General features: G+C 34.6%; 4 protein-coding genes and 1 pseudogene across 16 annotated transcripts in view; 3 read left to right on the top strand and 2 right to left on the bottom strand.

Annotated features, from left to right (window-relative positions):
* Positions 1-6,617: 6,617 nt before the first annotated feature.
* Positions 6,618-9,735, top strand: LOC107901373 (sugar transport protein 7). Its single transcript, XM_016827342.2, has 5 exons — positions 6,618-6,831; positions 7,054-7,423; positions 7,637-7,956; positions 8,143-8,769; positions 8,859-9,735. The coding sequence occupies exons 2-5, from the start codon at positions 7,279-7,281 to the stop codon at positions 9,297-9,299; spliced, it is 1,533 nt and encodes a 510-aa protein (XP_016682831.1). The 5' UTR covers positions 6,618-6,831; positions 7,054-7,278; the 3' UTR covers positions 9,300-9,735.
* A 5,001-nt stretch (positions 9,736-14,736) lies between these two features.
* Positions 14,737-20,917, bottom strand: LOC107901374 (uncharacterized). Of its 13 annotated transcripts, XM_041095193.1 has the most exons (12): positions 20,786-20,883; positions 20,496-20,563; positions 19,846-20,117; positions 18,561-19,221; positions 17,234-17,433; positions 16,904-17,148; positions 15,884-16,744; positions 15,667-15,808; positions 15,322-15,499; positions 15,109-15,242; positions 14,896-15,007; positions 14,737-14,798 (listed from the first exon to the last, which is right to left on the bottom strand). In XM_041095193.1, the coding sequence occupies exons 2-7, from the start codon at positions 20,514-20,516 to the stop codon at positions 16,050-16,052; spliced, it is 2,094 nt and encodes a 697-aa protein (XP_040951127.1). In that variant the 5' UTR covers positions 20,517-20,563; positions 20,786-20,883; the 3' UTR covers positions 14,737-14,798; positions 14,896-15,007; positions 15,109-15,242; positions 15,322-15,499; positions 15,667-15,808; positions 15,884-16,049. The 13 variants fall into 13 exon arrangements, with proteins under 13 accessions (XP_040951127.1, XP_016682837.1, XP_016682843.1 ...); XM_016827348.2 differs by having other exon boundaries at positions 14,737-15,007; positions 15,322-15,519; positions 20,496-20,526; positions 20,786-20,917; XM_016827354.2 differs by lacking the exon at positions 20,786-20,883 and having other exon boundaries at positions 14,737-15,007; positions 15,322-15,519; positions 19,846-19,939; positions 20,037-20,117; positions 20,496-20,779.
* A 1,696-nt stretch (positions 20,918-22,613) lies between these two features.
* On the top strand, positions 22,614-29,954 carry LOC107900015 (molybdate transporter 1-like; annotated as a pseudogene).
* Positions 29,955-70,062: 40,108 nt separating this feature from the next.
* LOC107901375 (molybdate transporter 1) lies at positions 70,063-71,614 on the top strand. The gene has a single exon (XM_016827356.2). It carries the CDS (start codon positions 70,189-70,191, stop codon positions 71,542-71,544), a length of 1,356 nt encoding a protein of 451 aa, XP_016682845.1. The 5' UTR covers positions 70,063-70,188; the 3' UTR covers positions 71,545-71,614.
* Positions 71,615-71,777: 163 nt separating this feature from the next.
* The window catches only part of LOC107901376 (probable ADP-ribosylation factor GTPase-activating protein AGD14), a 5,810-nt gene continuing 5,498 nt past the window's right edge, over positions 71,778-72,089 (bottom strand). The window contains exon 14 of the mRNA XM_016827357.2: positions 71,778-72,089. This exon is cut by the window's right edge and continues 153 nt beyond it. The gene's annotated coding sequence lies outside the window, so the exon portion shown is untranslated.

Raw genomic sequence — 72,089 nt, 5'->3', positions numbered from 1 at the left:
CTCCTTGCCTATCGAACATCTGTTAGAACTTCTACTGGGGCAACGCCTTTTTCTCTGGTTTATGGAATGGAGGCAGTATTACCCATTGAAGTTGAAATCCCTTCTCTACGGGTGTTATCTGAGCTACAGTTGGATGAAGCCAATTGGATCCAATCTCGGTACGATCAGTTGAACCTAATAGAGGAAAAGAGGCTAAGGGCTATTCACCATGGGCAAATGTACCAGAAACGAATGATGCGAGCCTATAATAAAAAGGTTCGCCCCCGAGAATTTCGTGAAGGAGACTTGGTACTAAAAAAGATTCTTCCTATGCAAAAGGATTTTAGAGGAAAATGGATGCCAAATTGGGAAGGCCTTATGTTGTAAAGAAGGCGTTTTCCGGGGGAGCTTTGATCCTATGCGAGATGGATGGCAAAAGTTTACCAAATCCTGTAAACGCAGACTCCGTCAAGAAATACTTCACTTGAAAGAAGGGGAACCAAAGTGAAACCCGAGAAGGGCGCTTAGCTTCCTAAAAAAAAAAAAAAAAAAAAAAAAAAAGGGGACTTTGGAGAGGCTAAGGTGAAAACCCGTAAAGGGCACTTTGAGACCAAAGAGGGCTTGAGTCGAAAACCCGAAAAGGGCGACTCAAGTATTGGGCAGGATTGGAACATCAGGACTTGAGCGGATCAAATTTTGATCGGGGGGGGATATGATGATCTTCCTTTACTTGAACCAACAAGAAAGGATATGCAACGTCTTGAAGCATTGACAGAGTATTGCAGATCTCCTGAACACCTGACAAACTCAGAAGGGTCTTCGGAAAGTTTGTACAGAGAAACTCAATCTGCGATAACTGGGGCACCTAGTTCTTATGTGTATTCTTGAAAATACATTCTTTCTTCCCTTCTTTTTGTAAAAATACACATTCTCAATACACTTCTTTGTTACCTTTCTTCCGCCATCTTTGATGTTTATTTGGGTTATGATCAGAACCAACTTTATTCTTTATCCATTGTTATGACCTTTTTGCAAACATGTTGCATTGGAATAATGATTAATGGACTAATAAAACGTTCACAAAGGAAGTTTTGCATATTACTCTGAAAAGTTCTAAATAATATAGGAACCTGAAACAGGACTATTGTTTAGAACACGCCAATTTTAAAGGTTGGAAATATCTAAAAAGGAAGAGTCTAAGTTAAAGACTACCTTTTCAGATTTTGTTGTCTAAACATTGATTGAACAAAATGACAAGATGTCGTGTCGGTGGCAAAGCTTCAATGAACCAAAAAACGATGTCTACCAGACAAGAAGAAAAGGTCTTCTAGGGGAAGAAAATTTTGCATTTGTGCATGAGCATTTGGTATGACACCTTGGGGATGAGGTAAAGGACCAAAGAGTTTCACGTTCAATGTCATTGAATTGCGATAGGAGATTGAGAAAAGCCATACCTTTCCACCCTTGGGTTACAATGGGAGATTGATGGTACAAATTTTATGTCCCAGTGGATTGAACTTTGACGTGCACAGTGGGGGGCAATCAGATTAAGTGTTTCTTCGGATATGCTAACCGAGCAAGAAGGCGGTGTAGCGCGTCAGTGATAAAGCCTTAATAAGCTTTTGTGTGATGATAACCTAAGCATTAAGGAATCGTTTTCATGACATTTTGCATGTCATTCATACACATCTAGTTAGGAGCATTTGTTTCATTTTGATAATGTCATCTTAATCATTAAGCATAATTAGGGTCATTATAAAAGGTCTTATTCCCCTGAGATTACGGTGGAACAGACCAAAGAATTGCAGATCTTATCTCCCTGAGATTACAGCGGAGCAGATTGAATATAGTAATCCTATCTCCCTGAAGTTACAATGGAGCGGATTAAAGGATCTTATCTCTCTGAAGTTACAGTAGAGCAGATCGCACCAGGTCTTATTTCCCTGAGATTACAGTGGAGCAGACTAAAAATTTCAGATCTTATCTCCTTGGGATTACAGTGGAGCAGATCGAGACAGAAATCCTATCTCCCTGAAGTTACAGTGGAGCGGATTAAAATAAAGGATCTTATCTCCCTGAGATTACAGCGGAGCAGATCGAAGACACTATCTTATCTCCCTGAGATTACAGCGGAGCAGATCGAAGACACCATCCTATCTCCCTGAAGTTACAGTGGAGCGGATTAAAATAAAGGATCTTATCTCTCTGAGGTTACAGCAGAGTAGATCGCATCAGGTCTTATTTCCCTGAAGATGCAGTGGAATAGAATAAAACCACAAATCTCGTCCCCATAAAGTTGCTGCAAAAGAAGATTGAAGCTACAAGTCAGATCTCCCTGAAGTGCAGTAGATCGAAGCAACAAGACACAGTGGACTAGAGTGAAGCTGCTAGAAGAAAAGCACCACGACGAGTCCAAAACAGGCGACCGGGCAAAATTGGCCTTTCTTGGTCTTTGCTCTATTCTCGTTACACGACAATGAGCAAAGAGGGGCAGCTGTTGCAGGCCCATTTACCCGGTGGCCCGCTACCCAAAACCAACCCGAATAAAACACCCAAGGCCCACCTAAACCTAACCCGGAGCCCAAAACAAAACCCAACTGGCCCAACCCCCTCAAAGCTAAGCTAGGGTTTCAGAAAAGAAACCCTAGCGCCGCATCTATGGTCTTTAGACCTTCGGCCTTCTGGCGCCGTCGCCGTACCCCGCACCCTCGACCCTCTACGCCACCATCATTTGTCGTGTCCCATCCGCACCTACTAGCTTCATCAACACCTGCAACACAAAGCAACAGAGGACACAAAAACGCAAAAATAGAAAACAACAGCAGATAAAAAAAATACATTTAGATTGTAATATTTTTGTTTTATCTTGGGTATAAAAGGCCCTTTTCTGGAATCTAAAAAAGGGGGAAGAGGTGCATATTGTATCAAAAAACAGGAAATCAATAAAAAAGAAAGGTGATTTTCGAAAAGCTCACTGGTTTCTTCCGTTTTTCTTTTTCTTTTTTGGGTTTTCTTTTCGGTTTTGATTTTGATTCATCTTAGAAAAAGAACAAAAAAAAACAAAGTTTAAAAGGGAGGGAGATTACCTGGTGGTCGCGATCTTGGCCCTCCTCGTCGCCATCGGAGAACGGGCTAAGGTCGAGGGCCGTTTGAACGCCATCATTGTTTAAGAAACGGCGCCGATGAAGCCTTCTTCTCCTCCTGGTAAGTTGGAGTTGAATAGGCGAAGGCGAGGGGGGGCTCTCGAGTGGCCTGTTGTCGGAACGGCGCAGAGGAGAGAGCATTTGGCTCTCTGTTTTCTTTGTTTCTTTTTTTGTTAAAGGATGAGTGTGGGCTACCAGATTAGGTTTTGGGGGGGGCTATTGTATGGTGTGAAACGACGCCGTTTGGAGTCTGATCAGTAACTCCAAAACGGCGCCGTATGGAGCTCTGACCCGCGCGTTTTTGACTCCTGGGATAATTCCTGCCTTGGTCCCTCAGCATTTCTTATCTTTTAATGCGGTCTTCTTTTTATATTTGCAATTTTGGCATCGATTTCTGCTTCTGTTTCAGTTCGGTCCCTGGACTATGCGCATTGACTTCGTTGGAACTGTGTCGTTTAATCGACAAGGGTTATTTCCCATCCAGTCCTCCGCTTTTTCTATGCGCATTCAGAATAGTCCCTCCGCTTTAATTTATTTATGTTTTGACCCCGAATTTCGTTTAGATCTTTAGTTTAGTCCTTTTATTTTTTTTATATATTTTCTCAATAAATTTATTATTATTATTATTATTATCATTATTATTATTATTTCTTCCTATTTATTTTTATTTATTTTATTTAAACCCTTTGGGTGCGTATATATATATGCATATATTTGTATGACATACATGCATTATTCTTATAATATACATATACTTATATATTTTCATACATTTTATAACTTATGTACATATCTATAGATCTATATACATGTTTTCATTCTTATAAATATATACATACTTATATATAATCTTTATAGTTTAAAATATACTTTTTATATATTTTTAAAATCCACATACATACACCTTTTCAATATATTTTCAACATGTATATAAATTAACGTATTCATTTGTATACATATGTATATTTTCATATTTTAAAACTTTAATTTGTACATATATATTTTTTTCTTTTACTTTACAATATGTATACACTTACTTTTTATATGTATTTCTTTATTTTCGTATTCCATTAGTTTTATACATCTACATATATGTACATGTTTTTATATATACGTATATTAATTTATTTTATTAAAATATACTTTATATATTTTATTAATTCATATATACACATATTTTAGCTCATGTCTATATATATCTTTTTATACCTAATTGTATTTGCTATTTATTTATTTCATTTTTGTCATTATTTGAATGGATGATTTAAATTTATTCGTTTTTTATATTGTGTTATTTTGTATGTTATAAATTTGATCGTTCAAATTAATTGCTATTGTTTGCATCGTTTTTATATTTTCATGTTCATTATGATCTTGCTATGCATAAATAATGTAATTTGCTTTCACTATGATTTTGTGCTTTATTTTTACTCGATATAACAAAATTTATTTTTTCAAAAATAGCATTTCGTGTTTGGAATTGAGAAAATCGTGCCCTAACTTACTGGGTTTCGTTTTTCTCGATAAATCTAAATGCACGAATCTTTTTAAGCTCAAATTTTAAATGATCCCGGGATCTTAAAAAGAGTCGCGTCCTAACTTACTGGTCGTGATCTCATTTTAAATCCGAGATGGCTAAAATATCTTTTAAATAAGCATTTTTTATTCGCGTATCGGGAATTTGAGACATTGTATTCTAACTTACTGGATATGATTCTCTTTCTCGATTAACGTGAAATATACTTCTTTTTCCAAAACTTTAATGCTAAGATCGCATTTTTTTTAATTCTTTCAAGTTCTCAATTTTCGACATCAAGACATTAGATAATCAACTAGGTACCAATTTCTAGGCGTTACGAGGGTGCTAACCCTTCCTCGCACGTAACCGACTCCCGAACCCGTTTCCTAAATTTCGTAGACCAAAACCGTTGTTTTAATAAGATCAAATTATTTATTAAAAACAACCTATTTCCAAGGTGACCCAATCACACCCCAAAAAGGATTGGTGGCGACTCCCGTTTTTTTTCGTTTTCATCAAAACCCAAGTCGACCCCGTTTTCATCAAAAATGGTGTCAACACATATTAGTGGTATATAAAAATATATATTTTATTCTGAAGTTTGAAAATACTAAATTAAAATGATTATAATAAATAGAAGAAATTTGTACTAATCAACAAATTAATTTATGAAAATTAATTATAATTAACTGTAACAGAAAGAATTTATTATGAAAATAATAACAATAAGATTAATTTTTAAAAAAAAGTCTTATAATTGTAATAATTTAAATTTTATTTTATTCAAAAAAATTTAAAACATATATTCTTTTTTTCAAAATTGTTGAAAAGATTTAATATTATTTTAATACCAAATCAATTTAAAAAATTACCAAAAAAAAATATTAATGAGTTTTTTAAAATTCTTATTATTTTAAAAATTAAAAATATTGTCTAGTTTTAACCATAAATAATCTTAATAACTTAACTTTGGTCAGAAACAGACTTTTTCTTTTTTAAATTTAAATAAAGTCATTGCCCATAACCCTTTTTTTTATTTTTTATTTTTATTCAGCAAGTGTGTGCCTAATTTTTAATTATTTAGTGGTGTGAGAAAAGTTGCGTCGAAAACAAAGATCTTCCCACTACCCTAATTTTTAATTATTTAATGGTGTGAGAAAATGAAATGGTAGAAAGTTGCGTCGAAAACAAAGGTTTTCCCTGTGGAAAATTTTTAAAAAATAAAATATTTTTTATTAAAATTGAGTAATTAAAATGGGTATTGTGATTAAAACAAAAACAAATAAAGGTTAATGGTGGTGTCTAAAATACAAATATTTTTATTTTAAATACTCAAAATGAAAAGTATGAAAATTGAGTCGCCAATTATAAAATTTACCCTTCTTATATTTATAAATGATTGACATGTGATAGGAGCCAAAAAAAATCGTATTAATCGTTCGAATCAGTTTAATTTGGTTAATTATCGGTCAGTGACTGGACCGAATTTAATTTGGTTGAAGGTCGATTAATGATTTTTTGAAATTTCAATTATCGGTTAATTCGATTCGAAATTGAGTAATTAAACGAATTAATCGAACTTAATAATTAATATTATGTGTTAATTTCAAGACTTATGTAGTGTTTTTAATTATGTTGTGTTTCAATACATAAAATTTCTGTTAATTTAACTCACTTTCAAGATAAAACATATATTTTGGTTAATTTCAATGTATCTTTTTATATGATTTACATTTGTTTTAATCAAAAGATAAAAATATATAAATTTCGGTTAACCGAAATATTTTGGTTATTAAAAGATTATACAATTCGATTAATATTAATTTGGTTCGGTTCACCGTACTACAATCAAAGTGATAAACTGATATTTTCTTTGAGAGAGAGAGCGAGAAAATTTTCGTAAAATTAATCTCAGTAACGCCATTAATATCTTGTTATATTTAGAATATAAGTTCACCCACTGAACAATTTTATATATATAGAAGTCTCTTACTTATTTTGGCAACCCTTTTAGCATGTTCAATTCAATCCATTATTTGCTAAAATTTGAAGGCTACTTGAAAAAGAAACCACACAAACTTTCTGCTTTAAGAAAGAGATTTTTTGTTAAATTTTCTCTTTCTTTTTCTGGTAAACAGGACGGGTCTTCAACCAATTCATTTCTATTTCAGTTTAAAAAAATCCAGAAAGGTAAATTTTAAATAACCCAGAAATTTAATTATCATGAAGTTTGAACCCATTTTTTTGTTTGCAAGGTAAAAGGTGTTGCCTTTTTAACTTATGAAAAATGCATTGCAAAGTGTTGTACTAATTACTTTTTCCTATATCCAATGTTGGCAAAGATTGTGAGAGACTTTTTGTTTTGCCGGCACATGTAGAATAAATAAATGGATTAAAATAATTCCTTGACAGATACTTGAGATGAACACGGTGGAAAATAATTTTCTACCTTTTGGAGATCATGTGGGGGGTTGTTTTCCTTCAGTCAACCACTGTGAAACCAGGCTTTAAAATCTTCAATAAGAGAAGAAACAGTGGTGGTGAACGTTGAAGAGGTTTTTGCCCTTTTGTATTTCATCTGGTTTTTTGCGTGTCCCTAAGAGGAAGAAAAAAGAAAAAGGCAAAAGCTTTTCAACCATGCCTGCTGGGGGTTTAGTTCCAACTGGGGTGGCCAAGGAGAGAGCAGAGCTGTACCAAGGAAGGGTCACCTTGTATGTGGTTATTGCATGCATTGTTGCAGCTGTTGGAGGATCAATTTTTGGATATGACATTGGAATTTCAGGTACTTTCTGTCTTTTTAATCCAAAATTTTGTTCATAGATTAAGAGATTTTGTTTAGATTGTTGGTTTTAGCATTCATTTGAAACACGAGACTGTTCTGTTCAATCTGTTCGGAGAAAGGGTATTTGTATAAGAGTTTTATTGGCAACCAAAAAGGGGTTATGAATTTTTTGTAACTGATGTTGTTTTGAACCTCATAACAATGGTTCATCAGGTGGAGTGACATCCATGGATGGATTTCTTCGCGAATTTTTCCATTCGGTGTACATAAGCAAGCAGCATGCCCATGAAAACAACTACTGCAAGTATGACAACCAAGGGCTCGCAGCATTCACCTCGTCGTTATACTTTGCCGGTCTAGTTGCATCCTTGGTGGCATCTCCTATAACCAGGAAGTATGGTCGTCGCACAAGTATAATTTGTGGGGGATTCAGCTTCCTTGTTGGAGCAACTGTCAATGCTGCAGCTCAAAATCTGGCAATGCTCCTCTTTGGTCGAATCATGCTCGGTGTTGGGATAGGATTCGGAAACCAGGTAATAACGTTGTTTGATCTTCCTGTAGTGAAAAAAATTTCCCCTTCTCCATATCTTTGAAGCATAGGAGTAATTTATTGGCCTCTAATCACAGGCAATGAGCAATGCCTCGTATGTTTTACTTGATCTATGAGATAGTTTGGTAGATATTTCTGAGCCGTGCTTTTTTTCATGCTTATTATGAAGGCTGTTCCATTATATCTGTCAGAAATGGCACCAACTCATCTTCGAGGAGCCCTCAACATGATGTTTCAGTTAGCAACAACGCTCGGAATCTTTACAGCAAACATGGTAAATTATGGAACTCAAAAGCTTGAGCCATGGGGATGGAGGTTGTCTCTGGGCCTAGCAGCAATACCAGCAACGTTAATGACAGTGGGAGGGTGCCTTCTTCCTGAGACACCAAACAGTTTAATCGAAATGGGATCAAAAGAGCGAGGCCGAAAGGTTCTAGAAAGGATTAGAGGAACCGATAAAGTTGATGCTGAATTCGAAGACATGGTAGATGCCAGTGAGTTGGCAAATTCAATCAAGCATCCTTTCAGAAACATCCTTAAGAAAAGGAATAGGCCTCAACTAGTGATGGCAATCTGCATGCCAACATTCCAAATCCTAACAGGCATAAACTCCATCCTGTTTTATGCACCAGTGTTGTTCCAAAGCATGGGATTTGGAGGAAATGCTTCACTCTACTCATCAGCTGTCACAGGAGCGGTTCTTGCAGGATCTACATTCATTTCCATTGCGGCAGTCGATCGATTGGGTCGAAGAGTTTTACTTATCAGCGGCGGAATACAAATGATTATATGTCAGGTGCAATATAATAAACATTCTTTCTCTCAACATATAATAACACATTGACCTTTGCTGAAGCATGTTGCATTGTCTGCCATTGAATACAGGTTATAGTTGCCATAATCTTGGGGGTGAAATTTGGGGACAACCAAGAACTATCAAAAGGGTACTCAATATTGGTTGTGATAGTGATATGTCTGTTTGTTTTGGCATTTGGATGGTCATGGGGTCCATTAGGGTGGACTGTACCAAGTGAGATATTCCCACTGGAAATCAGGTCTGCAGGCCAGAGCATTACGGTTGCTGTAAATCTCCTCTTCACATTCATCATTGCTCAGTGTTTTCTAGCCATGCTTTGCCATTTCAAGTTCGGGATCTTCTTGTTCTTTGCATCGTGGATCACGGTAATGACCATCTTCGTTTACTTTTTCTTACCGGAAACCAAGGGAGTTCCAATTGAAGAAATTATATTTCTGTGGAGAAAACATTGGTTCTGGAAGAAGATTATACCTGAATATCCCCAAGTTGATGACAATCACAATGTTTAGAAAAACTCAAGAAAGAGTTACACGGTACTTGTTTACTATGTTTGTGTTGTATCAGTAATTAGAGCTTTTTATGAGTCGAGTTGGATCGACCCGAATTAGAGAAAATTACATTCAAATAGAGTTGTTCATGAGTCGAGTTGGATTAACTTAAATTAGAGAAAATTACATTAAAAAACTTAAACTCGACTCTTGAACAAGTTTAATTGTAATCGTTTTCAACAAGATTGCTTTGGTCGTTTTCAACAAGATTGCTTTGGACTTACAGTTAAAATTACAGTTGCTGAATGATGTAAACCCTAATTCTTTTGCATCCAACAAACCTTGAATAATAGATCCATAAAATGAGTTTAGAAAGCACGAAAACTTCATAAGTCATGGATATTTGTGTACCCTTTCCCCTGCTTATTTTAATGAAAAAAAAAGTTAAATTCTGCTATTAGTTCTTGTACTTTGTAAAAATTATAGATTTAATTTTTATACTTTAATTTAATTATTTTTAGTCCCTGTACTTTTCAAATTTTAAAACTCTAATTTTCACTGCTTAATAACTGTAAAATTCATTAAGTTAATTTCTTAAATTTGATACGCCAAACATATTATCATATGTGCAATATCAAGTAAGTTTGTTATTTTCACATATTTTAAATTCCGTGTCTTAAAATGATCCAATTGAAAAATATAGACTAAATCTACAATTGTAAGTATAGTATAGGACTAGTAATTGAATCTAAATGGATTTAGCAGATACTATTTGGGTAAAGGCTAAAGTTTTAAAATTCGAAAAATACATGGATTAAAATTGACCAATTCAAAAAGTACAATAATTTAGGGTCTGTTTGATTGACGGAATTGATTTTCCGGAAAATCATTTTCAACTTTTCCAGCGTTTGATTGGCGGAAAATATTTTCCATTTGGAAAATGAACTCCAAAACAAGGGAAAATGGGTTACATTTTAGGGAAAATGTCTTACCCTTTCAATTTCCGTAAGACATTTTCCGTGCTCTCCTGTCTATCGCCTCCTTCATTCCTTCCTTCATTTCCGGTAGAAAACTGCTTCTGTTTATCGATTTTCCAGTAACTTGTTTTTTTAATTATTCAATACTTGTTTTTTTAACACAATTATAAATAATTTATTTGATATTAGTTTTTTCAATTTATAACGATTAATATTGTAGCTTAATAATTGAGTATTATTATAAATAAATCATTGCAATATATGTAAAAATAATTTAAAATATAAAAATTTATTAATATATATTAATATATGTAAAAATAACTTTTCCGAAAAATATTTTCAAAAAATCTGCCAAGCAGCAGAAATATTTTACATAGATTCAATCAAACACCAGAAAATATTTTCCAGTAAATCATTTTACAGAAAAGTAAAACATTTTCCAAAAATCATTTTACGGAAAATATTTTACTGGCAATCAAACAGACCCTTAAATTGATCAAATTAAAGTATAATGACTAAATCCACAACTTTTACCTAATAGCAGAATTTAACCCAAAAACAAAATTTCTCATTTATTGATGATCATACAACATGCATGTATCTTCATCTTCTTTAATATTTATATTTGTCACTCTTTTCATTTTTTGCGACTTATAAACAATTTAATCATCGATCCTTCACTTCCATATGAGTAGTTAGTAATTAACCCTTGGTTTTAAAATTTTGTTAAAGGAAAGTTGTTGAGATTGCATTTTTAGTCCACCAAGTGTTTTACTTTAATTAAATAGGTTAATTTACGCAAACCTTAACCCGACATGTTAATAATCCCAATTCTTACTATAAAAGTACTTAGGTGATTAACAATTTTTAAATGAGGCATTCAATTCTAGGGATGAATCAAAAAAGAAATCTTTATTGGCTCTACCTCCTATTTCTTAGGAAGAAAATGAATCTTTTTCTCAAAGGATTAGAAAAAAAAGGGGCCCAGGATCTCTGGGTATGATTTGAAAGATTCAAAATAAAAAAAAATAGTGGTATTTGTTAGCAACTGACATATGGAAGCAGTCAATCAAAATAGATTGATCTAAAATCTGATTCAAATACAATATAACACCTATGGGTACATAAAAATATATATTAAGAGATTTAATTTGATATTTTCCAAATTATCTCATGTGAGAATAATTTCTTGGATTTTTTTTTACCTTTAGAAAGATTGGTATCTAATACCATCACACTCTGCCGCCCATTACTCATTACCCCAATTATAAAATTGATTGCTCTAGTTACTGGCCACTTACACGCAGCCTCATACTGTGGCGCATGTGGAGCAGGCTGGTTTTCTATGGTGGGAGATTTAGATTTCACATATCGTCATAATCTCCTTTCAGAATCAGCGCTTCAATCGCATTGTTTAAACTGATGCATTCCTCTATGGACTACCCTGTATGTATGAAGCTCACAATGCTTTCTAGGATTTCATTGACTTTGATCTCCTTTCATCAATGGTGGTGGTGGCACCACTAATCCTTCTTTCATGATTCCATTCTCGTTTCTTTCCTTGAGACTGTTGTTCCTTGTTGGTTTCATTGTCGTTTTTGTAACTGGCTTTATCCATTTTCTTCTTTGACTAGAACGACTTATATTTCTTTTTTGTCAACCTTTTCGATCTTTCATTTCGGTAGCTCAACTTTTTATGCCTTGACATATCACATTGTCTTTTTTTTATAATTGATAAAGCCCGATTGGCTATGCGCCGATTAGTACGGATCGCAAAGGTCTATGTCTTACACCTGAAATGAACACTTTGTTGCTACATGCAATCACCTAATATCTTCTCACAAAGTCTCGTCTTGATTTTGAGTGATCAAATTTTAAACTTACTAAGATTCTGAAGGTTACTTTATACTAGCAAAATGCGCCATAAAATTCCTACTTAATTGATCGAAATTCACAATCAATCCTATGATGAATGAATACCACCAAGTTCTTAGAGTGGTTGTAAAGATACGACACTGAATTAAGTTCAAGAATTTTCTTGAAATTATGGAAGGCTATGAAGAGATTTAAATGATCCACAGGTTTTGTGGAACCATCACATATTTCTAGTGATAGCTTAATCTCAAGAGCAACTTATCAAGGCCAAACCTTCGTATACTTCCCAACAAATAGGGAACATTCCTTAAATAGTTGCACCATTTTTTTTTAAATATTTGTTGAAAGTCATATCTAGCTGTTGTCATTTAACTCTCAAATTGTAATAATTTTAGATTTCAAACGTAAAGGCTTTTACGAAAAATATTTTTAGCCTTTTTCAATGTTTGTTTCACATAAAATAGGTTGGTCAACGTAAAAAGTTTTTCAATCAACGTAAAATTACCCTCTTATCTTCTTAAACTGTCTTACCAAAAATTTTTCCACAAGATATTTTCTAATCTGATAAGACTCTGTTCACTTTAACACTCTCATACTCGACCCAAACATAGAGTTAAGCACCAAGATGTTACGTTCTCTACTACATTCTTCACTTATCAAATATTTTCTTATAAATTTTCATAACTTTTCAATTTAATCCTTTTTTGTCATAAAAGTTCAATATTCACTAATTAATTATATTAAATCAATTTTCTTGTTACATTTTAATCACATAATTTATCTCAATATCTTGTTTCACATATCAAATTTCTATGTATTTCCTTATATTATTTCATCCACACATTTTCTCAAGTTTAACAATTTAGTCCTTATCATCATAAAAATTTCATATTTTTCTACAATTTCACTTTTACAGCACTTTATGTCTATTTCATCATCTCATAACACATTCGTTAAACTTTTCTCATAATTTCCTTATTCACATATTAAATTGTTTCAAACTTAAATTTTTGTACATTTTTCAATTTAGTCCCTATTACCATGTAATTTATTTTTCAACTTATAAGCACTTTAATCAAATAATTCATAATAATATCTTATTTCACATAACAACTTTTCATACAAATCACTTCTCTTATTTCAATTATAAATTTCACAAAGTTTACAATTTAATCCTTAACATCATGAAGGTCCATTATTTACTATAATTACACATTAACATCATTTTGTAATCAATTCACTACTTCGTTTAAACTCTTTATCATAAATCTCAAACTATGTTTGTTTCATTAAAAACAACTTTTATAAAACATTTTCAAGAAATTTGCCAAACAATCGAAAATATTTTACACATATTCATCCAAACACCAAAAAATATTATTTTTTTCAAAAAAAACAAATCATTTTCCAAAAACCATTTTCAATGGAACAAACGAAGCGTTAAATTGTTTTTATCTCTCAAATTTGTTTTTCAAATGGATGCCATCTTGGCTTGCTTCAAAGGAGTGTAAGAGAATTTTTTTTTTTTTATTGAGGGGGAGAATAAGATGTTTTGGTTATGATTCACTCCATTACATTTTTTTATCCATTAATATGGTCATTACCATTCACATATATATGACCCATGTAGCACCCACTTTTCAAATGTGAGAATCAATTTGTGAATGGTAATTAATCATGTATTGAATATTAATGAGTGAAAAAGTAATAGAGCGGAGACTTTTTACTCTACAATTGGTTATGTTATTATGATAAGCTTGATTAATTAATGATATGTACCCTTAAATCGGAGGGACGCACTTAAACATGCTCAAACCCACATCTTCCTAACTGTGACAATAATAACAATGTCAACTGAGTTAAAACTTAAGTGATAAATGATACGTGATTTAAATAAATCAAAAGAAGAGTAAATGTCTAAACACTAATTGCAAGATATGGAATTAGTGTAAGAAGTAACAAGGTAATGTTGGATAGAATTAATATATGTGAGTTTAATAAGGATTTTGAATGAAGTAGGGTGGCCAATGAAGATGTTAAAGAGTCATGTAAAAATGAAACACGTGATATTAATTGAGTAAATTAGAGTCAATATTAAGTGTCATTGATTTAACAATGCTATAAGCTAATAAAGGATAGTGAATAATCAAATTGAGGTAATAGTGCACAATAGATGCAAATATTACCAAAATAAACCTAAGAGTAATTTATGGAACAAATCAAGGGTATCGACACCTTTTACTTACGTCGAGAAATAGATAGAAGGTTTTAACTTGATTAACTATATTATGGGTTTTACAAATATAATTAGAATTTCAGTTCCCAAACCACCATATTAAATATGTGTATCAACTAATAGTACTTTAATATCAACTTGCCTTGTGTATTTATAAAAGCCAGTAATGCCATTAAAAATAATAATATTTTTGAAATCTTTACATTATGATACGAGGGATTTAATAATGGTTAGGATTTTGAGATATGATAAAAATAAAATTCTGAGGTTGGGGTTTCTATATTCTTCCAAATTGACCCAAATTATTCCATGAAGTTACGTAAATGATGGAAATGAAACCCCACTTGCCATTGTGAACTCAAAACTTAAATTTAGTGGGGAGTCAACCCAAGACCGGGAGATAAGCTTCATTGTTATGCACAGGAGATGAAACTGTTTTATACACAGACCAGATGTGTTCGACTGAGTTCCTTCAACAACACCAGGATTAATTCTTTACAAGTTACAAGCAAGGAAGTAAAGCCATTACCTCAGATTTGATAAACCATAATAGGTTTGCTTTTCAACTTCCTGATAACCTGGGAAAGTTCCCTGCATCAGTGTTATTGCTGTAGCCAACAATAGGTTCCAAGGATGCGGACCTGCGAGCCCAAGTAACATGTCAAATACAGTAAAATAGTGTAATTCTAATGAAAAATGGGTCACATTCATGCTTGGCAATCATAACTCACAATCAACTTACTTTCAAGTAATCCTATTCTATTCCGTTCCAGAATCAACTTTACCGGGACAAAATTGTGGACTCCGATCCCTCATGGTTGAGATAAGGGAATATGGAAATAGAAATTCCAAAAACTCGAGTGATTTGTGTTGTATCTGCAGTTTCAAATAATTTTCATATAAAATCAGTGGATTAAGAGAGTTATTTGACATTTACGGATAAAACTCCTCATACCAATTTGCTGGCTATTTACACTTGACCACCAGGGAACAGATTTTGGTTTGGGAAAATATTAGCAACCTATGGCAAGTTTTTCATATTACTGGAGAAAGCTGCTCTACAATACCTGCAAGGTTTCAATATGCTTTTCTGATCAAATCCATGATATTCCAGGCCCAAGGCGTTTAGGCAACTTCAGCAAGAAAAATAAATCTGGTCATTACGGTGAGAAAGCCCCAATGAGTTTCCAAATAAACATATTTCACCAAGGATCCTCCATTTTATTTTCACTCCAGTGTGGGTAGAGAGAGAGTAAGTTCACATAGAGCATAAAAGTTGGGCAAAAACAAAGGAAGATACCTGCTGTTGATTTGCAGAGAACAATGTCAGACCTTCGCAACTGAACAGCTAAAACATGTCTGGATGAATGAATGCTTAATGTGCTGAACAGTGGAAGTTGGCTGAAATCAGATTCTCCCTTTCTTCCTCGTCTCACCCTTTCCTTGAGGAGAAACAAAATAATTAAGAATTACCAGAAACAGAATCAGTAATATAAACATGAGCAAACATGATGTACCTCAAGTAGGTGGAGTTCAGATGCCATAGATTTACATATTTTCTTTTCCAAGCCTGGTTATATAAATTTGAGCTCAATCAGAAGCTAGATTATCAGAAGAAATCATGTGACATCACAGGGTTGCGGAAAGCGTTTGTTTTATTAAATTGCTTTTCAGATGGTGTAATCAATGAGAGCGTGCAAAAAGGAGAGTATTATCTGCCATTTGAGAGTTAAGTTCAGGAGGCAATTGCTGAAGAAGTCCACTGTTAGATAAGTCTTCCCAGCCTTTGATATCCTGTTGCAAGCGAGTTGTACACAGAATAGCATGATCCAGAACTACCGGATCATCTGGAGGATTATGCAGAAGACTAAGCAAGGTCTGTCTATAAATTTGAGCTGCTAATAGTGGCCTTGCTACCTGCCTATTTTTACACATCATTGCCACTTTGATGACATGCTTACAGAGATTTCCCAGATTTGACCAGTGGCAATCACAGAGAGAAAATTCTGAACCAGGATTCCAAATTGTATATGCCAGGTTTCGGTCTGTTTGAGAGATGACCTTTGCAACCTGGAGATTTTGCTCATCCAATATGACATCAATATCTGGTATGTGTAGGGCCTGATACCAAGCATTGGTTGAGAAAGATTCATCTCTGAGATTAGAAAAATATCCGGTTTCTACAATGTACTGATCCAACCAATATAAGGAGTGAAATTCGGTAGTCAAAGTATGGATTAACCAGTCAATTCTAGGCCAGAAATTAGCATATTGATCATTAAAAAGCTTGTACTTCAGTCTTCTGTGATAAGATTCAATGGCAGCATGCGGCTCTGGACCAGCAACAGGAAGTGACCTTATGCAACTGACCCATGACTCTGCAAGACAAAAAAGCATTTTAAGTCAGAAATTAGACAACATAATACATCATGTTAAACTTATCAGCAACTAAAGACATGACTATGATTAATTATTGTGTTAGCAGAAAAGAGAATTGCTATAGACAAAATCAAAGCCAACAACCAATGGAAACTCACCTATGTATGGTGACCATTGGCTCTTGAAATAATCCATAAAAGCAGATTGATCAACAAATACTTCCATGAATTCTTGAACTGCATCCATCGCATTAGGTACACTTCTTGAGGAATATAATATCCAGCCCAAGTGCTTAAACATCTCTCGTTGAACATCAATGTTGCAGCAAGTCTTTAAAAGACTCCTTATCCAAGCACGGCGAACATGCCAGACACACAATAGAACCCGACACTGGAAAGCATCTCTGCATGTAAGCAACTTAGATTTCACATTCCTCCTATAAATAAAAAATTATTCAAATAAATTAGAAACATCATATCAGGATTTACCTTATTGCTGAAAACCCAAAAGAGGGATCGTCTACCAAAAAGGCATTAAGTCTCCATCTAGAGTCCTTTGTCCTTAATCTTTCAGCAAGGGAGCCTACCCATTTATGATTATCTTGACCGGTCAAAGAGGAGGTAATCACCCAAGCAACAGGAATTGCATTTCGGGATGAGTCGAAGACAAGTAAAGTGGATAGAGGATACTGTCAATGAAGGGGATTTTCATCGAGTTTAAGGTCATAATCATTTCAAACTGCGGTAAAGATATAGAGTTAAAAATATGTGATAAGTGATAACACGGTAGACCATGCATCCTTAAGGTTAGGCCTATCTTGCTACAACTATATTTCTATGTACTTGTCTCCAAAACTTTTTATGGACACAGTTATCAAGATCAGCCATCCAAATATGTGGTAAAACTTGGAAAAACCTAAGCACACCCCTGTCAAACACATACCATAATTTAGCACTCATCATTGAATCCAAGTAACATAGGTTCAAAGAACAATGACTTCCTATATTATATTTCTACAGTAACCAATTTCCAACCTATATATTTGCAATAATAAATCCACAAAATAGGAAACCAAAAAAACAAAGCAGAAACATGAAATTATTATCTTTACTTAATATTGCTTTATTTAGCACCTTGTATATGCTAAAATATCATTAGTACATCCTACTACAATTTCTAGGGTGTTCTTTCAGTTTCAAGTGTAAAGGATTCATTCTGGTAATTGTAGATTTCAGAGTATAGAGGTTTATCTTAAGTTTTACTATATTAGATAATATATATATTTGATTTTTGTTTATGGTTTAGGAGTTATTTCTATTCTAAATTTCAATTTCTTGCAAGAAAAGATAATGACACTCAATAAATAAGCATGAAACAACTTTAAACGAATAGAGAACAAGTTTATGATAACTTTACCAGCTGTTTTGTTATATTTTCCCTATGGTATTGTGTCAAACAGCCATAATCGTAGGTGCAGAGGTGCAGCCAGGGGGAGGCAGGGGCCAACCACGAATGGAATAATTGCTTTTAATGCCTCTCAAATATAAATAATTCAGTTTAATCCCTTTTAGTTTCTTTAAATGGAAATTTTGAAATTTTGGCCCCTCTCAAAAGTTAAAAAATTCAATTTAAGCCATTTTAATACAAAATTGCCCCCCCCCCCAGATAATTCCTGGCTTTGCCCCTGCCTAGGTGAAAAGATTAAGGAGAACCATGAAGCCCTGATCTTTCTCTTATTTTCACTCTCAAATTTTCACTTCTGTTTCAGACTGGCAGATATATTTGAATCACTCTTTAAACACACACACAGAGTACCTTAAGTTTCTTTGAGCCAAAGGTAGAATGAGAAGCTACAGAACCATTCTGTCCATGGCGAAGCATCTGTTGCAGCTGCCAATCTGTCTGTATCCCCAAAATAAATGGTTCTGAAGCAGAAGCATCTTGGAAGTAAAAAACATGCTTTTGATGCCTTTGTACCCATATCTTTACACTGCATGCATCATCAATGTGAAGTTCATGTGATGTATTACGAATAACTCTTTCAATGTTACGAACATCATTTCGTGTGAGAAAATCATCTCGGTTGTGTGGGCCTCCATGCCCTTGGACCACCTCCATATGATGCTGAATGATGTTGTCCAAAGATATTCCAACATAAAGCATAGACATCACCTTTTGGCGCAATTCCTCTGAGATTCTAGGAGCATACATAGCTCTTGTCCCCACAGCATCTTGGTCAAGTATCCCATGACAAGGGGACCCTGTTTTATCTACATGCTTTCTTTGATTATAAATTATAAGGGCCAGGAGGGGACGTGTGTACAAGCGCTTTACAGTAAAGTGGCAAAGGCAACCTCTCATCATGTGGCGTCTCCCTGGCCTGCTTCCCTTCCCTGTGGCGGGTTTGAAGTTTGAACCATCCCCAAGACCAGATTCACAATCACGGTAGTCTTCAGGACCATAAGAACACCAGTATCTGCACAATCAACAGATTAGCTTTAAATCTTTGATTTTAATGCACATAAAGACTAGCAATTAACATAGGAACAAGCATTATTGCCGGAAAATATATGGTAGAATGCACTCCACAGATACATATTCACTGACACATGCACATATAAAACATGATGCACCGCAGTAATTTCCTACTAAAATTTAAGCAACATGACTAAGCTGGCTAGCCTTCAATAAAAACATTCACATTCTGCATAGATAGCCTATAAAAAGAAGAAGAAAAAAAAAACCCTGTTGTGAGATAAGAATATGTTTTGCATAACATCTTCTGCCATTGATGATGAAATGTCTAAACAACTGCTGTCATAACAACAATTCAAGAAGTATCATATATAAACTGGTTTTCAATGGACAAAGAATTTTAAAGAGAAAAAAGAATGAAGTAAAAATAATTAAGGTGGCACAAAGTTTGACCAGCTAGGCTGTAAATTATTTAAAGAACATATAATATACAGTGAATATAGCCAGAAAAAGAGAATCACTTTAAGAAGCTACTATCAGATTGTGTGTGTCTGTATGTTATTTTCAACGGAGCAAAAAAAACAAGGCAGTCCTGTTTACTAATGGAGTTCAATTTGCATCATACAGAGTATACTCAAGATATCCATCAACCCTTGGTTTGCTAATACTTCCTTCAGATCTCTTCCTCCTTGACTCAATGCGGAAGCTAGCAGGACATTCTGCATTAGAAGACTCTCCTTTTACAAAATCATCTACTCTAGAAAAAGGGATTAGAGCAATATCATCGCCACCTTGGCGACCGCCTTCTACTTTTACCCATGTTATGTGAGCAGCAGAGAACTCTGCACAAGGAGGATCTTGCACCGGAAGATTAAGAATATCCTCCATCCTTGCCATCTAAATAAGTAATATGCATAAACAAATAAAAGGTTAATTCAAGGAAAAGCGTAATCATAAGACTAGCAAATGAAAGGCAGTATGCCCGACTCATCAATGGCTGTATGTAAAATATAATAACCCTACTCATCATCTCCTAATCCTTCACAAAGTAAACTGCCATATTACTATCTAAGTTATTGATCAATCAATCCATGGTTATCATGAATGCTTCTACTTAAAATCTTATTTAGCTCAAAACTAGTGTTCATGTTTACTTAAATCACACAGCAACTATACAAATTCTTAAAGATACAATTCAAGACAAAAATCGAATTACAAAATGAAAAGGGCTTTGGAATACAAATGAGCAATGTTGAGTAAGAAATTAGCCACTACCTTTGATTCATGGCCCTTCATGCTTCCTCCACTATTTGAAACAACACAAATTTAAACTGTTTTACTTTCTTCCACCGAGTTCAACAATAAAATAAATTAGAAACCAAAGCTGGAGAGTTAGATAGATTTAAAAAAAAAAAAAGAAGCTTTCTCTTACTAAGAACCCACCAAGAAAATCATCCAGAAAGGAAGTTTCAAAGAACCCACAAGATAAAAACCAATAAATTGATTTAAAAGAAAAAAACAACAACTTGAATATGAAAAGCTGATTGTGAAAATCAGAACTTTACCTTCGAGAGTGACTTTGAGAGAGATTATTATAACATGTAACTGAAAAGAAATTTTTTTAAAAAAAATTTTCGGATCAGCGAGCTCAAAGCTGTCTTTTCTACTAGCTCATGAGGTCGGGGCTTTTATAACCGGGTTTCCCGGACGCCGGAACAGAGACATAGAAAAAATGGGTAACTACATAGTTAGTTACCCAACTTTAGTAAATTTTCATTTTGGTCATTAAAATAAAAAATTCACAAATACAGTACCGTGGTTAAATAATTTTATTGTATTAATCACCAAATTTTAGTAATATTTCATTTCAGTGACTTGCCCTTAATTTGGTTAACAATAATGTTATTGTACACTAAATTTATTCGGTCAACTTTAGTAAATTTTCATTTTAATTACTCTTTTTTTAAATTAATATTATTTTATTCTCAAGACAAAGAAAGATGTGGGTAGTATTTAGAGGAATTGAGTTATTCAAAATTAAAACTTATTAAAGTTAAGTGATTAAAATGGTTGTACAGTAACATTGTCGTTAGCTTAAGAGTAGATATTACGTAATTGAGTGGAGTTGCAAACAGTCCTAGAAATAAAACGACATAAATCTATCGGATTAGAGTTAAATCTAATAGGAGAATCTATAGATCGAGTTAATGCAATAATAGGGGTTTTAATTAGAAATAAAATTTAATTAATCAACCTAGAGTCAATTGCTCTTACTCTCTAAAGAGAAAGAGATATTATCATAATTTAGGGATTTTTATAGTTCAAGATATTAAGTAAATAAATTGCGTAATTTAGATTGATAGTTAAATGTGAAGTTTAAGTGATTTCTTTCCTAAGTATTGTTTTGCTTCTTGGTTGTTAATATGTTATTTTCCTATTTTGTTCTTTGTCGTGTTCGTTAGTTAATTAATTTAGTTAATTTTAGTTTTTAACCAATCACTCGAATTTATCGGTTAAATAATAGAAAGACGGTAATTACCAGTACTTTTAGCCTTCGTGAGAACGATATCTTTACTCACCATAACTATATTATTAATTGATAGGTACAATTATCTTAGTCAAATTTTTAGCTAGTTTTGTAGACACCAATCGCATATGCAGGACATGGATCCTAAACAATAAAACATATATGCAGGACATGGATCCTAAACAATAAAACATGAATCAGGTAAATAAATTTATGCTCTCATTATAAGAGTTTTTATTATATTAGTCGCATAAGAATTTAAATTTTACTAAAATATTTGATTAAAAAATTACATGATAATAATACTTATAAATAAAAAAATTTATTCTATTAAAAAATTTTGTATTAAATAAATTTATATAACAAATTAAATATATAATTTTATATTGAAATGTTTTATATATAAATTACTATATTTACATTGACAGAAAAAGAAAAATGTAAAAATTATATTACTTTTGCTTTAAATAGTGAATTTTAATTATGTATATAATAATTAACTTTCTATTTCATATATAAAATTTTATAAATAATACTTTTTTATAATATAATATAATCTAATATATTATATTCATATTAAATATATATTATCTAAGAAAAAAATAAACTTGAATAGTGAAAGTTGCGATATATTAATTTTTTATAGTTTTTACAAATGCTTTAATAGCAAAAATATTTCAATAAGGATGTTCTTCAATAATATATTAATGACTCTCGAAGTTATATGCAGTAGCAATACCAAATCAAATATGAATAATAGTGAGGATCTGATTTAAATCTTAAAAATCTCAATGCCATAATGCCTTTTAAATCCTCCCGGCCATTATTCTATTGCAATAATTCTTGCTAAGAAGAATGTCTATATTATGACAATTCCACCCAGAAAGTAATGGGTTACTCTTACAATACATCATTTCGCACTATATTTGAATTTTCAAAATAATTGATATATATTTATTTTTTAATTAATTATTATTTTAAATAATTGATATATATTTATTATTTTAGTTAGTTATTATTTATCTTAAAATTGAAAATTTGAAAGGTGGGATGAGAGTTCCACCAGCACTCTCACTTTCACGATTTCTTTTTCTTCAAGATTTTTATCGTGTGCCATAGTTGTTCACACAATTTCTCTCTCAACTTAATTCACCCAACACCACCATTATAAGTACTTGATCTTTAAAACAAAACACATAACAGTACCAAGTCTCTCAAATCCGTCATAATCCATTGCTTTCTTTACACTTATTATTGTTGGATTAAAATCCTCTATGTGTATATAATGTATAATGCTATTATAAAGTAGATACAAAATTAAGTGACCAATTATGTTATGAGTATCATGAGTATTAAAGTGTGATAAATGTGTAACAATTATGTTTTAAGGGTCACAATTATGTTATATGAGTGAATATTTATATTTCATATATAAAATTTTATAAATAATACTTTTTATTTGACAATTCACACCCATAGAGTCTCGAAGTCAAAACCCCTCGAAACTCTACCTGAAACACCTCCTAGTAGCAACCCCATCTCTCGTTCATCAGCCAACATAGTCCAAAGGGTGAATAGAAACTTGGGTTTTCAATCCAAATGGGCGGAATTGAATGGTGCCATGGGAGACTTAGGCACATATATTCCTATTGTATTAGCCTTGACACTTGCCAAGAACCTTAACTTAGGCACCACATTGATATTCACTGGAATTTACAGTCGTCACTGGTGCCTCATATGGTGTCCCAATTGTTGGCACATAATTAAATTAATCTTGCACAAAATAAATTATGAAAAGTTACAAATGTGAAGAGGCTTGAATATGAAGAGTTAATAATGCAAAGAGACTTGAAGATGAAAAGTTACACACATGCATGGATAGTCATAACTCTTATAGTATTTAAGTTATGTAAATGAATAGTCACAACTCCTAGCATTTAGTGATATAGATGAATAGTCACTTACAACTCCTATATAAAGAGTTGTATGTGATGAAGAATATTATTGAGTGAGTGAAATAAAAATTAATCAAAAGGGTGTTTTCTTTCTTCCATAAAAATTATTTCTCTTTTCATTATATTCTTTATTATATTCTTTGTTTTATTTCTCCAAATTTTGATCAATTTTCTACAAATTGGTATCAGAGCCAGGTTCGATCAAAATGAACAATTCTATTCCTCTTTCTTCCGTTCCCCAATTAACCAAAGAAAATTATGGCAAATGGAGTATCCAAATGAAGGCTCTTCTTGGATCTCTAGAAGTTTGGGAGATTGTTGAAAAAGGTTATAATGAAGTTGAGGCTGAAGAGGAGGAAGGATTAACACAAGTTCAAAAAGAGAGTCTAAGAAAATCAAGGAAGAAAAATCAGCAAGCCTTATTTTGGATATATCAAGGAGTTCAATCATATGAAGCAGCTTGGGAAAAAATAACTTGTGCCACCACGGCAAAACAAGCATGGGAATTTTTACAAAATTCATTCAAAGGAGATGAAAAGGTGAAAAGAGTTCGGTTGCAAACTCTTCGAGGAGAGTTTGAAAGATTGCAAAAAACAGAGTCAGAATTAGTTTCTGATTACTGTTCACGGGTTTTGTCCATAGTCAATCAATTAAAAAGAAATGGTGAAACTATGGATGATATTCGTGGTGTTGAGAAAATCCTCCGTTCTTTAGATTCCAGATTTGACTACATTGTAGTTGCCATTGAAGAATCAAATGACTTGAGTACCATGACTATTGATGAACTCACAGGTTCGTTGCAATCCCATGAAGAAAGATTAAACAAGAAGAAAAAGGAAGTAGATCTAGATCAAGCACTCCAGTCAAAGTTGTCTCTAAATGAGAAGAAGGGAGATTTTAAAAATCAAAGAGGGAGAAATCGTGGTCGTGGAAGAGGAAGAAATTTTAGAGGAAGAGGCTCAAATGCTCGTGAAAGAGGTGAAGATGCAAGCACGGAGAATGGATGGAAAAAAGCCAACCAAAGTCAAAATTTTAGAGGATCACAAAGAGGACGTGGACGTGGAAATCAAAGAGGAAGAGATCGTGGCTATTTTGAATGTTATAATTGTCGCAAACCTGGTCATTTGGCAAGTGAATGCTGGTACAAAAAAAGAAGAGAAAAATGAAGCTAATATAGTACAAAATAATCAAGAGCAAAAGCAAGAAACTTTGTTGCTCGTATCTCATGGTGGAGAGATTGATGATGTCTGGTACATAGACAGTGGTGCTAGCAAGCATATGACAGGTAACAAAAATTTATTTTCAAAGTTCTTTGAATCTGATTGTAGAGAAGTAAAAGTAGGAGATGGCAAAGCTTACAAAGTTAGCGGTGTTGGTGAGTTGGAGTTCAAAACAAAGCAAGGAAGGGTAGAGAAAATGTCTGAAGTTTATTTTGTTCCTGGTCTTAAAAATAATCTGCTTAGCGTTGGGCATCTTTTGAAGAAAGGGTATGATATTCATTTCCGTGACATGGCTTGCTATTTATCAAAGAAAAATCAGGTTGTTGCTAGAGTTGGAGTGGCATCAAATAATCTTTTCTCTCTTACCCTTCAAATTCAGAATATGTCTTGTTTTATTGGTGCTCATAAAGGAATTTCAAAGTTATGGCATGATAGATATGGACATTTAAACTATGGAAATTTGAAGATGCTTTCAAGGAAGATGATGGTTAGAGGTTTACCAAAAATCGATCGGCTTGATGATGTTTGTGAAGTATGTCAACTTAGAAAGCAACACAAAATTGCTTTTCCTTCTCAATCCTCGTGGAAAGCAAGAAGACCATTGCAACTTATTCACTCAGATCTTTGTGGTCCAATGACAGTTTCATCTTTGGGAGGTAATCGTTACTTTATCTCTTTCATTGATGATTACTCAAGAAAGATATGGGTGTATTGTGTCCAAGAAAAATCAGAGGCTTTTCAGAGATTCCAAGATTTCAAGGCAGAAGTGGAGAACTTTACTGGGCTAAAAATTAACACCTTGCGTACAGATCGTGGAGGTGAATATTTTTCAAAAGAATTTGAGAAATATTGTCGAGATAGTGGCATCCGGCATGAAATGACAGTTCGCCATACACCTCAGCAAAATGGTGTGTGTGAAAGAAAGAACAGAACAATTATGGAAATGGCTAGATGTCTTCTTAAGAAGAAGAGGTTATCAAGAAGATTTTGGGCTGAAGCTGTTTCTTGTGCAGTTTATCTTATAAATAGATCACCGACAAGAAGCTTGGAGAATTGCACACCACATGAGGCGTGGTATGGTATAAAGCCTAGTGTTAGTCATCTTAGAGTATTTGGGAGTGTTGCCTACTCTCATATTCCAGATGCAATGAGAAGCAAGTTGGATGACAAGTCAGAGAAATGCATTTTCATTGGCTATAGTGAAAGAAGTAAGGCATACAAGTTGTACAATCCGGTGAAAAAAAAGATTGTGATAAGCCGAGATGTTCGATTTGATGAAAATTCCATGTTTGAAGATATGGAAGTTGAAAAGGAAAATTTGCCAATTTTTCCTTTTGAACTTGAAGAAGAAGAAGAGGCAGTAATTGAGAATGCTGAAGATGATGCTCAAGTAGGAAATCCTTCTACTTCCCCAAGTTATTCATCAAATTCTTCTTCATCCAGCCCGATCCGAAAAACGAGAAGCATCCAAGAGTTATATGATGTAACGGATGAAGTTGTGCAAAATGATATTGTATTCTTTGCCTTCTTTGCAGGAGAAGATCCAATTTCTTTTGATGATGCATATCAAGAAGAAATATGAAGGAAAGCCATGAAAGAAGAGATTTGCTCAATTGAAAACAATGATACATGGGAACTCACAGATTTACCGCCGCACAAGAATTCAATTGGAGTCAAATGGGTGTAAAAGACAAAGATGAATCCGAATGGCTCTATCAACAAGTACAAGGCAAGACTGGTTGCAAAAGGATACAAGCAAAAGGAAGGAGAAGATTTTACAGAGGTATTTGCTCCAGTTTCAAGACTTGAGACAGTTCGGTTACTTATTTCTCTTGCTGCCCAAAACAATTGGAAAATGTTCCAAATGGATGTAAAATCTGCGTTTTTGAATGGTGTTCTCAAAGAAGAAGTCTATGTTGATCAACCACCAGGGTTTGTCAAAAAAGGAGAAGAAGAAAAAGTTTACATGTTGAAGAAAGCTTTGTACGGGTTGAAGCAATCACCCCGAGCTTGGTACAGCCGAATCGATTCTTATTTTCAAAAGTGTGGATTCCAGAAATCTCCATATGAGCATACTCTCTACATCAAAGGCAATTATCAAGGAAGATTCATGGTTGTTAGTCTCTACGTTGATGATCTTATTTTCACAGGAAATGATGTGAAGATGTTGAAAGAATTTCAGCACTCAATGATGGCAGAATTTAAGATGACAGATTTGGGAGAACTTCATCATTTTCTTGGTATTGAAGTTCATCAATCCAAGAAAGGAATTTTTATTTCACAAGAGAGCTACGCAAAGGAAGTTCTAAAAAAGTTCATGATGGAAAATGCGAATCCAGTCTCTACTCCATGCATTACAGGTCTGAAGTTATCTAAAGAGGGTGAAGGAAAGCTTGTCAATTCCACCATATTCAGAAGTTTGGTTGGGAAGTTGATGTATCTGACTTCGACAAAGCCTGACATCGTGTATGATGTTAGTTTGGTGAGTAGATTCATGGAGAAACCTTACTCCAATCACTGGGAGGCTGCCAAGAGAATATTGAGATATGTGAAGGGAACCATTGATTATGGAATTTTCTATAAAGCTAATACATTAGTTGATCTCATTGGTTATACGGATAGTGATTTAGCAGGAAGCATTGATGATAGCAGAAGCACTTCTGGTTATGTTTTTCACCTTGGTAGTGGTGCAGTTTCATGGAGTTCAAAGAAACAATCAGTTGTGGCGCTTTCGACTACAAAAGCTGAATATATCGCTGCGTCTTATGCAGGATGTCAATTGATTTGGTTACGTGGAATTTTGGAGAGTCTTAAGCAGAAGCAGAGCAAGTCAACGATTTTGTTTTGTGACAATATTTCTACTATTTCGGTCACAAAAGATCCAGTTCTTCATAAAAGGACAAAACACATTCGCATTCGGTATCACTTCTTGAGGGAACTAGTGAATAATGGTGATATTCAAGTTGAATATTGCAAGACAGAAGATTAGATGGCTGATATCTTCACAAAGCCGCTTAGTGGACAAGTCTTCAAGAAAAATGTTGAAAGGCTGGGAGTTTGAAGCAAGTTTAATTTAAGGGAGACATTGTTGGCACATAATTAAATTAATCTTGCACAAAATAAATTATGAAAAGTTACGAATGTGAAGAGGCTTGAATATGAAGAGTTAATAATGCAAAGAGACTTGAAGATGAAAAGTTACACACATGCATGGATAGTCATAACTCTTATAGTATTTAAGTTATGTAAATGAATAGTTACAACTCCTAGCATTTAGTGATATAGATGAATAGTCACTTACAACTCCTATATAAAGAGTTGTATGTGATGAAGAATATTATTGAGTGAGTGAAATAAAAATTAATCAAAAGGGTGTTTTCTTTCTTCCATAAAAATTATTTCTCTTTTCATTATATTCTTTGTTTTATTTCTCCAAATTTTGATCAATTTTCTACACCAATGCCTGTCCAATCCATGAAATTTATTGCGGCCGTAGCTATATGAGACAGTACTGATTTTAACATCCCGGAAATTATGGCATCTAGGAGTTGTACTGGTGCAATATTGCTGGTTTTGGGTGTTACAGGGTTGATGCAGATGATGTACAAGTTTATACCTTTGTCTGTTGTTAGGTGAATTCAATTGTCCCAAGGCTTATCATTTGCTGTGAGTGCTGTCAAGTACATAAGAAAGGTTCGGGATTTCTCGAAGTCAAAATATATGGGAAATAGGCAGTGATTGGGATTGGATGGAATGGTTTTGGCTATTGTTTGTGCTGGTTTCATAACTTTTTTCAATGGAGCAGGTCAAGAAAGAAATCAAAGTGAGGAGGCTATTGTTGATGAAGAAAGGAATGTTAGGAGAAAAAGAATGAGGAAAATCATGGTTACCATCCCTTCAGCTTTCATCATTTTCTTGTTAGTTGTAGTGTTGGCTTTCATAAGAAGGCCTAAAGTGGTGAATGACATTAAGTTTGGACCTTCAGTAATGGATATTGTAAAAAAAACTGGTCATTCATGGAAGGAAGGATTTATCAAGGGGACAATTCCTCAACTACCTTTATCAGTACTGAACTCGGTGATTGCTGTCTGTAAGTTGTCATCAGATCTTTTTCCAGGAAAGGAATTCTCAGCCACCTCGGTTTCGGTAACCGTGGGGCTATTGAACTTGGTGAGGTGTTGGTTTGGTGCCATGCCATGTTGCCATGGTGCAGGTGGGTTAGCTAGACAGTACAAGTTTGGGGGCAGGAGTGGTGGGTGTGTAGCCTTGGTGCAGCCAAAATGATGTTGGGTTTGGTATTAGGAACTTCTTTAGTGACAATTTTGCACCAGTTTCCTGTTGGTATCTTGGGTGTTTTACTCTTGTTTGAAGGGACTGAACTAGCAATGACTTGCAGGGACATGAATTCAAAGCAAGAGTCAATTGTGATGTTAATATGCACTGTTGTTTCACTTGTAGGGTCAAGTGCAGCACTTGGTTTTGTTTGTGGAATGCTAGTCCATGTGGACACTCTGTATGCCTTGATCTCCATAAACAATACCATGTTTTTTCATTTAAGCTTTCTACAAAGAATATACGGAATAACTGTTTGATATTTCATTGAATTTCCTTACTAGTAGTGTTCGATAAAATTTTTCTTCTATTATTTCATTCAATAAGATTATTTACTTCTCGAAACCATAGAAGCCACAATTTTCGCCTTCCGGCTTTGTATTTGTTCGGATATGTAAACAAACTGCAAATACAGAGATGTAGCAATGATCGCTTACTGAGTTGCAATAATTGTGTATGCATACAGAATGGTGATTACATTAAAGCAGAAAAAAGAATTGCATAACTATAGAATCACCTAAAGAGAAGGACAAAATAGGGGAATGAGACCAAGCGGGAAGAAAGACGAGAAATAATGGCAATGAGAAACATGCAGAAAGAATTCTACTGTCTTGAGAATGTTTATTGGTTCCGATGGTCAATTTCATGCTTCTTCCTGATCATCTTTGATTCTGTATACAGATGGGTGAATGTGCCATGATATATAATATACTTATTGGAACCCACCCATTGTTTGAAAAGTCAAAAAGGGTGGGCACTGAAAGTAGAAAGTAAAATTGGTTGGCAAGTTGGGTTAAAAGTTGGCATGGGATAATTGCAATTTTGGTCCCTAATTGTATAGGGACATTGCAAGTTGATCCTTGAACCTCAACTATAAATAGGCCTAACCATTTCTTACTTTCTTCATCCCACACTTGCCATTCTCTACTTAAGGCAATTGTTCTCTCTCCCTATTTGTAAACTTTCACTTGTATTTTTGGAGTGAAATATATTTGGTAGTGCCCGAGGACGTAGGCAAAATTTGCTGAACCTCGTTAAAATTCTAGTGTTCTTTATTTTTGTTCTGCATATTTTGCAAGTGTCATTGTAGTGATTTATTGTGCTATTAAATTACGATAGAGGGATATTCTGGCTAGGAAAGATCTGGTATGTAAGCGATCCTCGTGATCCACCTCTCTTTCCTGGGAATTGAACTTAGTGTGATTTTTCAGTACAATAATTTTACTCTTTCACACGCTTCCGCGCAATAATTGGTACCAGAGCCAGGTTCGTACTTGGGGAATACGACCGTTTACGGTACTATTCACGTATACAGCACTATTCACGTATACAGTACTATTCACGTATACGGCACTATTCACGTATACAGTACTGTTCACGTATACAGTAGTTGGGATTGAGGAGAAAAATGGCAGCAGCATCGTCATCAGCAAGGACTACTGTGACAAATGCAAAATTTGAAGTAGAGAAATTTGACGGTACCAATAATTTTAGTATGTGGCAGTGTGAGATCCTGGATGTCTTATGTCAGCAAGAGCTGGATATAGCCCTTGAAGAAAAACCTGACAAGATGGATGACAAGGAGTGGGCCAAGATCAATAGACAGGCGTGTGGTACAATCCGCCTATGTTTGGCCAAAGAGCAGAAGTACTCCGTCATGAGGGAGACATCAGCGAAGAAGCTGTGGGATACATTGGAAGAAAAGTTTCTAACGAAAAGTCTTGAAAATAGGCTTTATATGAAAAAGAAACTTTTTCGGTTCACGTATGCACCCGGTATGTCGATGAATCACCATGTGAACTCATTCAATAAAATTTTAGCAGACTTGCTAAATTTGGATGAGAAATTTGAAGATGAAGACAAGGCATTATTGTTGTTGAATTCCCTTCCTGATGAATATGATCATCTTACCACCACATTGCTTCATGGGAAAGATTCAATCACATTTGATGCAGTCTGTAGTGCGTTGTATAGATCTGAGACTCGAAAGAAAGATAAAAGAGATCACAGAGATACAACTGCAGAAGTCTTAACAGTAAGAGGTCGTTCACACAGCAGCAAACCTGGTAGAAGGGGTAAGTCCAAAGGGAGACCCGCCAAAGATGAATGTGCCTTTTGTCGTGAGAAAGGGCATTGGAAAAAGAATTGTCCTAAGTTACAAAAGGGCAAGTCTATTTCTAATGCATGTGTAGCGGAACATGATGAGGAGTCAGACTTTAGCTTGGTTGGCATGGCAATGGCATGTCAAACGGATGAGTGGATATTGGATTCGGGATGTACTTACCATATGTGTCCTAATAAGGACTGGTTTTCTAGTCTTGAAGAACTAGAAGGTGGAGTTGTTTTTATGGGCAATGATAGTGCCTGTAAGACAATGGGTGTAGGTACAATCAAATTGAAGAACCATGACGGCTCAATCCAAATTCTGACAGATGTTCGCTATGTACCCAGCTTGAAGAAAAATCTCATCTCATTAGGGGCCCTAGAATCTAAAGGGCTCACAATCACTTTGAGAGATGGATTACTAAAGGTAGTAGCTGGGGTATTGACGGTGATGAAAGGCACTAGAAGAAATAACTTGTACTATTTAAATGGAAGTACAGTTATTGGATCAACATCAACAGCTTCTGCGGAAGATGCAGATTCAGAGGCTACCAGGTTATGGCATAGGCGATTGGGACATGCTGGTGAAAAAGCTTTGCAGACTTTGGCGAAGCAAGGCTTGTTGAAAGGTGCAAATTCTTGCAAATTGGAATTCTGTGAACATTGTGTTCTGGGCAAGCAGACGAGGGTAAAATTTGGTTCAGCAATTCACAATACGAAAGGAATTCTGGACTATGTTCACAGTGATGTGTGGGGACCTACCAAAGTGGCTTCTTTGGGAGGTATGCACTATTTTGTCACTTTTCTTGATGATTATTCAAGAAAAGTATGGGTGTATCTAATGAAAAGAAAAAATGAAGTTTTGGATGCATTTCTGAAGTGGAAGAAGATGGTGGAGACTCAGACAGGTCGAAAGGTCAAACGACTTCGATCAGATAATGGTACTGAGTACAAAAATGATCCATTTCTACAAGTATGTCAAGATGAGGGCATTGTGCGACACTTCACTATTCGAGATACACCACAGCAGAATGGGGTGGCAGAACGCATGAATCGGACTATACTGGAGAAAGTTCGATGTATGTTGTCCAATGCTGGATTGGGCAAGGAATTTTGGGCTGAGGCAGTTACATATGCGTGCCATCTAATTAACCGATTGCCATCAGCTGCAATAAATGGAAAAACTCCTATGGAGATGTGGACTGGTAAACCTGCTACTGATTATGATTCTTTACATGTTTTTGGTTCCACTGCATATTATCATGTAAAAGAATCTAAGTTAGACCCAAGAGCAAAGAAAGCATTATTCATGGGTATAACTGGTGGTGTAAAAGGATACCGTCTCTGGTGTCCTGATACAAGGAAAATTGTTTTCAGTAGAGATGTAACTTTTGATGAATCAACCATGATGAAGAACGAGGATTCACAAAAGGATGACAAAACCAGTAGTACTTTGCAGCAGGTGGAGTTTGAAAAGGTTAATGATGATCCAGCTAATATTGAAAGAACAAATGATGAAGAAGTTTCGACCCAAGAACTTCTACAGCAACAAGATTCAATTGCATATAGGAGGCCAATAAGAGAGATTCGTAAGCCTGCTCGCTTTGACGATATGGTGGCCTATGCACTTCCAATTGCAGATGATGATGTTCCTTCCACTTACACAGAAGCAATAAGTAACTCTGATGGTGTAAAGTGGAAGCAAGCTATGAATGAAGAAATGCAGTCTCTTCATAAAAATAGGACTTGGGAGTTGGTGAGACTGCCCAAGGGAAAGAAGGCAATTGGATGCAAATGGGTATATGCAAAGAAGGAAGGATTTCCTGGTAAAAATGAAATTCGATACAAGGCTAGATTGGTAGCAAAGGGTTACGCTCAGAAAGAAGGAATAGACTACAATGAAGTGTTTTCTCCAGTTGTGAAGCATTCGTCTATTCGGATTTTGCTAGCCTTGGTTGCGCAATACGATCTTGAACTAGTTCAGCTTGATGTGAAGACAGCATTTTTACACGGTGATTTGGAAGAGGAAATCTATATGACTCAGCCTGATGGATTCAATGTTGCTGATAAAGAAAATTGGGTTTGCAAACTGACAAAGTCACTTTATGGATTGAAACAATCTCCGAGGCAGTGGTACAAGCGATTTGATCAGTTCATGAAAGGGCAAAGGTACACAAGAAGTAAATTTGATCATTGCGTATATTTTCAGAAGCTACAAGAAGGAACTTTCATATACTTGCTCTTATATGTTGATGATATGCTGATAGCATCTAAGAGCAAAGTTGAGATTGAGAGATTGAAGACTCAACTCAATCTCGAGTTTGAGATGAAAGATCTAGGTGAAGCTAAGAAGATTCTTGGCATGGAAATATGTAGAGATAGAGCTCATGGCAGAGTTAGCTTGTCTCAGAAGCAGTATTTGAAGAAAGTACTACAGCAGTTTGGCATGAACGAGCAGACCAAACCTGTAAGTACCCCGTTGGCTTCTCATTTCAAGCTTTCTGCACAACTATCTCCTTCGACGAATACGGAACGAGAATACATGTTGCAAGTTCCGTATTCTAATGCAGTGGGTAGCTTGATGTATGCAATGGTGTGTACAAGACCCGACATTTCACAGGCAGTTAGTATAGTGAGCAGGTATATGCATAATCCTGGAAAAAGACATTGGCAAGCTGTGAAATGGATTCTACGGTATATTCAGAAGACCGTGGATGTTGGATTACTGTTCAAGCAGGATAATACACTTGGTAAAGGTGTTATTGGGTACGTTGATTCTGACTATGCCGGTGATTTGGACAAGCGAAGATCAACCATCGGTTATGTGTTTACACTTGCTAGAGGACCAATAAGTTGGAAGTCTACACTACAGTCTACAGTTGCATTGTCAACCACAGAAGCCGAGTACATGGCTGTAACAGAGGCTGTAAAGGAGGCTATTTGGTTACAAGGTATGGCTAAAACCTTGGGGTTGGTTCAGGAGCATATTAACGTGTATTGTGATAGTCAAAGTGCTATTCATTTAGCAAAGAATCAAGTCTATCATGCACGTACAAAACATATCGACGTACGATTCCATTTTGTGCGGGAAATTATTGAAGAGGGGAAAATTTGTCTTCAGAAGATCAAGACTGCAAATAATCCCGCAGATATGATGACCAAGGTGGTAACAGTAACCAAGTTCGAACATTGTTTGAACTTGATTAATATCCTGCAAGTTTAACAGTTGAAGAAGGCACTATCAAGTATTGTTGTCAAAGGCAGAAAGAATTGTGTGAAGATAAGATTATCCTAATCAAATCTTCAAGGTGGAGATTATTGGAACCCACCCATTGTTTGAAAAGTCAAAAAGGGTGGGCACCGAAAGTAGAAAGTAAAATTGGTTGGCAAGTTGGGTTAAAAGTTGGCATGGGATAATTGCAATTTTGGTCCCTAATTGTATAGGGACATTGCAAGTTGATCCTTGAACCTCAACTATAAATAGGCCTAACCATTTCTTACTTTCTTCATCCCACACTTGCCATTCTCTACTTAAGGCAATTGTTCTCTCTCCCTATTTGTAAACTTTCACTTGTATTTTTGGAGTGAAATATATTTGGTAGTGCCCGAGGACGTAGGCAAAATTTGCTGAACCTCGTTAAAATTCTAGTGTTCTTTATTTTTGTTCTGCATATTTTGCAAGTGTCATTGTAGTGATTTATTGTGCTATTAAATTACGATAGAGGGATATTCTGGCTAGGAAAGATCTGGTATGTAAGCGATCCTCGTGATCCACCTCTCTTTCCTGGGAATTGAACTTAGTGTGATTTTTCAGTATAATAATTTTACTCTTTCACACGCTTCCGCGCAACAATACTTATTACAAGTATTGTTCCCCACTTATTATTTGCCACTTTAGCTGAACTTTCACGCCACCGAAAGGACATTTACTTAAACATAGAGCTTGTACAGTATGAGGAGCTCGCAAAATACTGCTCATAACTACCTCGTAATATAAAGCTCACATATCACAGTTTATTGGACACATATTTAAACACAACCACAAATATAGTTCATGGAGAAAGCTTACTCCCGAAATTTAAGATAAATCTCTAAGCTTTTAATTAATACTATAGTTTGCATATACAAGTGGCGATCACTATACACTTATCAATTTGCTGAAAGCTTTAAAGTAGGTTCGCTTTTCTCCTTGTGTTTGCTTGTAGATGATTCTTGAGTCCTAAGAGCTAAGTTCTGATTTCTTGTTTTCATAGAATCTTGACAACAAGAGAGAAATAATCGATGAAAGAATTTGAGAGAGTTTTGTCGTTTAAAAGAATATGAAATTTTAATGAAAAGAACTTAATTTATAGGTACTAGGTGTTTTAATGTTCTTAGGATGCGCTATAGACGTAGCAAATAGTTGTTAGAGTATTATGAGGAAGTCAGTCAGTTGTCAGTTAGTAAGCAGTTAGTTGCAGTTAGTTGTTAAGGAAGTTGCAGCAGTTAGATAGTTAGTTATTTCAGCTGTGACTACTGTATAAATACATACACTGATAGCTCTTCTAAACATGAGAAAGATATACAAAGTTTTCATTGTTCTTCTCATTATAGTTTAACATGGTATCAGAGGTTAGTTTTTTCCTGGGTTAAGTGTTTCTGTCGTCTGCATGGATCCCTCGTTGAGCCCTTCTGCTGCTCACTCTGCTGTTCCCACGATGGCTTCTCACCCATCGGTTGGTATTATTGATAGCAAGTTCTTTGCTACCAAGAAGGTTAGTATACTTCTTGACGATTCCAACTATCTTTTGTGGCGTCAGCAAATTCTTTTTGCTGTAAAAGCCTATAAACTGCAAAGGTTTCTGGATTTACATACCGTTCCACCACCCTCGACGGTTCTTGATGATAATGGGGTGCCTCAGGAGAATGTTGATTTTGAAAGATTTGAACAGCAGGATAGTGCAATTGCTTCTTGGCTGTTGACATTGGTTAGTCCGACAGTTTTGCCTCATCTTATTGGATTAGATACAAGTGCACAGATATGGAACGCTATTGTATCTTTTTATGGAAGCAAGTCTACTTCGCGGCTAATGTTCTACCGTCGCGCTTTGCACTCACAACGTAAAGGTGATCTCTCCATGCGAGAGTTTTTAATGAAGGTCAAAGGTTTTTGTGATAACTTGGCTGGTTGTGGGGAAATCATTAGCGAACATGAGCATATCACCGCGATCTTAAACGGGCTACCAGCTGAGTATGAATCGATTGTGTTTATAATTGTAGCCAGCCCAACGTTGTACAGCCTTCAGAGTGTAATGACTATGTTGGTTGATGCTGAGTCTCGACAGCAAGTGTTACTGGCTGAGGTCCCTAGTTCTGCGAATCTTGCTTCACAACAGCTCACCGATTCTGCTACAAAAAATTCCACACCAGTTTATCGGCCATCCAACCCTCGTGGACGAGGTCGTGGTCGATCGTCCAACACACGGTTGCAATGCCAATTGTGCGGCAAACTGGGACACCTTGTGGATCGTTGCTACTACCGGTTTGATTCGTCCTATAAAAGCACAAACTACAGACCTCCTCCACAAGCTAATGTGTGTATGGTTCCTCCCTCTATGGTTCCATCACCTACTTGGACATATCAGGTACCCTACTCTCCTAGCTGGCAAAATCCCTTTGTTAGTAACTCAGTGCAACAGGGCTCGTCTGTACCTGCGACGCCATCTCATGCAATGATTGCCACTCCGGAAACGGTTGGAGATTCGGTCTGGTATTCTGATTCTGGGGCAACACACCACCTCACTCACTCGATGGAGTCCCTTGGTGATTCCACCTCTCGTTCTGGACCAGGTAGGGTGTATGTGGGCAATGGACACTCTGTGCCTGTGTTGTGTTCTGGTCAGTCAACTCTTATTACTAAGACACGCCCACTTTGCATGAAGTCCTTGTTATATACTCCTGATATAACTAAGAATTTACTTTCTGTGTCTAAGTTCACCAGAGACAATCAGGTGATGTTTGAATTTCTTCCATCACACTGCCAAGTTCGGGACTTAAAGACTAAGGAAGTGCTTCTTCAAGGTCCAGTCCATTAGGGCCTGTATAAGTTTTGCTTCAACAAAAGACATATGATTAGTCAACCTCGAAGTCAGCCAGCTAGATGTTTTCAGACTCATGCTCCAACTTCTCTAAGCCTGTGGCATGCTAGGCTAGGTCATCCCTGCAGAAATGTATTGATTAAAGCATTACAGAGTTGTAATCTGGTTTTTTATGACAATAAAGATTCTTTTGCATGTGTGGCATGTCATTTAGGCAAAGAACATACACAGCCCTTGTTCACCTCTGAAACTCGATATACTGCGCCATTGCAGCTTGTTGCAGCAGATGTCTGGGGTCCAGCACCAGTACCGTCTAATGGGTTTCGATATTATGTAGCATTTACAGATGCTTTTACAAGATTTACATAGTTATATTTTCTGCATAAGAAGTCTGATGTTGCTACTGTTTTTCCTCTCTTTCACAAGCAAGTTGAGAGGATCCTTGGTATGAAGCTTCGGTCACTTCAAACAGATGGCGGGGGTGAGTTTCAAGCACTTCGATCGTATCTTGCTCAACATGGAATTTTGCATAGACTCACCTGCCCTTACACGTCAGCTCAAAACGGCTTGGTTGAAAGCAAGCACCGCCAGATAGTTGAAACTGGACTTTCTATGCTTGCCCATGCAACAATGCCAGTGTCATATTGGAACGATGCCTTTAGCAATGCTGTGTATCTCATTAACAGGTTACCATCAGCACCCTTGGGATATGTCTCTCCTTATGAGAAACTTTTTCAAAACAAACCCAATTATTCTTTCCTTAAAACGTTTGGCTGATTGTGCTTCCCAAATATTCGGCCATATAACCAAAATAAACTTCAGTTTCGATCTGTTCCTTGTATTTTTCTTGGCTACTCTACTAATCATAAAGGGTACAGATGTCAAGATAGCAATGGTCGGGTTTACATAGCTAGGCATGTCACGTTCCATGAAAACCAACCTGGGTTTCAAATAGTTTGTCTCAAACCGCCTTATTGGAACCCACCCATTGTTTGAAAAGTCAAAAAGGGTGGGCACCGAAAGTAGAAAGTAAAATTGGTTGGCAAGTTGGGTTAAAAGTTGGCATGGGATAATTGCAATTTTGGTCCCTAATTGTATAGGGACATTGCAAGTTGATCCTTGAACCTCAACTATAAATAGGCCTAACCATTTCTTACTTTCTTCATCCCACACTTGCCATTCTCTACTTAAGGCAATTGTTCTCTCTCCCTATTTGTAAACTTTCACTTGTATTTTTGGAGTGAAATATATTTGGTAGTGCCCGAGGACGTAGGCAAAATTTGCTGAACCTCGTTAAAATTCTAGTGTTCTTTATTTTTGTTCTGCATATTTTGCAAGTGTCATTGTAGTGATTTATTGTGCTATTAAATTACGATAGAGGGATATTCTGGCTAGGAAAGATCTGGTATGTAAGCGATCCTCGTGATCCACCTCTCTTTCCTGGGAATTGAACTTAGTGTGATTTTTCAGTACAATAATTTTACTCTTTCACACGCTTCCGCGCAACAATTGGTACCAGAGCCAGGTTCGTACTTGGAGAATACGACCTTTTACGGTACTATTCACGTATACGGCACTATTCACATATACAGTACTATTCACATATACGGCACTATTCACGTATACGGTACTGTTCACGTATACAATAGTTGGGATTGAGGAGAAAAATGGCAGCAGCATCGTCATCAGCAAGGACTACTGTGACAAATGCAAAATTTGAAGTAGAGAAATTTGACGGTACCAATAATTTTGGTATGTGGCAGTGTGAGATCCTGGATGTCTTATGTCAGCAAGAGCTGGATATAGCCCTTGAAGAAAAACATGACAAGATGGATGACAAGGAGTGGGCCAAGATCAATAGACAGGCGTGTGGTACAATCCGCCTATGTTTGGCCAAAGAGCAGAAGTACTCCGTCATGAGGGAGACATCAGCGAAGAAGCTGTGGGATACATTGGAAGAAAAGTTTCTAACGAAAAGTCTTGAAAATAGGCTTTATATGAAAAAGAAACTTTTTCGGTTCACGTATGCACCCGGTATGTCGATGAATCACCATGTGAACTCATTCAATAAAATTTTAGCAGACTTGCTAAATTTGGATGAGAAATTTGAAGATGAAGACAAGGCATTATTGTTGTTGAATTCCCTTCCTGATGAATATGATCATCTTACCACCACATTACTTCATGGGAAAGATTCAATCACATTTGATGCAGTCTGTAGTGCGTTGTATAGATCTGAGACTCGAAAGAAAGATAAAAGAGATCACAGAGATACAACTGCAGAAGTCTTAACAGTAAGAGGTCGTTCACACAGCAGCAAACCTGGTAGAAGGGGTAAGTCCAAAGGGAGACCCGCCAAAGATGAATGTGCCTTTTGTCGTGAGAAAGGGCATTGGAAAAAGAATTGTCCTAAGTTACAAAAGGGCAAGTCTATTTCTAATGCATGTGTAGCGGAGCATGATGAGGAGTCAGACTTTAGCTTGGTTGGCATGGCAATGGCATGTCAAACGGATGAGTGGATATTGGATTCGGGATGTACTTACCATATGTGTCCTAATAAGGACTGGTTTTCTAGTCTTGAAGAACTAGAAGGTGGAGTTGTTTTTATGGGCAATGATAGTGCCTGTAAGACAATGGGTGTAGGTACAATCAAATTGAAGAACCATGACGGCTCAATCCAAGTTCTGACAGATGTTCGCTATGTACCCAGCTTGAAGAAAAATCTCATCTCATTAGGGGCCCTAGAATCTAAAGGGCTCACAATCACTTTGAGAGATGGATTACTAAAGGTAGTAGCTGGGGTATTGACGGTGATGAAAGGCACTAGAAGAAATAACTTGTACTATTTAAATGGAAGTACAGTTATTGGATCAACATCAACAGCTTCTGCGAAAGATGCAGATTCAGAGGCTACCAGGTTATGGCATAGGCGATTGGGACATGCTGGTGAAAAAGCTTTGCAGACTTTGGCGAAGCAAGGCTTGTTGAAAGGTGCAAATTCTTGCAAATTGGAATTCTGTGAACATTGTGTTCTGGGCAAGCAGACGAGGGTAAAATTTGGTTCAGCAATTCACAATACGAAAGGAATTCTGGACTATGTTCACAGTGATGTGTGGGGACCTACCAAAGTGGCTTCTTTGGGAGGTATGCACTATTTTGTCACTTTTCTTGATGATTATTCAAGAAAAGTATGGGTGTATCTAATGAAAAGAAAAAATGAAGTTTTGGATGCATTTCTGAAGTGGAAGAAGATGGTGGAGACTCAGACAGGTCGAAAGGTCAAACGACTTCGATCAGATAATGGTACTGAGTACAAAAATGATCCATTTCTACAAGTATGTCAAGATGAGGGCATTGTGCGACACTTCACTGTTCGAGATACACCACAGCAGAATGGGGTGGCAGAACGCATGAATCGGACTATACTGGAGAAAGTTCGATGTATGTTGTCCAATGCTGGATTGGGCAAGGAATTTTGGGCTGAGGCAGTTACATATGCGTGCCATCTAATTAACCGATTGCCATCAGCTGCAATAAATGGAAAAACTCCTATGGAGATGTGGACTGGTAAACCTGCTACTGATTATGATTCTTTACATGTTTTTGGTTCTACTGCATATTATCATGTAAAAGAATCTAAGTTAGACCCAAGAGCAAAGAAAGCATTATTCATGGGTATAACTGGTGGTGTAAAAGGATACCGTCTCTGGTGTCCTGATACAAGGAAGATTGTTTTCAGTAGAGATGTAACTTTTGATGAATCAACCATGATGAAGAACGAGGATTCACAAAAGGATGACAAAACCAGTAGTACTTTGCAGCAGGTGGAGTTTGAAAAGGTTAATGATGATCCAGCTAATATTGAAAGAACAAATGATGAAGAAGTTTCGACCCAAGAACTTCTACAGCAACAAGATTCAATTGCATATAGGAGGCCAAGAAGAGAGATTCGTAAGCCTGCTCGCTTTGATGATATGGTGGCCTATGCACTTCCAATTGCAGATGATGATGTTCCTTCCACTTACACAGAAGCAATAAGTAACTCTGATGGTGTAAAGTAGAAGCAAGCTATGAATGAAGAAATGCAGTCTCTTCATAAAAATAGGACTTGGGAGTTGGTGAGACTGCCCAAGGGAAAGAAGGCAATTGGATGCAAATGGGTATATGCAAAGAAGGAAGGATTTCCTGGTAAAAATGAAATTCGATACAAGGCTAGATTGGTAGCAAAGGGTTACGCTCAGAAAGAAGGAATAGACTACAATGAAGTGTTTTCTCCAGTTGTGAAGCATTCGTCTATTCGAATTTTGCTAGCCTTGGTTGCGCAATACGATCTTGAACTAGTTCAGCTTGAAGACAGCATTTTTACACGGTGATTTGGAAGAGGAAATCTATATGACTCAGCCTGATGGATTCAATGTTGCTGATAAAGAAAATTGGGTTTGCAAACTGACAAAGTCGCTTTATGGATTGAAACAATCTCCGAGGCAGTGGTACAAGCGATTTGATCAGTTCATGAAAGGGCAAAGGTACACAAGAAGTAAATTTGATCATTGCGTATATTTTCAGAAGCTACAAGAAGGAACTTTCATATACTTGCTCTTATATGTTGATGATATGCTGATAGCATCTAAGAGCAAAGTTGAGATTGAGAGATTGAAGACTCAACTCAATCTCGAGTTTGAGATGAAAGATCTAGGTGAAGCTAAGAAGATTCTTGGCATGGAAATATGTAGAGATAGAGCTCATGGCAGAGTTAGCTTGTCTCAGAAGCAGTATTTGAAGAAAGTACTACAGCAGTTTGGCATGAACGAGCAGACCAAACCTGTAAGTACCCCGTTGGCTTCTCATTTCAAGCTTTCTGCACAACTATCTCCTTCGACGAATACGGAACGAGAATACATGTTGCAAGTTCCGTATTCTAATGCAGTGGGTAGCTTGATGTATGCAATGGTGTGTACAAGACCCGACATTTCACAGGCAGTTAGTATAGTGAGCAGGTATATGCATAATCCTGGAAAAGGACATTGGCAAGCTGTGAAATGGATTCTACGGTATATTCAGAAGACCGTGGATGTTGGATTACTGTTCAAGCAGGATAATACACTTGGTAAAGGTGTTATTGGGTACGTTGATTCTGACTATGCCGGTGATTTGGACAAGCGAAGATCAACCACCGGTTATGTGTTTACACTTGCTGGAGGACCAATAAGTTGGAAGTCTACACTACAGTCTACAGTTGCATTGTCAACCACAGAAGCCGAGTACATGGCTGTAACAGAGGCTGTAAAGGAGGCTATTTGGTTACAAGGTATGGCTAAAACCTTGGGGTTGGTTCAGGAGCATATTAACGTGTATTGTGATAGTCAAAGTGCTATTCATTTAGCAAAGAATCAAGTCTATCATGCACGTACAAAACATATCGACGTACGATTCCATTTTGTGCGGGAAATTATTGAAGAGGGGAAAATTTGTCTTCAGAAGATCAAGACTGCAAATAATCCCGCAGACATGATGACCAAGGTGGTAACAGCAACCAAGTTCGAACATTGTTTGAACTTGATTAATATCCTGCAAGTTTAACAGTTGAAGAAGGCACTATCAAGTATTGTTGTCAAAGGCAGAAAGAATTGTGTGAAGATAAGATTATCCTAATCAAATCTTCAAGGTGGAGATTATTGGAACCCACCCATTGTTTGAAAAGTCAAAAAGGGTGGGCACCGAAAGTAGAAAGTAAAATTGGTTGGCAAGTTGGGTTAAAAGTTGGCATGGGATAATTGCAATTTTGGTCCCTAATTGTATAGGGACATTGCAAGTTGATCCTTGAACCTCAACTATAAATAGGCCTAACCATTTCTTACTTTCTTCATCCCACACTTGCCATTCTCTACTTAAGGCAATTGTTCTCTCTCCCTATTTGTAAACTTTCACTTGTATTTTTGGAGTGAAATATATTTGGTAGTGCCCGAGGACGTAGGCAAAATTTGCTGAACCTCGTTAAAATTCTAGTGTTCTTTATTTTTGTTCTGCATATTTTGCAAGTGTCATTGTAGTGATTTATTGTGCTATTAAATTACGATAGAGGGATATTCTGGCTAGGAAAGATCTCGTATGTAAGCGATCCTCGTGATCCACCTCTCTTTCCTGGGAATTAAACTTAGTGTGATTTTTCAGTACAATAATTTTACTCTTTCACACGCTTCCGCGCAACACGCCTTCAGTTTCTACAACCCCTCCTTCTAGCTCCAAATTAATGGTTTTAGCTCCTAGCTTTCATTCTCCAGTACAATCTCAAAGTCTTAGCCAACCTAGTTTGACTCCACCATCATGTCTACCTAACACCCCTGTCATTTCACACCATAACCTCTCTATTTCTCACACGTCACATACTCCATTAAATGAGTCAGACTCTCAATCCCAATCTATCGCCATCACTGTCCCATCTCCCATTCCTACTCCCCAAAACACCCATGCTATGGTAACCCGCAGCAAAGCTGGCATTTTTAAGCCAAAGGTATACATGAGTGGTGTTGACTCACCTTTTGAAGTTCCTCCAGACGTGCATACTGCTATGGCACAACCTCTCTGGAAGAAAGTTGTGCTTGATGAATTGAATGCTCTTGTTCGAAACAACACCTGGACGCTGTGCACTCTCTCTCCTCAACGGAAAACTGTTAGCTGTAAGTGGCTATTCAAGGTGAAAAAGAAAGCAGACGGTACTGTAGACAGGTACAAAGCTCGATTAGTAGCAAAAGGTTTTTCTCAACATGCTGGGACTGACTTTCGAGATACCTTTAGCCCAGTAGTTCGAGCTGTTACTATCAGAACGATTCTTGCTCTTGCTGTCATGAATGGGTGGTCACTACGACAGGTGGATGTGAATAATGCATTCCTTAATGGTCAACTTGATGAAGAAGTGTTTATGGATCAACCACCAGGCTTTGAAGTTTGTAGCACTGATGGTCATAAATTGGTATGCAAGTTAAACAAGGCACTGTATGGGTTGCGTCAGGAGCCTCGTGCATGGTTTTACACACTTCAACAATTTCTGGTGAACAAGCTTGGATTTTGTGCGTCAAAGGCAGACCCTTCATTATTCATTCGGCGATCTGGATCAAGTCAGCTATTTCTCATGGCGTACGTTGATGATATTATACTTACTGGCAACTCCACTCAAGCTGTTGATGATGTGGTATGTCAGTTGCACAAACAGTTTGCACTTAAAGATTTGGGTCAACTCAGTTTCTTTCTTGGCATTGAGGTGCAACACATGCCTCATGGAATGCTTCTCACTCAGCGAAAGTATGTTCAGGACATTCTTAAAAAAATAGGGATGGAGGGTGCTGCTAATACACCAACGCCTATGGTCAGTTACCCCAAACTCAAACTAGCAACCTCTGATAGTGATCAGACAGTTGATGAACGTCTCTATCGTAGCACTATAGGGATGCTGCAATATCTGTGTTACAAGACTCGATATCTCATTTAGTGTAAATAAGCTAAGTCAGTATATGAATTCACCCGGAGAAGCTCACTGGAAAGTTGTTAAGCGTGTTCTTCGTTACTTAGCTGGTACAATAGATCATGGGTTGTTTTTTTCACGTGGACAGTTCAAGTTAGTCTGTTATTCTGACGCAGACTGGGCTTCTTCTGTTGAAGACAGGAGATCTACCACAGGGTATGTTATCTTTCTTGGACCAAACCCAATAGCATGGTGCTCGAAAAAGCAACCCGTCGTGTCCAGGTCTTCTACAGAGGCAGAATACCGCAGTTTGGCTAGTTGTGTATCTGAAATATTGTGGGTTCGACAACTGCTAAATGAGGTAGGAGTTTGCATGGCCCATGCACCAACAGTCTGGTGTGACAACACGTCGACAGTATCCATGTCAGCTAACCCAACAAATCATGCCAGAGTAAAACATATTGAAATTGACCATCACTTTGTTCGAGAAAAGGTGGCCGATGGATCACTTCAGGTTAATTTTGTTCCGTCTGCTAATCAGATTGCCGATGTGCTTACTAAGCCTCTAGCTCCCAAGCAGTTTGTAGGTCTGCGCAGTGCTCTTCGAGTAACAACTAAAGATGAGTCGATTGTTTTAGAAAACAGAGAAAATCGGGAGAATGTTATATTATGAGGAAGTCAGTCAGTTGTCAGTTAGTAAGCAGTTAGTTGCAGTTAGTTGTTAAGGAAGTTGCAGCAGTTAGATAGTTAGTTATTTCAGCTGTGACTACTGTATAAATACATACACTGATAGCTCTTCTAAACATGAGAAAGATATACAAAGTTTTCATTGTTCTTCTCATTATAGTTTAACAATAGTCACATGCATGGATACTATCGTGGAGAGGAAAATAAATTGGCTTCCTAACTTTGATATAACTGTCTTTAACTACTCTTAAGTTTAACTTTTACTCTCGACTTGCACTGACGATCACAGCTCACCAGGCCCACTGGCGATCCTAGTTCGCTAGGCCCAAACTTATAAGTTTAATTCGGGATGTTACAAAAATTTTCTACTAAAATAAACAAATATTTTAAAATAATTATTTTATAAACCCCGATCACTACTAGGTCATTTCGGTGACCGATGTAATCTCCTGAATCTGACCTAACGACTAGGCTAGATTAGAGAGGTTACAAATAGCTCTTACACTAATGATACTCTTATACTACTTTGTACTACACGTGTACTTGAGTGCGCAATATTTGTCCAACATGAATGCTAAGCAGTAAAACATATATCAAGTAAATAAGTTTATGCTGACTTGTAAACATCAATGGTTGCTAAGCTCGACTTTTAATCTAACATATCTAACTGAATTAGTTCTTATGGTTCTCTTATAAGACATTTCATTATAATAGCCGCTTAAGAGTTTAAATTCTACTAAAAGATTTTATAACACTTATAAATAAAAATTTTGTATTAAATAAACGTATATAATAAATGAGAAATATATAATTTTATATTAAATTATTTTATATTTAATTTATTATGTTTGCATGGACAGAAAAAGAAAAATAAAAAAATTATATTACTTTTTCTTAAATAGTAAATTCTAGTTATGAATATAATAATTAATTTTTTATTTTATATATAAAATTTTATAAATAATACTTTTTTATAGTATAATATGAATATAATAATCACAAATGTACAATATATAAGATATAATATCTAATAAATATAAAAAAATAAAATCTAAAAAAATTAGAAATTCTGAATTACGATTAGAAATAAAATAAAAAAAATTGGAACTTTCTCATGTTTTAAGAGTTGTAATGAAAGCCTCATTTTCCACTTCAAGTTGATAAGCATTGTTATTGGTCGTCTCTCGCCTTGTAGTTATTCCCCTCTATAGTATTTTCTTCCTCAAAACTTGTCATCCAAAAGCACACCAATTCCTCCTTTTTCTTGCACAATAGCTCTACTAGGTTACCCTTACCATTCTCAAAATAATTATCGTTTCTCTTAACCCAAATACACTACAAATAGACTTGACTATAGGTCAGGTTGGGTCGATACAAAATTTTAAGTCCATTTTCTATATCCAAACTTGACCTAAATTAAAAATGTTAAACCCTAGCTCGACTCAACTCGCCCGTATTAATTTTTTTAGATTATTATTTTTATATAAAAATAAATTTAAAAATATAATATATCAAATACACTAAAAACATTAAAATAAACATTTTCCAACAAATTGAAAATACATTAAAAAATCTATATACTTAAATAACAATAAGATAGTTGCAACTTAACAAGTAAATGCCTTTAAAATAGTAACAAAATTAATAATAAAATAAGAGTTATACAATATCCAAATAGTAACAATAAATAATAGCAAAATGACGTCAAAACAACAACAACAACAAAAAAGAAAGTTTAGGGTGAGTTTGGATGGACAGTACGTTTACCTGCTGTTAGTGTAAAATCAGCGGTGGCGGTGAAATTAGATACTGTAGCGATACTGTAGCGTAAGACAAAAAGTGAGTTAAACGCACCGCACCCAATCGCCCATCCAAACCCACCCTTAGATTAATTTGGGTCGGATTGGGCCAAAAATCTTACCAGAGACTTGATCTGTTTAGAAAACGAACCTTATCTTTAATCTAAGTTTATTTTTTGAGTTTATATTTTTACCCAAAATCTTTCAGCCAAAACATTTATTTATTTTTTTTGAAACAAAGGATTTATTATATTATTAACCTGTCACCAATTAAAAAAATAAAAATATATAATAAAGAACCATAGACAATGTCAGTCTTGTTGTATTTCTCAATCACTAGAATCATACAATTAGAAAAAATTAATAATAAAACTTACAAAAATCAAATATAAATAAACAAATATATAGTAATAAATAAAATAAATAACTGATTTATCTTAAATAAAATATATATATTGCTTTATAGCTATCATTATGAATATAGGTAATTTAAAAATTTAAATTAAGGATAAATTCTAAAACTATACATGAATTGTGATTTTTTTTTGCGTAAAAACTTAACTAGCTTAATTACCTAAAGTTAACATTTAGCTATCCTATCATTTCAAAAATTTCTTGAGAGATGCTTAGAATCTAAATTACCTTCTCTAGCTGGATCCCAATTATGTGTTGCAGTGTATTGCTTCACCTAACTTACTGATATCTTAATAGTTTTAAAAAATTCCAAGATATTCCTTGAAAAATAAAGTGAATTCTATTCTTCCATATGCGTCAAGCTAACAACCCAAAAAAGAGTCGACCAAGGGACCCCATTCCGCAACAGCTACCCAAGATTTTCCAAATTTGTCCTAACCCAATTCAAAAGATTATTCGAGAAAAATTGGGGTCGGCAGTTTCCCAGCACGAAGTACATCCAAACCTTTTTAGCAGTCGTACACGTTTCATATTAGTAAGCAATTGTATATATAAACTTTGATTTTTGTGCAATTTTATACATAGAATTTTGATTTGATCCAATTCTTGTAAATTATTAACACAATTATTGATGTAACATCATTTTATGTTTATATATTGCATACATAAATAATTATATTTATCTAATATAATTATTTATGTATTTATTTCTTTAAATGTGTATGATTAAAACAAAATTAAAATTTCAAGTATACGTTTGAACCACAATTAGAGTTTCACGTATATAATTACACCAAATTAAAATTTATATATACAATTACACATTATAATTTTAAAATTTATCCCAATTATTTATGACCTAAGTTAACGTAAGCATGACCATGCTATTAAAGCAAAAAATTCTTTGTGTTTAAAGGAAAACTTTTATTGATAGATTTGCTTAAGATTATGGTTCTACCGATAAATGTTAAGTTTAATTCTTTCACGTATATCATTGAATAGATTCCTCATAAAAACGATGTTGTGAATAGACTAAGGATTTTATACTCAATTCAACGGCCGCTTGTGGTACACTTTTTTGTGCAGCTAAATAAAATATTAAGGCAAATGTCAACTTTCAATTCATCACAATTACCTCTAAATTTTCTTAAACTTTTAATGCTTTTACACTTACAAAGTATATTTTTTATTGGTTATCTATTTTTAAGATTCAAATCTGTATCCTCTTTTTAAGAGTGCAATATGCATTATTACTACACCTAACTATTTGTTGGTAAAGTAATAAAAATTATTAGAGTGTATTTAGACGAGAGATTTTATTTGTATTAAAGGTTTCAAATTTCTATATTTGACTTTACTTGTTTAGGTAAAAATTTTGAAGAATTTTAGAATTTAAAATAACTTAGACATGGTACTTAAAATGGTGAGCACTCCTTCAAGCACTAAATCCAAACGAAAATCATATAAAACACAAAATGATGTTTACGTAATTCTGTTTTCTTATATTTATGGAGCCTAACTCAATGAAAAATATTCACTTTCTTCAACAATGACAACAAATGATCTTAATCTATCGTACACTCATGATAATTTTTCTCAGCTTTGCACCTTGAAGAGCAATACCTTTACCACTAAATTCATCCATTGTCACAACACAAAAAAAATTTACTATCAATGTTTTTAAAATTATTATATTTTAAATAAAAATAAACTCTTATTTTGGTTTACAAGGGTTTTCTAGAAGATGCTCACAAATCAGCAAAATTTGATTTACATTATCAGAATGATGTCTTTTGGATAGAAAAGGTGCATTTTTGCTATTGATGGATCTTATAGATTCCATCTTCTTCATCGTAAAACTTTTATTGTGAAAAAATATTTTTTTTACTCAAAAATAATTTTTTTCTAGAATTTTATTTGCAATAAAATGAAATTTATAAAAAAAATAAAATAATTTTATTATATTTTAATTGATATATATACAATCAAACTTCTACATCACCGAATGAAAAAACTAGTTTATAATAAAAGTAAGAAGGTAACTATAATGAAAACTCTTCTATAATCATAGGAACCAAATTAATGAGAACCGTTAGATGAAAAGCAAAATTTATTACCCATTAGTTTTACTTAATACAGTTTTGATCAATTACACTACACCTCTAACTTTAAGTATCTCTCGATTCTTCCCTCACAATCTCCGCAAAAGTTTTCAATTTCTTATGATTCTTCTCATCTTCCATCCATTTAACGTGCTTGATTCTTTCTTGTGCATTGTTTCTCGATCTTCTCCCATTGTGTTTATGTTGATAACTACTAATATTCTATTTTTGTTTTTTTTTGAGTTAAATTCGTGTTACCTTAGTTATCATTTCTCGAAAATAAGAGCTTACTTTTTTCTCGATTTTGACTATGTACCTACTTCAAAATTTGGAGTTTTGTTGCTAAATGATTTCTTTATATTTAATGTTTATGTTAAATCAATTATATATTTTTATATTGTATGTTTGACGAAGTATAAAAATAGGATAGTTTGATTTATGTAAGGAAAGTAGTTTTTCACTCCAACAAAAGATTTATTCGTTGGAGTAACGTGATTACCTGATAATGGCTGTGAATTTTGATGAGATAAAAAAGAAGAAAAAAGAGACTTTTAGCATCAAGGATCGACGGAATTCATCGAGAAGACTCAATTTTCTTCATCTATTTTTTTTTAATTTTTTTATAAGTAGTTCTTATTTTTATTTCAAGATATTTTTTAATTTTTTCATGAACTATGTTTCTTTTCTACAATTGCAATGGTTTCAATGTTTAGCTAATTAAATATGTTTCTATTTGTATTCCTGATAGATATTTGATTATTTATTCTTCCTTGCGCTTTATTGATACTAGTTGGACTAACTATTAATTTGACAAAATTTACAAGAATTAGAAAATGACTTTTCGTTTTAGGGCTAGAATTAATAACTTTTGATCTAAATTAGATTAACCAAATCTTGAATTGTAATTAATATAATAATATACCTAATTATCTTGGGTATTCATATGTGAGGTTTGTTCTGAATTAATTTGGCTTAAATTATTGGCATAGGAATATAACTCAATAATTAGTTCTTTAATTGCTTGAAAGAGAACTAATTGAAAATTTTGACTCGATTCGATCAAATGCTCACCCCTAATTTCACCCATTAGATAATGGGTTATCCCTAAAGCACATCGTTTCACATTATATTTGAACTATCAAAATAATTAATTATTATTTTAAATAATTCATACATATTCATTGACCAATTTTTTTCAACATTGCCCTTCACCATCACTAACTTTCACTCTCTCAACTTAATTCACCCAACACAACCATTATAAGAGCTTCAAGCACCTTAAACTCTCGAACCATCGTCCATCATAATTCTTTGCTTTTTTTTCACACTTATTATCACTATCTTAACATATCTTTACGTGGAATCAATAGTAGCAAACCAATTAGTGAGGCCACATAACTTTGGACTATTAGTATATAATTATTGGTGTTGCTAATATGTGATTGAGAGTAGATGATGATTGTGATGCTGCAATATATATATATATATATAATATTAGTTTGTATTATGAGTTGGTTTGTATGTAGGTTATAATTTTTAGCTAAAAATTAAAATAAGTAGTAATTTAACTATGTTATCATTAATTACTACATATTTAAAATAATACATACAATTAATTTGTACATTGCACGAGAATATATTTTCGAGACTCCATTTTCGTATATTGGATTCGTAAATATTTATTAAAAATATTTACGAAGCTATTTGTGTGGTTAATTAGGTTTTGGTTAGGTGAATTTGCATGAATTAAGAGTAATTAGGAATAAGGACTAATTTGCATATAAGACGAAAGTTGAATTATAGATTAAAGAAAATTTTAAAAGGACCAAAGAAGAAATTATACCATTGCTTATAAATGAGGCGGCATAAGCTTTAAAACATGTGAAAATTTATTATATTTATTATAAAATAAACCTTAAATGTTAAGTAAATATATTATATTATTATAATAAAACAAATAAATAGAAAGAAAAAGGAAATAGAAAAAGAACTAAAGAAACAGAGAAAGCCAAACGAAACAGGGAGAAAAAAGAAAGAAAAGAAAAAATAAGGGTTTCAAAGTTTCAAGCTCAATTGGGTAGTTAATTTAGTTCTTTTTCTTGTAATTTTTATGTTTTTAGAATCCCGATATTAAACACTATCTGACCCATGTCAAAATTTTAGAAATTATTGAGTTTTTAAGTGTTGTCTATGTTGAATAATTTTAGTATTAGAGATTAAATTGATAGATTTTTAAGTTAGAAATGAAAAAGGATTGAATTGTAGAATAAATTGTAAATTTTAAGTAATAGGGACTAAATTGTGAAAATTTTAAAATTTATGGATTTAAGTAAAATTAGGGAGTTAAATCTAGTCTAAAGTGGAATTTGAATGAAAATATAAGATTGATTGTGAAGAAATAAAATTAGTCTCAGTTTAGGGACTAAATTGGAATTTAGGAAAATATTGAGTAAAAATTGAAATATTAAATATGAGATTGAATTGTGTTGTATTGATGAATTTTAATTGTTTTAATTCCGTAGCTAACGTCGTACCGAAACCCTTGACTAAAAAGGGAAAGATAAAGTCGACAAGGAATAGCTCGGAATTTCTGGTTTGTATTTCTATAATCCGAATCTAATTATTAATTGTTGTATTTTGATTAAATGTTTATGGTAAGTGATTGAGGTGAGTGTAACACCCCTAACCCGTATCCGTCACTGGATTAGGGTTACGAGTTATTACTGAACAGATCACAGCTCATAACAGACATTCATTACAATTCATGTTTCGTAAATTAACCACATCAATACATTTATCCCATTCAAATTTCAAAGCTTAAAACTCCTATATTCATCTCATTTGCTTTTATTTATAAAACTTATACCATACAAATTATACTACTATGCAATATCGCACAGCATATAGACCCAACATATTCGGCCTAAACAACCTCAACAAGTGGACAAGTATGAAATTTTAATCATCATAGTCTGACACTCAATTTACCTAATTAATATAAACCAAATTATAAGACGTGCTACAAATCATAGTATATTTCATTTACAAATTCCATAATCAAGTCATACCATATATATAACCAATACAATAAGGCCAAATTTACCACTTCACTCATCATGAGGTTATGCACATATATCCACAATATTTTGACCAAACTTCAATCACTCATATTGAAACATATACCCTCACGAACCTATTCATAGTAAACCAACCTTAAGTGATTACATTACTAGTTTATACATTTATTTTCACTACTGAATATCTGAATTTGCATACACATTATATACTAATTCCCAAACTATTTCCAAGATAATTATACATCAAATTATAACACCAAATCATACATTTTTTTATTACAATTTTATGCACAAGAGACCATGCTATTTTGAACCATTTCGAATATATATAATACTTTAAGTACACCTAAATCACATACTTAAAACTTTCGTACACATAGCCAATCCCTTAACCACATATTCGATCATCACAATTAACCTCCAAAAATAAATCATGTCAATTTCATCATGAACTATACCTAAAAATTCATTTATCCAAACCTATATAATATATGCATGCTTATCCATTACATATCTATCATTACTACATTACTAAACTAAATTATACAACTATCCACCATTCAAAAATTATTTTCACATCTCATACATACATATATATATATACCAATAACCTACTTTCATAATAGGTTCAAACTCATGCCATAATGCACAAGCTTAACATTATAACAAATCTATATAATCAAATACCACACATATATAAATACCATGAAATATATTTTCATAATATACTATTACCATAACCGAACACATAAGTATTAATATCAAGATTAAGCCATTTTCGCATGGCTAATTATATAAACACATTTTATGACTAAACAAGATAAATACTAGCCTATACATGCCATATGTTCAAAATTTTGAATTTTTAAAATACCGAGATAGAGATCGATAGTGTGACAGACTTCCTTGACGACTCCCGAACTCGTAACAAGATTCCAAAATCTATAAAACAATGAATGAACAAACACACAGTAAGCTTAAATAGCTTAATAAGTTGTAAGCACATAATTTTCAAAGAACTCATAAAAATTACACTAGTAGCCCGAATTCTACTATTCATGTACACATACATATATAATCATTTTTATACGATTAATTCATCTTTTCATGTTATATATATTATCTACCTTTACTTTCAATTTCGTATAACTTAAATATACCTGAATTGTTTAACTCAAACTCACATTCGGTTTTACCACATGATTTCCCCTTATACCTTCCGGATTCAGAGAAATGATACTCGATCGGCTCAAAAAGTTCGTACAATGCCAATGTCCCAGATGTGGTCTTACATGTAATCAAACAACGATGCCACTGTCCCAGACAGGGTCTTACACGTAATCATATACGACACCAATGTCCCAAACATGGTCTTACACGTAAATCTCAAATGGAGGCCAACGTCTCAGACGTGGTCTTACACGATGTCACATTTCAACATTTCTATAGTTCGTATGACTTTCAGATGTTGTAAATCAATCAATTAAAAACTCGTAATTAATCATCATTTGTCAATTACAATTCGACACATAGGGTACACATACACGTTTAGATTCGGCTATACATAAAATAAATACAGTAAACTTAACTTCAATAATTTACTTACGAACTTACCTCGGACGAAGACAAGTGGATGGAATCGACTACTTGACTACTCGACTACTTTCGACTTCCCTCGTTCTAATTCCGTTTTCTTTTTTTCTTGATCTAAATAAATTCAAATTTATCTATTTAATAACACATTTCATTCAAATTTATTCCAAAAATACATAAATAGGAAAATTGCAATTTAACCCCTAACATTTCACATTTTTCACAATTTAGTCCCTATTTCACAAAACACAAAATATTCAAAATTTGACAACATCATAGCTTGACCGAATATTCCTTTCGCTCATATAGGCCCACATATTTAATTTGTTTCACATTTTAGCCCCTCAATTTCTCATTTTCATAATTAAATCCCTAATTTGAATTTTTATCAAAAATTACTTAAAAAATTTAATAATCTATCAACAAATATTTATTTTTCATCATTAAGCAACAAAAACATCAAGCTATCATCAATGGAAACTCACAAATTCATCAACCAATTCAAAAATTAGTACACGGGCTAGCTAGAATATGAAGCAACGGTCTTAAAAACGTAAAAATTATCGAAAACCGAACAAGAAACATACCAAATTTTTGGCTCCAAAGTGCTGAATTCTTGAAAGCTCAAGAGCTTATTTTCCTTTCTCAACTTTCGGCCAAATAAAAATGAACATGCATGGCCTCTATTTTTTTTTGTATGTTCTATTTTATTTTATTTTATTTTATGTTATTAACCTTTTTACTATTTTAACCTAAATAAAACAATAATTTAAGTCATATAAATCATGGACATAAATGTCCACTAACTTTATAATGACACAATAACCTTTTAAGGACTTTCCATACATCAAATCATAACAAATTAGCATATTAATAATGAGAATGTCACTTTTACTTTTTATGCGATTTAGCCCTTTTCACAAGTTAAGCACACAAACGGATAAATTAAATCACGAAAATTTTACACATATCAATTCACATATATAAGCATGGAAAATAATATTAAAATATTTTTCTGACTCAGATTTGTGGTCCCAAAACCACTGTCTGACTAGGGTCTAAATTGGGCTGTTACAGTGAGTATTTAGCATTTTGATATTGAATTGAATTTATATGTATATGTGATTATATGAAAATTTGATATTGGATATTGATTGTTTTTGAATTGTGAAATTAAACCTTATTAACTGTATCGGGCTGAGTCGGATATAGATAGCATGCCATAGGATTGGAAGAGTTCAGGGATTACTTCGACTTCGAGTCGATGAGACACTGGGTGTCAATTTACTACTTCAAATTAATTCGATGAGGCATTGGGTGTCAATTTACTTCGATTTAGCCGATGAGACACTGTGTGTCAACTTATTACTTTGAATTATCCGATGAGGTACTGGGTGCCAAACTAGTGTGTTTTGATTGGATCTGTGTATCCATCTGAGTCCGAGTCGTGTTAATAGGGGTAAATGAATAATAAAGTTTTATAATTGGTATTGAAATGGAATGTTATGATAAATAAAAGTGAAATAGTGAATTGAAAACATATTATGAATTATGTTGCAAATACATGAAATATATGAGTTATATACTTATGAGTTGAATGTGAATGGATATTGCAAATGTATAATGAAATGTGAAATAAATTGTGAAAAGCTATTTATTTAGTAAGTATGAGAACTGAGATATTGTGAAACAAATGGAATATGATATGATTGTTATAGTATTTAAATATTAATAAGTGTTTATATTTCAAATGTATGACTGTAATTTCTAATTTTAATTATTCGGATTATAGAAATACCATTGAGTTTTACTCGGCGTACAGTTTTGTTTTCCGTGCGCAGGTTAGGTACTAAGTTTTGATCGTCGATTCAGCATCTAACAATGGTCCTGAACTCAAACGTGGTGATATTTTTCCTTTTGTGTCGGCATGTACCTAGGGTGTCTAAATATTAATCATTTTGTGGATTGATTGTAAATAAGATTATAAGTTAATATCAGATGGTTATATACATATAAATATGTGTTTATGTTTGAGGTCATAATATGACATATTTAAGTTAATGTTTAAATGAACATGAAATAGGTAAAATAAATTGAAATTGACATGTTTACAAATTGGATTTGAATGATGTTTTATTTATATGTTTTAATGATATAATTGTGGTACCTATGAGGGTACATTGGTTAGACACCTAGGATGATTGTTTTGACATGTTTTGGATGTGTTTAATCGAGTTTTGAATAAGTTAAATGAATGATTTTTGAATTGTTTAATGTCCAAGCTTGTAGGGAATGGTAAACTTGTTATTTAAGGTACATTTTGGCCACATGGCCGTGTGAACCCTGCAGCTTTGAAATTTTTTATTATTTTTTAAAAAATTCTATGAGTTTTCGAATTAGTCCCGACTTGTTTCTAATACGTAATTTGAGTCTCGATGGCTCAAATAAGGGACAATATGTATGAGTTTGATTAGTTTTGTCTTTAATATTATATGATATGAAATGCTTGAAATTATGTCTGTTTGATCAGTAATACTTTGTAACCCTATTTCGGCGACGAATGTGGGTTAGGGGTGTTACATTTAGTATAATTATAATTATAGGTATAATTAATTCTTCTTACATATAATTGATTTGTTTTGAAAACAAATGTATAATTGATTTTTTTTATTGTAACAGCCCAATTTTCAGTAGTGTCAGAACAGTGATTTGAGATCACTAAATTCGATGAAGAAGTTAGAAATATTTTTGAATTAGTGAATTTTGTGATTTAAAAGAAATTATTAGGTAAATTGGGTCGAAAACGAGGTATCGAGACCTCAATATTATAAACTGAGCCGTAAATATTTTTATAAATATTTACGGAGTGTCAATAGGATAATATTAAAGTTTCGTTAAGAAATTTTAATGTTTCGATAGTTAATTATGAAAAAGGATTAAATTGCAATAGGGATAAAAGTTTAATTATAGATTAAAGAAAAGTTAAAAGGACCAAATAGGCAATTATGCCTTTTTCCAAAGTTGAGGCGGCATAAGTATAAAAATCTGAGATATTTATGTGTTAAAAAAATATTATTATATTATAGTAATGATTATGTTTTTATATTATATTATCATTAATATATTATATTATATTATATATATACATAAAACAAAAGAAAGAATAGAAAAAAGAAAGAAAAGAAACAGAATAGAAGAGACGAAACAGAGAAAGAAACAGAGAGCAAAACGGGCAGAGAAGGAAGGAAAGAAAGAAAGAAAGAAAGAAAAAGAAAAAGGGGAATTTAAGGTTTTAAGGTTCCAAGCTCAATTGGTAAGTCAAATTAAGTCTTTTTCTTATAATTTTTGAGTTTTTGGAATCCTAGAGATAAATACTACTTGATTTATGTTGATATTTTGAAAGTTAGTAGATTGTTAGACATGAGTTATGTTGAATTAATTGATGAACTAGAGGTTAAAATGATTGAATTTTAAGTTAGAAGTTAGTAAAAGATTGATTTGTAAAATAAAATATAAGTTTTGAATTGATAGGGATTAAATTGAAAGAATCCCGAAATTAGGGATTTATGGGGAAATTGAAGAATTAAACTGAGTTTATAGTAAGAATTAAGAGAGAATATAGAGTTAGAATGCAAAAATAAAATTAGTATTGATAAGGGATTAAATTAGAATTTGATGTTGTCATAGAAGGGAAAAATGATCAGTATGTCATAAAACATAAGAAAATAGGATGAAGTTTAATTTACGAGCCTTGGGGCAAAAGTGCAAATATGTGAAAGTTTAGGGGCAAAAATGTGATTTTTCTAAAGTTTGAGTAAAGGGTTGTTTTGATAAATGTTGATATTAAATAAGCTAAATTTGCTACTATAGATCAAGAAGAGCGAAATTCGGGAGTAGATCGGGGAAAAGAAAGAGTAAAGGACTAAATTGTAAACTTTAGTCACATTTTGTATCGAGGTAAGTTTACAGTAAATAAATGCAATATTCTTTTATTTTACATTATTATTGTCAATTTCCAGCATTTATATATTTATGTTATGAAAATATTTAAAGTCGAATTTAAGGTGAAGTGATAGAGGAAAAGTGTTAGAAAGCCCCGGTTGAACCCTAGGAATGTTAGGATATTAGGGTTGACAGGACAGAACAGAAATGAGCCATGTAAGTCCATATTAGAAATATGACTTTGGAGACAGGATTGAGCCATGTAAGTCCATATTATATATGGCATTGGAGACAGGAATAATTCATGTAAGTCCATGTCAAAGACATGGCATTGGCAGGGTATTGATAGACAGGAATGACCCTAGTATCCTTAGTATTCCGAGTGGTTCAACGGGTCAGAATACGAGTTAAATTACAGTGAATTAACAGCAAAGGAAAAGTAGATTATATTTATGAAAAAGGAAAGGTCAGGTAAGAAAGAAGGTAAATGAATAAAGAAGAAGATAGAAATTGAGAAGTAAAGAAATTTATGATGTTAGATGATATTATGCATAATTATCCATTATGTTGAATGTTGTGATTTATTTGCTTGTAAGCTTACTAAGCCTAGTGCTTAATCTCTTTATTTTCTTCTTCTTATAGTACTTATCTAACCACTCGGGGATCGAAGGAAACGTCGGAGGTCGATCACACTATCAAAGAAATAACTCGGTATAGTTAGACGTTTTGTTTTGTGTATGGCATGTATAGAAACTTAGCTACTTTTGGTATAATATGAACAATGAGTGATGTGTAAGTAGTTGATGATGTGTGGTTATTAAAATGATTAAGGATGAAGGTGTTTGTTGTTATGAAAGATTAGGTGATAAATTATGCATGGAAATCATGAAAGGATAAAATTTTGCAAAGAAACAGAATTCAGGCAGCACAGTGACGTGAATTTGAAAAATCACCCAAGATAGTATAAAATGAATTAGAGGGTGAATGATATATGGAATTAAAGCTTGTTGAGTCTATTTTCATGGAAAAATAACGGTGTAGAAAAAGAAATTTATATTTTAAGATATGTGAATTTTAGTAAGATAGGGTCAGAACTGTTTTTGGAGTCTCCTAATCTGAGTTTAGAAAATAATTACAAATTGTACAAAAATGGTTATGAGTTGAAATTTACATGCTTAGATTCCTTAATGAGTCTATTTTTCTATAGAAACAAGTAAGAACTTCATATGAAAATCCTATAGCGAGAAAACTTATTTTTAGTGACTAGAGGTCAGGGCAGTCTGGTGGTGACACAGGGGAGACTTTAACTAATAAACTGTACTAATTTGCTGAACCAAAATTCTAAAAATTTTATGGTGAGTAGATATATGAGTCTAGTTTCAGGGAAAATTTACGGGATTAAATTTCGAGTTCTTTAGCTCAAGTTATAATTAATTTAGTAACTGCTGCGCGATTAGACAGATTTACTGCGAATAATGAAATAAATTTTCAAACCTAGTTTTTATGCTCCGAACTGGTAAGATAAGCTAAGTAATGCCTCGAGCTCGACTCCAGAAACGGTCTCGGGTAAGGGGTGTTACATTTATAATCAATATTGGTATATTTTTATATAAATGTAATTTTATTTTATTTTATCAATTTTGTCAATTATTTAATATTATAATTGATATATCTTTCATAGATTTTTGTAGAGATTTCGGTTTTAAATATTTATATATAATATTAGAGGTGATCATGGACCGGGCCAGGTCCGGCCCAAGTAAAAATTTAGGCCTATTTGTTAGGCCTGTTTGTTAGGCCTGGGTCCAGCCCGACTCAAAAATTGGGCCTAAAAATTTGTCCAAGTCTGACCCGGATAAAAATGTTAAAACTTGGGTCCGACCCGGCTCGCCCATATTAATTTTTTATATTATATTTTTATATAATTTTTAAATATATATAATACATCAAAAATACTAAAAACATTAAAATAAATATTTCTAAACAAATTGAAAATAAATTTTAAAAAATATGTATACTTAAATAATACTAAGATAGATGCAACTTAACAAGAAAATGTCTCTAAAATAATAACAAAATTAACAATAAAATAAGTGTTATACAATATCCAAATAATAGCAACAAAATAGTAGTAATATGATAGTGAAATGGTAGCAAAATAGGGAGAAAATATCATTAAAATAACAAAAAAGATAGCAGATTTTTTTTGGCATTTAGTAAATTATGGTCGGGCCGGGCTCAAGTAAAAAATGTCTTACTCGAGGCCTGGCCCATTTTTAAAACGGGCCTTATTTTTTGCCAAAGTCTATTTTTCGGGTCTATATTTTTGCCCAAACCCTCCAATTTGGGCCGGGTCAGGTGGCTTGACCCATAAGCAAGTCTATATAATATATAATATATAGGGTAAATTAGACTCAATGTCACTAAACTATTATATATAATATATAGTAAGTATACGTTTTGATTACTCAACTTCAAAAAGTTACAAAATGATCACTAAATTATTCAAAAGTTTTCATTTAAGTAACTAAATTATTCAAGAGTTTTTATTTAAGTTACTAAGTTATTAAGTTACCTTTTTTCTTTCTTTCTTTTTTTTTTTAAGTTTGGCTAGTTTGCTCCAAGAGACAATTCAGCGATCAGTACGGTGAATCAGTATCCATTAATAAGTAGAAAAGAATACTTTAGATCTAAGTCGATTTGATGGTCAGTGTTAGAGATTAGAGAATAAAGTTGTTTGGATTTTGATTTGCAGATTTGTGACGTTTAAAGTTATTTCATAAAAAAAATTGAATTATAAAATATAAGGGAAATGAAAGCTTTTGATTGGTGCAGGCAGTGAAAATAGAGAAGTTCATACAACAACGATTTTAAAAATACGATTACTTAAATAAAAATTTTCAAATAATTCAATGACTATTTTGTAACCTTTTTTTAGATTATTGACTAAAACGAAACTAATTAATAATCTAGGGACCTTGAGTGTAGTTTACCCTAAAATATATACTTTGGGGTGAAAATTAAAAAAATACTATTTTCTAAATATTTATATTTTTAAATAAATATGGATTAAAATAGGAGGGATTTACCAAAAAAAGCCCAATTTTTTTTAAAATTACCGAAATAGGCCGGTTTTTTAATTATTTACCGGACTGGGCCATTTCCCCCAAAATCGTGCCACGTCAGAGCGATGTCAGGGGACGGGGCAGAAGGTCGCGTCCACGTCAGCGCGACCTCCTGTCACTTAGCACGGTATAGGGAACGCGATTTTGACCCTGATTTTTACACTTGGGTTTTATGGCTTTTAGGGTTTAGGGTGCAGGCTTTTTAGGAGTTAGGGGTCCAGGAAATTTTTTTTTCGAGTTGACGTTTCTGGTTAAATAGTGGGAAATCGCTTCTACTAGGATGCTATTTAAGAAGAAATTGTGAAATAGTGGCCTCGTGGACGCGATTTTGCTACAGTGGTCATGTGAGAAATAATTTTTTTTGACGTTTTCTGAGGAAATAATATAAAATCGTTGATACCATGATGCTATATGAGAAGAAATTGTGAAATCGCGCCCTCGTGGACGCGATTTCACTACAGTTGGTCATGTAGGAAATAATTTTTTTTGACGTTTCTGAGCAAATAGTGTCAAATCGCGCCCTCGTGGACGCGATTTCGCTACAGTTGGTCATGTAGGAAATAATTTTTTTTGACGTTTCTGAGCAAATAGTGTCAAATCGTGCCCTTGTGGACGCAATTTCGCTACAGTAGCAAGTTTGGGCTGAGGCTATAAATTAGGCAGAGAATTTTCTTAGAATGCATAACTCAGAGCAGAAACATTTTAGGTTAGGGTTAGGAAATTTAGAGTTTCAAAATGAGTGAACGTATTAGTGCTGTTATTTACTACGATGGTGAGGTTTGCCACACCGATAATGGTGTTGTTTTTTTGTCGGAGAATACGATGCGACTGTCATTTAGCCAAAACATAGATTTGACAGAACTCCGTAAAAGAATTAGGCGTAAAATCTTCGGAACCACGCCAATGAAAGTTCAGTCAATGACGTATCGATTTTGTTCTTCTGTTGATCCGGTGACATATGACTCGTTCGACATAAAATGTGCTCGTAGCTTGGAGGCAATGGTGCAGACTCATCTTGCTAGCGGAGCAACTTATATTGAGTTATATGTACAATTTACGTCACCAAATGATGTACTTCCGTCCGGTGTTCGAGATGTATACACGACCCCTGGCCGACACTCGGTTAGCGTGTTACAAAATACGGAACAGCCCATGTTCGATAGCGGTGTCGAATGCACATCCCCCCAAGACACTCTGTCGGTGGATGGGACATGTACGTCGGTGGCTCAACGGTTGACACTGGAAATACGAGCTGGAAAACCGCATCAAGTTCTACTGGATGGCAATCTACATCCAATTGGGGGCGTTATCAAATGCCTAGAAGAAGGGATGACTGTAACACCCTAATCCCGTATCCGTCGCCGGAATAGATAAAGGGGCATTACCAGTCTTGAAACTCGTATCAGAACAGTAAATTTTTTTTTTGAACATTCCTTTAGATAAGTACTAAAGACAGTCAGTGATACAATTTAAACTTCTATAAGTACACATTCAAAAGATGCCATTTTCGCATGGCTTATATACATTAACCAAAATATCCTCTCACTACTAGTCTATTCTATACATGCTATAAGATAATCCAAAACGTAGCAGTACCAAACAGTGGATAGTAATAGTGTGACTAGTTGCTGATGATCCCCGAGCCTGTAGCTTCCAAATGAGATCTATAAAACAGAGGAAACAAAGTACACAGAGTAAGCATTACAATGCTTAGTAAGTTTTAAGCAGTGTCAACAGATAACAATCAAATTATAACATAGTTGTTCGTATTTTTATTTCACTCTTCCTTCGGGCATACCATCCCTTTACCGAATATGCACATCTCATCATATATAATAGGCAGATAAATTCTCACTTGATAGTGACCTTTTATGATCATAGGTACATTACATATTTTTTTTCCTGACTTTCCACATTGACCAAATGCACAATAATCATAGAACAGTCTTATTGCTTTACTCACATGTGCATCACATAACGACTTTGTGATTTAGTCTAAATCAAACTTAAATATAATCTCAAAATACATACCTGACCAACTTAACGCATTGAATGTATTTATTACCAATTGTTACTGTGAAGTTGTATAATCTTACGCTTTACTTGAATCTTCAGCAAAACCTTTAGTTCGGGGCTTACCTGGACAAAATCTCCACACGTAGTCATCGGGTCTTTAGAGCTCGGATATAGTACGAGCACGAAGCCTACGGACATTAATCAGTGATAATATTCTCGCATAAAGCCTGCGGGGTTTTAACCCGGATATAGTACTGACACAAATGCCCTTCGGGACTTATCACATTTATACACTTTCACATCCATAACGTTGGCCACTCGGCCCTATCACATATATACACTTTCACATTCATCACACTGGCCATTCGGCCTTATCACATATATACACTTTCACATTCATCACATCGGCCATTAGGCCTTATCACATATATACACTTTCACATCATCACATCGGCCATTAGGCCTTATCACATATATACACTTTCACATTCATCACATCGGCCATTAGGCCTTATCACATATATATACACTTTCACATTCATCACATTGGCCATTCGGCCTTATCACATATATACACTTTCACATTCATCACATTGGCCATTCGGCCTTATCACATATATACACTTTCACATTCATCACATCGGCCATTAGGCCTTATCACATATATATACACTTTCACATTCATCACATTGGCCATTCGCCCTTATCACATATATACACTTTCACATTCATCACATCGGCCATTAGGCCTTATCACATATATACACTTTCACATTTATTCAAATATACTTCACATACCACATATACTATCATGTACAGACTTGGTCTTGGCCGAATCTACATCCATCACTTTCCAATGAATAATTCAATTTTACGCCATACTATCATTTCATATTCGAATACTCATAAACTTACAATATCACGATTTAGAATTCAAGTATGGGTTTAATCAATAGCTTATGAGCAACTAAAACAAGTTTTATCCATGTTTACAACAAAATCACATATTCACTACGAGTTGTTTTCCTGAGCAATGGTCACTAAATTATTTATAACCGGAGCTACAAGACTCCAAATCACTTTCCGTTAATTTTCCCTAAATATAGACTCGTATATCTTTCATCCATAAATTTTTCAGAATTTTAGGTTTGGCCAATCAATACCAGATTTTTCTTAAAGTTTCCCCTGTTTCACTGTTTGACTAATCTGACTAGTCTTCACTACGAATCAAAATTATCATTGTACAGAATTCAAAGTATGTTCTATTTGATTTCATTTGAAACTAGACTCATTAAGGAATCTAAGCATATAAATTTTATCTTGTAACCATTTTTGTACAAATTATAGTGATTTTCTTAAAACAGAACAGGGGATTTCAAAGTCATTCTGACACCGTCTCACACAACTTTAAATATCTCTTTATAGGAAATTCCTTTGCTTACACGGTCTCTTTTATAAGAAACTAGACTAATTAAGCTTTGATTTTATATTTTATTCAGCCTATAATTCCACACCAAACATTTATAGTGATTTTCTAAAATCACGTTACTGCGACTGTCCTGAGCAAATTATTACAATTTGCTCTTAAATTTCCAAGTCCAAACACTTAGGAACTTACCATTTGAGTTTAAGACATATCATGGCCACATCATATCTTATTAAATCAACTCATCATGTCCTATTATAATTGAATTTACTCAACGTTTAATCACTTAAAACTTACCTCGGAAGTGGTCGACGACTAGATATCCACGGCTATTCGTTTACTTTCTCTTTATCCAAAATTGCCCCTCTATGCTCTTGAGTTTAACTAACAAAATTTAAACTATTTTAATCACCTTGTTATATCATTAAAAACAACAAGGTAAATCTTCTCAATGAAACTCATACATAAGGCAACACCTCGATACATCTGCACACATTCGGTATTTCATAAAAACCATCCCAAATACATTTACCTAGGTATCACCATGTCGCCTTATATACATATACTAGTTATGTGGTCAATTTTACCGATGACCTATGCATATAACTAATTACACCTTTAATAATATTCACAAAGCTGATTATCCACATGACTACCTTAGCATATTATTAGTTAGCTTCTTATCCAAATTTTCCATAAAGAAAATTAACTCATATACCCTCAAGTGCATAAGCAATTGCATCCAAAGGATACTTTAAATGCATGTTATGAAAGTAACCGAATGCACATATATTTATACCAAGACATCATATACTTCAAAACCAACTATCAAGGCATAAAGCCGAACCTTCAAAATCAATTATCAATACACGTTCAAACATGCCCTCCTACAAATATACAAGTTCTCCCTTGGTTAAACTAAATCATGCTTTAAGGTTTAACACATTTAACCATTAGAGAGTTAATCAAATTAGCATTCAATTATTCTATACACCCACCATTAACCGAATCTCATTTAATCAAATTTATTTCTTGACAATTTCATCACATTCGGTCATTGGTAATTTAATCCTATAAAAAGTCAAATTTTACTTCAATTCACTAAGGTGAGGTTATTATAATTTAACCTCTATTTCCGAATGCCCCCTTCTCCATAAAACCATCAAAATTTCAAATTATAATAGGTTCATAACTCATTTAACCACTAATTCCATGCCAAGCATAAAAAGGCCATGGGTTTTACACCTAACTTACAAGACCATAAAACATAAAGGTTTAATGTTCATCTTTAACACAATTACCACACTTCAAACTAAATTTTCAGCTTCATATATCCCACACCAGATTTTTTTTTCCATGCTCAATTTCCATGGCCGAATGAAATTATGCCCTAATTCATGAACTTAAACAACATTGGCCAACTTTCCAAGCTCATTTGAGCCATCAAGCACATTTAGTTTGTTCATACTCAACTAGAATCAATTATCCTCCCAAAATCATTAAACATACAAAATATACCCCATTAAGCTCATGACCGATTGCTACATGCTTCATGAACACAAAAATTTTCACATGGGTCTTGTTGCAAGCTTCAAAACCAACCAAAATTCACAACTTTTCAAAGAAAATAACATGAACCTTACCTTATTTGAAGCCTTCTTTTGCCGAATGCCCTAAGCTCAAAGGTTTCTATTTTCTTTCTCAACTCACGGCAAGAAGAAGAAGAAATGGCCTTGTTATTTTCACCTCAAACATGTTTTATTCATTTATTTCATAAACTTTTATTATTTCTATTTTATGAAACCACTTTCTTTAATATAAACAAATATATTATTAACATTATTTACTAACATACAAAGCACAAAATGCCAAAATGTGTCATTCATGCCCATCCTTGCCGTCCACTACCAAGAAAAAGGAATGTTTGTCATGCAAGTCCCTCATGCTTCAAACCATGCAATTTTTAGCCACTTCCAATTAACCTATGACATTTTCAAGATTTTTCACATAAGCCCCTTTTTATTTATTTCACATCCAAATGACAAAATTTAAAGCATGAAATTTTCACGCATACTTATTCATAAATAATAAGCATAAAATATAACAATTAATTATTTTTGTGACTCGGTTTTGTGGTCCCGAAACCACTTTTCGACTAGGGTCAAATTAGGGGTGTCACAATGACGTACTACCTACGACATCAACCGGTGAGGGGACGTCGTACGCTGCAGATGATTGTGGGTTAGAAGGTGAGTCCGATGTGGATCCACCTCGAGAGCCCGGGCCGGATGGTGCAGAGGTGGGATTATTTTTTGAACCGGAGCCTATTCCAATAGAAGGTGAAGATGGTGATATGAGTGCAGATGATGAAGAAAATCCACGATTCAGAGCATATTCACCTCCAGCCCACATGCATAATGTCGATCTATCAGCATATGATGCGTTAGAGTTTCCAGATCTACCACACCGGGTGCGCGATCGTACAAGTTCGGGAGTAGATGTTGGTGAACTTGAAGTTGGTAATCAGTTTACCAATAAGGATAGTTTTATTGGTGCTTTGAAACAGCATAGCATCAAAAACAGCGTTAATTACCATGTCGTTAAATCAAAATCTGATAAGTTTGAGGCGAAGTGTGCGGTGCAAGACGTCACATGTTCATGGAAAATCGTCGCCTCGTTAAGGAAGAGGACAGGGTTGTGGGAGATTAAAAAGTACAAAGGTCCACATACATGTGCTGCAGGTACAGTATTGAATGTGTATGAATAATTTTTGGATTTTCCAATGTTGCATTACTTAATGTACTCCCTCCCTATGCAGGTGTTTCAGAAGATCATCTGAAAATGGATTCAGTTATGTTGGCTAGCTTGATACTGCCCACGATAAAAGCAGATCATCGGACTTCAGTGCCGGTGATAATTGCCAATATCCGTAGCCAAATGGGGTACACGCCCTCTTACCGCAATGCTTGGACAGCTAAGCAAAAGGCATTGGAGAAGATGCATAGTGGGTGGGACGCCTCTTATAATGAAATATGGCAATGGTGTCAGGTGCTAGAGAGATACGTCCCAGGTGCCATCACAGACCTTCAAACGGAACATGCGTACTACAACGGCCGATTGCTACGTGGATGCCAAGTGTTCAAACGCCTATTTTGGACCTTTAAGCAATGTCGAGACGTATTTTCGTACTGCAAGCCGTTGGTACAAATTGACGGTACCTTCATGTTCGGTAGGTACACTCATCGGTTACTGGTTGCAGTGGCACAGGACGGCGGTGGGAGAATTCTTCCAATTGCATATGCAATAACACCGGGGGAGTCGTCTGATGACTGGGATTTCTTTCTCTCTAGGTTAAGGAGGCATGTGTGCCCCCAACCTGATATCTGTGTTATTTCAGATCGGGGCGCCGGTATACTAGCTTCATTTGATCGAGAGGGAAGCTTGTGGCAACGTACACACCATAGATATTGCCTGAGACACATTGCTTCGAACTACTACAGGCAATATCCATCTAAGACGGAACGACGACAAGTGACCAACTTGGGTATTTACTGTATAACTGTATTATTTCGTTTGTCAAATTGAATTAGTTTTATTCGTAGAAGGGGTATAAAATATTCGCTATGTTCTTATATTGGTAGGGTATGAAATGAATAAAGATCGTTTCCACGAGATGTTGGCAACCTTGCAATCCCAAAACAAGGAAGGAGCGGACTACCTTTGCAACATACGTTTCGAACAGTGGGCACAAGCATACGACGGAGGCCTACGATATGGCCATATGACGTCGAACCTGGTAGAATGCATAAATTCTGTTCTTAAAGGAACGCGCCATCTACAGATAACAGCGGTTGTGCGAGAGACATATTTCTGTTTGACGGCGCTATTTCCAAAGCGAGCAGCTTCTTATGCAGGCCAGATGTAGGGTGGGCATGTATGGTGCAGTAAGGTAGTTCAAGAAATGAACAAGGCACTCTCCACATGGAAGATGAAATGTGTGCGTCTCAGGTCTCCACCTCTCGATCAACGCACTGATCAGTTTCGGCTCCAACTTGCATCCCCAGCCTACCGTCGCCACGTGCCAAAATCCCGCTTCCCGCAGGTAGTTCTCTACTAACGGTGATGGAGCATGCATATTCCGAATATTGCATTCCAATACCCGATCTTCAGCCTTTTATAACAAAAAATATATTAATAAATATCTAAAAATACATAAATAAAAATATCTTTAAAAAAATTTAAAATTTAAATTTAATACTTACCATGTTCATTTGCTCCACCGATATGTGATTCCTATCAAGACGAATCAATGATCCGGCCATTGTTGAAAATATTAAAAATTTTAAAATTATTTAAAAAAAATAAAAAATTTTAAAATTTTCTTAAAAAAATGAAATTTAATGGAAAAAGAAATTTAATATGGATTTGGAGATTTTTTGAAGGAATTTGAGAGGATTTTGGAAGGAATTTGAGAGTTTGAGAGAATTTTGGAAGGAAATTGATGGAAATTTTGAAGGGAATTGAGAGAAATTTTGAAAGGAATTGAGAGAATTTTTGAAAGAAATTGATATTGAATTTGTTTGTGAAAATAAAAGGGGTGGGGGAGATTTATATAGTAAAAAAAATTTTGACCGTTTGGGGGGGGCAACGGTCAATTTTTTGACCGTTGGGCACTGTTCACGCGCGCATCAACATCGCGTCCACGTCAGCGCGACCTGCTGACGTGGACGCGACCTTCTGCCCCGTCCCCTGACATCGCTCCGACGTGGCGCGATTTTGGGGGAAACGGCCCAGTCCGGTAAATAATTAAAAAACCGGCCTATTTCAGTAATTTTATAAAAAAATTTGGCTTTTTTTGGTAAATCTCTCTTAAAATAGAGATAAAAATCAAATGCTTTTTTTTAGTTTTGAGTCATATCAGAATCACATTAACTTAGACTTTAGTCTGGTTTTCAAGCTCTTTATATAGAAGATGCTTCAAGCCACTAGTAGTGGCACATAGTTTAGATTCCCTAGGGCTTCTGCACCAACCAAAAGAATGGTCAAAATCGCCCCTCTAAGACCTACTTGTCACCCTTAAAAGAATCACACTCCCTCATCAAATCTTCACACCCATGGAGTCTCAAAGTCCAAACCCCCAAACCCTACCTGAAACACCTCCTAACAATAACCCCATGTCTCGTTCATTAGCCTACATAGTCCAAAGGGTGACTAGAAACTTGGGTTTTCATTCCAAATGGGGGGAATTGAATGGTGCCATGGGAGACTTAGGCACATATATTCCTATTGTATTAGCCTTGACACTTGCCAAGGACCTTAACTTGGGCACCACATTGATATTCACTGGTATTTACAACGTTGTCACTGGTGTCTTATATGGTGTCCCAATGCCTGTCCAACCCATGAAGTCTATTGCGGCCGTAGCTATATCGGACAGTTCTGGTTTTAACATCCCGGAAATTATGGCAGCTGGGATTTGTACAGGTGCAATTTTGCTGGTTTTGGGTGTTACAGGGTTGATGCAGATAGTGTACAAGTTTATACCTTTGTCTGTTGTTAGGGGAATTCAATTGTCCCAAGGCTTATCATTTGCTATGAGTGCTGTGAAGTACATTAGAAAGGTTCAGGATTTCTCAAAGTCAAAATCTATGGGAAATAGGCAGTGGTTAGGATTGGATGGAATGGTTTTGGCTATTGTTTGTGCTGGTTTCATAACTTTTATCAATGGAGCAGGTCAAGAAAGAAATCAAAGTGATGAGGCTATTGTTGATGAAGAAAGGAATGTTAGAAGAAAAAGAATGAGGAAAATCATGGCTACCATCCCTTCAGCTTTCATCATTTTCTTGTTAGGTGTAGTGTTGGCTTTCATAAGAAGGCCAAAAGTGGTGAATGACATTAAGTTTGGACCTTCAGAAATGGAGATTGTGAAAATAACTGGTCATTCATGGAAGGAAGGATTTATCAAGGGGACAATTCCTCAACTACCTTTATCAGTACTGAACTCGGTGATTGCTGTCTGTAACTTGTCCTCGGATCTTTTTCCAGGAAGGGAATTCTCGGCCACCTCGGTTTCGGTGACCGTGGGGTTAATGAACTTGGTGGGGTGTTGGTTTGGTGCCATGCCATGTTGCCATGGTGCAGGTGGGTTAGCTGGACAGTACAAGTTTGGGGGCAGGAGTGGTGGGTGTGTAGCCTTACTTGGTGCAGCCAAAATGATGTTGGGTTTGGTATTAGGAACTTCTTTAGTGACAATTTTGCACCAGTTTCCTGTTGGTATCTTGGGTGTTTTACTCTTGTTTGCTGGGATTGAACTAGCAATGACTTTCAAGGACATGAATTCAAAGCAAGAGTCATTTGTGATGTTAATATGCACTGCTGTTTCACTTGTAGGGTCAAGTGCAGCAGTTGGTTTTGTTTGTGGAATGTTAGTCCATGTGCTTCTTAAGCTAAGGACACTCTGTATGCCTTGATCTCCCAAAAGAATACCATGTTTTTTCATTTAATCTTTCTGCAATGAATATACTGAATAAATGTTTGATATTTCATTGAATTCCTTACTAGTAATGTTCAAGTAGATTTTTCTTCTATTATTTCATTCAATAAGATCATTTACTTCTCCAAACCATAGAAGCCACGATGGCAGAATTTTCGCCTTCCGGCTTTGTATTTGTTCGGATACGTAAACAAACTGCAAATACGGGGATGTAGCAATGATTGCTTATTGGATTGCAATAATTGTATATGCATACAAAATGGTGATTACATTAAAGCAGATGAAAAATTGCATAAAGTATATGATCACCTAAAGAGAAGGACAAAATAGGGGAATCAAACCAAGCAGGAGGAAAGACAAGAAGTAATGGCAATGAGAAACATGCAGAAAGGATTCTACTGTCTTGTGAATGTATCTTGGTCCAGATGGTCAATTTCATGCTTCTTCCGGATCATCCTTGATTCTGTATAACGTTTCGATTTTTCATCAAAAAGAAAAGGAGTGAGTTTTGCTCTGGGAAGG

This window comes from Gossypium hirsutum, chromosome D06, assembly GCF_007990345.1.
Source record: "Gossypium hirsutum isolate 1008001.06 chromosome D06, Gossypium_hirsutum_v2.1, whole genome shotgun sequence".
Lineage (NCBI taxonomy): Eukaryota > Viridiplantae > Streptophyta > Magnoliopsida > Malvales > Malvaceae > Gossypium > Gossypium hirsutum.
This window is presented reverse-complemented; position numbering and strand designations above follow the sequence as displayed.

What these genes read in the sequence shown, in the direction of transcription:
- LOC107901373 (XM_016827342.2), top strand. Translation starts at nt 7,279, where the DNA reads ATGCCTGCTGGGGGTTTAGTTCCAACTGGGGTGGCCAAGGAGAGAGCA. An exon ending in ATATGACATTGGAATTTCAG is followed by an intron (nt 7,424 to 7,636) that starts GTACTTTCTGTC and finishes ATGGTTCATCAG; the next exon opens with GTGGAGTGACATCCATGGAT. An exon ending in TACAAATGATTATATGTCAG is followed by an intron (nt 8,770 to 8,858) that starts GTGCAATATAAT and finishes CATTGAATACAG; the next exon opens with GTTATAGTTGCCATAATCTT.
- LOC107901374 (XM_016827348.2), bottom strand. Translation starts at nt 20,516, where the DNA reads ATGAAGGGCCATGAATCAAAG. An exon ending in GGATATCTTGAGTATACTCT is followed by an intron (nt 19,222 to 19,845) that starts GTATGATGCAAA and finishes TTGATTGTGCAG; the next exon opens with ATACTGGTGTTCTTATGGTC. An exon ending in TTGGCTCAAAGAAACTTAAG is followed by an intron (nt 17,434 to 18,560) that starts GTACTCTGTGTG and finishes CTTCATTGACAG; the next exon opens with TATCCTCTATCCACTTTACT.
- LOC107901375 (XM_016827356.2), top strand. Translation starts at nt 70,189, where the DNA reads ATGGAGTCTCAAAGTCCAAACCCCCAAACCCTACCTGAAACACCTCCT.